This window comes from Aegilops tauschii, chromosome 1 (assembly GCF_002575655.3).
Source record: "Aegilops tauschii subsp. strangulata cultivar AL8/78 chromosome 1, Aet v6.0, whole genome shotgun sequence".
Classification (NCBI taxonomy): Eukaryota; Viridiplantae; Streptophyta; class Magnoliopsida; order Poales; family Poaceae; genus Aegilops; species Aegilops tauschii.
The window spans coordinates 61,062,912-61,135,000 of NC_053035.3; the positions used below are offsets into that span (position 1 = coordinate 61,062,912).

At 48.5% G+C, this 72,089-nt stretch overlaps 1 long non-coding RNA gene and 1 pseudogene across 1 annotated transcript; both read left to right on the plus strand.

Moving 5' to 3' along the window:
• Window positions 1–22,882: 22,882 nt before the first annotated feature.
• Window positions 22,883–27,352, plus strand: LOC109736610 (probable ribosome-binding factor A, chloroplastic; annotated as a pseudogene).
• A 19-nt stretch (window positions 27,353–27,371) lies between these two features.
• Window positions 27,372–29,549, plus strand: LOC141039288 (uncharacterized). Its single transcript, XR_012200212.1, has 2 exons — window positions 27,372–28,858; window positions 29,006–29,549. It is a non-coding gene; the product is annotated as an uncharacterized lncRNA (long non-coding RNA).
• The last annotated feature ends 42,540 nt before the right edge of the window (window positions 29,550–72,089 follow it).

Here is a 72,089-nt window from a genome sequence, read left to right on the forward strand (position 1 = left end):
ACTGTTCCTCGGTTACTCGAGAGGGAGCCCAATTGCACTCATAGACTTGCTTAGCCATGACAAGGAAAATCTGAAACATGATTATTACCGGTTTAAGATTTACAGTGGACAACTATACAGCGGTATGAGGATACTAGCCTATTGGTAAACCGGATTTGGTTATTCATAAACCGGAGTCTAGTAACGGAACGGTGTAATGCATTGGCGGTTCAACACGGGACTAATGGTATCTACCGGGTCATCATTTTTTCTGTGAAGTTAAACCAGCCAATCTGGTATTCAAAGTGTGTAAGAGAAGGAAGAAGCAAGTTTCACATCTTGCTATGGTAATTTTAGATCTACCGCGCGTAGGAAAAACAAAATATATTCTGACCTAAATTCCAGCGTACTGAAAGTTCACCAAGATGAGATGAGTTGGATATCAAACAGGTGTTGAAACTGCTAAAGCGCGAGATCTATCTGGTTTAAACTACTACCGCACGAGACCTATGTGGTTTTCGGATCTAATCCATGGATATAAATAAGGGAAAAGAAGGGCGGTGACGAACACTGATGAACGACAGAAGCCCTAGGTGCAGATCTATGGTAAGAGAAAGGGGAGACTTACAGAGGCTATTGAGCAGCGGCGGCGCGCGGAGGAGATCTGGTACGTTCAGGTCGATGCAGCGGCCAAGGTTGGTGCATCAGTCGAAGGTTGACGGCGGCGGCCGAGGTCGAAGGGTCGAGCGTTGCGAGGATGACGATGAAGTGAAGAGGCACGAGGGGGAAAATGGAAAGACCCCCTAGCCCTATTTCTAAGGGAGATAAACGAAAGACACGAAAATCGAGGAGCCGAGTTTTTGGATATGAGGCGATGTTGTCGCCTCGATTGTCAGAGGCTCGTTAATGACAGGTGACGTCACGGCGGTTTACCAAGATCCTATAAGATGATGTCATGGCAGTTTACAAGATTGTGTGAAGATGTTGAAGAAGAAATTTTCTTAAGTATTGAGGATTGACATGAACCAGTTCAAATCAATCTGGGGCCTAATGTTGGGGATATTACCACTGGGTGTAAACCGGCCAGGAGAGGCCGGGTTAACCTCATAAGTAGTTCATCTGTATCTGAAGCCCATGAAGACAGACGGTGACGCTTCATAAAGGCCCAGGGCCCAGAGCCGGTTTAAGGCCTGTAGACACAAACTGACATTGATATGTAAACTTGTGTTGTAAGATAGAAGTAGCAGAGACCGAGCCGGACACGATTATGAGCCGGCCTCGGAGTCTGTAAACTGACGGGCGTCAACCCATGTATATAAGGGGACGACCCGGCGGCGGTTCAAGGACAACAAACAACAACTCGAGACTCAGGCAAAGCATATTCGCTCCCTGGTCATCGAAACCCCGTCAATTCCATCACAACTAGACGTTGGCTTTTAGCTTCATCGTAAGGGGCCAAACTAGTATAAACTCTCTTGCATCCCTTGTCCGCTTTAACCCCTTTAAGCTAACCCGTAGCAATGGCTCCACGACTAAGTCCTTTCTCTAGGACATCTGCCGTGACAAAACCACGACACCGCCCATAAGAAGCTCAACGCTTGGGTTAACGAGGTCCAGCAAGAGCTCCAGGATGCGGTAAGGAAGTGTGAGACCTTGGAGCGCGATGCGTCGGCTCAAGAGACCGAACTCGCCAAGGCTCGTCAGAGCGCAGAGACGGCCCGGAATGAGGCCCAGGGCGCCCTCCAAGAGATCCAGGAGGCCAGGAAGATCGCGGCGGGTAAGGCATTTAGTATACAAAGCAAGAATGTGAAGAGGAAGTATCTTTTACTAACGCGGATTCGGAGTTCTCCACGGGCTTTTGCTGATCTGCCACGCAGTGTGTCCAACACCGCGTAGTTCTTCCGAGCCGAAGAAGGGAGCTCCACGGAGAAGCTGTTCTGGTCGCAATATCTTGCGCCAGAACATCCAGTGCCCTTCAGCGATCAGCTAAAATAGCTGGTCAAGCTGCACAGGGTGGCCGAACTGGCCAAGAAGGATTTAATAATCCAGCTGTGGCCAGTCGAAGCTATACCCAATAGTTACTTCGGCCTTATGAAGCGGCTGGTGGATGCCTGTCCTCGGCTGGATGTCGTCAAGCGGTCCGTCTGCATCGAGGGCGCGCGTCTGGCCTTCGCCTATGTCAAGGTGTGGTGGGCGAAGATGGACGCCGTCAAGTTAGCGACCGAGGGGCCGCCTGAGGGCAAGAAGCACCGCACACCCAAGCGATACTTTGGAGACGTCTTGGAGGGGCCCCGCATTGTTGCGGAGCATTGTGCAAAAGACGTGATCTTTGAATGAATACATTCATATTTTCTCTCGCCCTGTATTATGAAACAAATATAATTTATGTAATATAATGCTTTGTGTTAGATTTTTACCTATTGTACGGCCGTTTTATTAAGTCTGATAGTTGGCCAGTCGTCGGCTTCAGCCCCCACGTAGGTAACACGGGGGTGTTTGGGATGGAATCTAAACACTCTTGATCCAATTATTTGGTCCTTGAAGGAGGTGTTTAGCGCAACGAACAAGGCAATCGGACTATAATGCTTTATCACCCTCACTTAGCCATAGGAGTTCGACAATAAAATTTTAGGCACAACCCCTGGTATTCGGAAGTCCGAACTAGGGGATTCTGTAAACACCTGATCGGATAAAGACCGATTCACCGCGTAATGCGGAAAAAACCTCTAGCGATTTGAAACCTATGAACAGCTGACCGGCTTTCGTCGTATCATGACAGTCAGTTTTCGGCTTTCTCTACTGAGGTGCTCATCCGGATGAACCAGGGCACAATCGCAGTAGTTCTCCCTTTACTACCCTAGCCGATATAGCGGAACGTAAGGTAGTAAGCACAGGAGCCGAGCAACCCAACTATTAACCAAAGACATGATTCGGAGCCAATGCATATAGTGCTAAATTCGGGGTGCCGAACTATACTGTAAAAAGTGTTCGGACTTTGTTGCCGTAGTGCGGGGTGCTATAAAGCCCCTGGCAAATATGAAACTTACCAGAGTGTACGGGTGCTAACTGATAAGGTTGTCAATAGAAAAAGGAAAATAAACAAGGAGCAAAAGGTAATTAGCTGGGGCCCTAAAATTTGGGCCGCAAAATTGTTTCCATTGCAATTTTATTAATACGTCAAAGTGCATTGATACAAATAGTGCGATAAGCAACAGGCTATTTAACATGCCATGACCAAGGGAGAGCTGCGTGTGGGTCCTGAAAACAGGTAGATTGATCGTTAAAGAAAACACCAAGAAATTCCCCGGTGCGCTTGTGCTTCTTGCAAGCTTGGTGTGTTTATCCTTTAACAGGACCGGTGATCAAGCCATCAGGGAAAGCCTGTGGAAAAGGGACCTGAAGAGGGGAAAGATAAACAGTGAAAGTATATGTGTCCGGGAGCGGTCGAGCCGTGCTATGGATCACAAGGTAGGTATGCCTCCGTCTATGCCCATGGTATTTTGAGTGCGTAGTTATGTACGCACGGTACGAATGCCGTCACTTGATTGGGGCTGGGACGGAGGCCGAATTGCTAGTCGAGCTCTTGACGAGCCGAGCTGTCCTGCTGCAGAATGGTACGGACCCTCTTAACGGTGTCCGGGGGCATGGCAGCCGAATTAAGGGTCTCCTTGAGAAGGCCGCTCTGTACTTCTGCTGCTAAGGCAGCGGTGTGCTCTTCTGTACGGAGGGAGCATTCCGTGTTTCCATTAACTGTTATGACACCGCATGGGCCGGGCATCTTGAGCTTGAGGTAAGCATAATGAGGCACCGCATTGAATCGAGCAAATGCGGTTCGTCCGAGCAGTGCGTGATAGCCGCTGCAAAAAGGAACGATATCAAAGATTAACTCTTCGCTTCGGAAGTTGTCCGGAGATCCGAAGACAACCTCTAGCGTAATTGAGCCCGTGGAGCGGGCCTCTACACCTGGTATGACTCCTTTGAAGGTGGTCTTTGTGGGCTTGATCCGTGATGGGTTAATGCCCATTTTACGCATTGTATCCTGATAGAGCAGGTTCAGGCTGCTGCCGCCGTCCATAAGGACTCGCGTTAGGTGGAATCCGTCAATTATTGGGTCAAGGACCAATGCGGCTGAATCGCCATGACGAATACTCGTCGGATGGTCCCGTCAATCAAAAGTGATCGGGCACGACGACCATGGATTAAATTTTGGGGCGACTGGCTCTATCGCATAGACATCCCTGAGCGCGCGCTTGCGCTCCCTCTTGGGGATGTGTGTAGCATATATCATGTTCAACGATTTGACCTGGGGGGCACTTTTGTCCCCCTGTGTTCGGTTGCCGGGACTCCTCGTCATCGTCCTTGCTTTGTGATCCCTTTTCTGTGTTCTCGGCATTTAATTTGCCGGCCTGTTTAAAAACCCAACAATCTCTGTTGGTATGTTTGGATGGTTTATCAGGGGTGCCATGGATTTGGCACGGACGATTGAGTATGAGATCCAAGCTTGATGGTCCCTGATTGTTTATTTTATATGGCTTCTTCCGCTGACCGGACTTGGAACCACTGAATCCGGCATTGATTGTTGTGCCATCGGTGTTGTCACCATTACTTCGGCATTTGTGTCTGCTGCGTTGGAGCTTGCCGTTGCTATTTTTGGCCTCGGAGGTGCCCGTGTCACTTGCTGTATTTTTTCTACGGGCCAGCCAACTATCCTCTCCCGCACAGAACTAGGTCATGAGTGCCGTGAGGGCTGCCATGGATTTTGGCTTTTCCTGGCCAAGGTGACGGGCGAGCCATTCGACACGGATGCTATGTTTAAAGGCCGCTAGGGCTTCGGCATCCGGACAGTCGACGATCTGGTTCTTTTTAGTTAGGAACCTAGTCCAGAATTTCTTGGCTGACTCTCCAGGTTGTTGGACTATGTGACTTAAGGCATCGGCGTCTGGTGGCCGGACATAAGTACCTTGGAAGTTGTCAAGGAAAGCTTCTGCCAAGTCCTCCCAGCTGCCAATGGAATTTTCAGGCAGACTGTTTAGCCAGTGCCGAGCTGGCCCTTTGAGTTTTGGTGGGAGATATTTGATGGCGTGAAGATCATCCCCGCGGGCCATGTGGATGTGGAGAATAAAATCCTCGATCCATACCGCGGGATCGGTTGTTCCATCGTATGATTCGATGTTTATGGGTTTGAAACCTTCTGGGAATTCATGATCCATTACTTCGTCAGTGAAGCAAAGAGGGTGTGCGGCGCCTCTATATCGGGCCGCATCGCGACGTAGCTCCGATGGAGTCTGTCTGCGGTTTTCGGCCCGGGCGTGACTAGGTTTGTCATGTCCGAATAGATAGCCGTTCTCGTGTGTCAAGGCACGTCCTCGCGATCCGTAGATATATCTTGTATGTCCTGCTCTACTGTCCAGGTCTTGACGAAGGTCATATGTATAGCCCCGAGCTGTCTTATCCCTGCCTTTACGGCGAGGTGGGACAGTCTGGTTTTTGGCTCGAGTTGCCGTTTTATCCCGACCGCGCGGTGGCCGATCAACCGCATTGCGTGATGCTGGTGCGGGCTCTGGCGCCTCGTCATCGAACTGAGGTAGCAATTTGCGCTTTGGGTAACTTTTCTCTAGGCGTTTAAGGCCGTATTCCTCGGCTGCCAAGACATCGGTGCATCTGTAATTGAGCAGGTCTTAATCAGCTTGAAGCTGTTGCTGCTTCTTTTTCAGGCTCCTCGCAAGGGCTATTAGCTGAAGCTTAAAGTGCTCCTGCTCGAGAGGTTCCTCAGGCACTATGAAGTTTTTGTTGCCGAGGCTCACCTCCTCCTCGGAGAGCGGATGATAATTACCGTCCTCCGAGTCTTCTTCTATGGCCTGTTCATCAGGGCTGACTTGCCCATCTTCCCGATTGTCTTGTTCGGCAGTTTGTTCATCGGGTTCTTCTGTGTCTTCGGCACCATCCGGAGTGTTGTCGTCTCCTGTGCCGGTGTTGCTGTCTCTTGTGCGACGCGATTTAGAGCGGCGCCACTGATGCCGGTGCTTTGGTTGTGTCTTAGGAGGGTCCTCCTTCGCTGGGTTTTCCTTGTCATCGCCGCTATTATTTTTTCGCGCATCTACCATGTATACGTCATATGAGGAAGTGGCCGTCCATCGTCCAGTGAAAAACGGGTTTTGGGCCTCCTCGTCTCCGGCATCGTCATCCATACCGTCGATGTCTTCGGAGTCGTAATCGAGCGTGTCAGTTAGGTCTTCAACAGTGGCTATGAAATGGGCGGTGGGTGGGAAACGAAATTCTCCATCATTCGCCTCCAGCTCAAACCAGATATAATTCGGCTGAGAGTCCTCCGCTAGAGATAGATTCTTTAATGAGTTTAGCACATCGCCCAAAGGTGAGTGCTGGAAGATGTCCGCGGCGCTGAATTCGGCAATCGAAGATGCGGACGCACATGGCTCGGAACTTATAGCCGGAAACGAGTCCGAGGTTCCGATGACACAAGCCTCACCCGAGGATAGGTCTGTGTGCGGATCCAACGCCGCAGAGTTTGTGGCCTCCGTGGCGGGGTTGAACTTCCTGTCCTTGGATGGTGAGATCTGCTCCGGATCTAAGGCCAGAGCGGTTACAGGTGTGATTTCCTGAGTGTGGTCCGATGAGAGATTTAAGTCATGCTCATCGTGGTGACGGGGAGCGACTGCCGCGGTCCCGAATCCGTCGAAGATCAAGTCTCCACGGAAATCCACGACGTTGTTCAAGCTCCCGAATCTGACCTGATGGCCAAGGGCGTAGCTGTCGATTTGCTCCAGCTGGCCAAGCGAGTAGGCCTGCAGTGCGAAGCCGCCAAACACATTTGTCCGGGGAGGAAGGTTTCCCCTTGGACAGCATCGTTGTTGATGATTGAAGGGGCCATCAAACCTTTTGGGGACGGCACAGTGGAACTCTCAATGAAAGCACCAATGTCACTGTCAAAACCGGCGGATCTCGGGTAGGGGGTCCCGAACGGTGCGTCTAAGGATGATGGTTAGAGGAGACGGGGGACACAATGTTTACCCAGGTTCGGGCCCTCTCTATGGAGGTAATACCCTACTTCCTGCTTGATTGATCTTGATGAATATGAATATTACAAGAGTTGATCTACCACGAGATCGTAATGGCTAAACCCTAGAAGTCTAGCCTGTATGACTATAGTAATGAGTCTCTCCCTCCGGACTAAGTCCTCCGGTTTATATAGACACCGGGAGGATCTAGGGTTACACAAGGTCGGTTACAGAGAAAGGAATCTACATATTTGATCGCCAAGCTTGCCTTCCACGCCAAGGAGAGTCCCATCCGGACACGGGTAGAGTCTTCGGTCTTCTTGTCTTCGCAGCCCATCAGTCCGGCCCATGACTAATAGGCCGGAGGCCCGAGGACCCCTTAGTCCAGGACTCCCTCACCTCCCCAAGTTAAAACGGTGAACATGATATATGCTACACACATCCCCAAGAGGGAGCGCAAGCGCGCGCTCAGGGACGTCTATGCGATAGAGCCAGTCGCCCCAAAATTCAATCCATGGTCGTCATGCCCGATCACCTTTGATCGTCAGGATCATCCAACCAGTATCCATCATGGCAGTTCAGCCGCACTGGTCCTCGACCCAATCATTGATGGATTTCACCTGACGCGAGTCCTCATGGACGGTGGTAGCAGCCTCAATCTGCTCTATTAGGATATAGTGCGCAAAATGGGCATTAATCCATCACGGATCAAGCCCACAAAGACTAACTTTAAAGGAGTCATACCAGGTGTAGAGGCCCACTGTACGGGTTCAATCACACTGGAGGTTGTCTTCGGATCTCCGGACAACTTCCGAAGCGAGGAGTTAATCTTCGATATCGTCCCCTTTCGCAGTGGCTATCACGCACTGCTTGGACGAACTACATTCGCTCGATTCAACGCGGTGCCGCACTACACCTATCTCAGGCTCAAGATGCCTGGACCGCGCGGCGTCATAACAGCTAATGGAAACACAGAACGCTCCCTCCATACCGAGGAACACACCACTGCCCTAGAAGCAGAAGTACAGAGTGGCCTTTTCAAGAAGAACCTTAATTCAGCGGCCGAGCTCCCGGACACCGTCAAGAGAGTCCGGACTATTCTGTAGCAGGACAACTCAGCTTGTCAAGAGCTCGACTAGCAATTCGGCCTCCATCCTAGTCCCGACCAAGTGGCGGCAATCGTACCGCGCGTACATAACTACGCACTCAAAATACCATGGGCATGGATGGAGGCATGACTAGCTCGTGATCCACAATACGGCTCGACCATCCCTGGACACACATACTTTTCACTATTTCCCTTTTCTCCTTTACAGGTTTCTTTTCCACAGGCCCTCCCTGATGGCCTGATTACCAGTCCTTTCGAAGGATACATACTCCAAGATGGCAAGAAGCACAGACATATAGGGGAATTTCTAGGTGGTCTCTTTAACGATCACTCTACCTGTTTTCAGGACCCACACGCAGCTCTCCCTTGGTTATGGCATGTTAAATAGCCTTTTGCTTATTGCACTATTTGTATGAATGTGCTTTGACGTATTACCAAATTATAATGAAAATAGTTTGCGCCCCTAGCTTACTACCCTTTCTTCTTTCCTGTTTCCCTTTTTTGTTGATAACTTTATCAGACAACAGCCGTCCACTTTGGTACGTTTCAATTTGCCAGGGGCTTCATTGCGACCCATAATAAGGCAATAAAGTCTGAACACTTTTTACAGTATAGTTCGGCACCCCGAATTTAGCATTATATGCATTGGCTCCGAATCATGTCTTTGGTCAATAGTTGGGTTGCCCGGCTCCTGTGCTTGCTACCTTATGTTCCGTTATATCGGCTAGGGTAGGAAAGTGAGAACTACTGCGATTGTGCCCTGGTTTACCTGGATGAGCACCTCAGTAGAGAAAGCCGAAAACTGACTGTCACGATGCGGGGAGAGCCGGTCAGCTCTTCGGAGGTTTCAAATCTTTAGAGATTTTTCCGCATTACGCGAGGGATCGGTACTTACCCGATCAGGTGTTTACAGCATCCTAGTTCGGATACTAGGGGCTGCGCCTATATTTTTATTGTCAAACTCCTATGGCCAAGTGAGGGTGCTAAAGCCGAATAGTCCGATTGCCTGGTTCGTTGCGCTAAACACGTCCTTCTAGGACCAAACAATGGGATCAAGAGTGTTTAGATTACATCCCGAACACCCCCGTACTACCTACGTGGGGGAAGAAGCCGACGACTGGCCAACTCTCAGACTTCATATACACGGCCGCACAGGAGATAAAATATTAAACAAACATTTGTCTTACATAACTTAACTTGTTCCATAATACAGGGCAAGATAGTACAAATGTACTCAGTCAAAGATTACATATTTGGCGCATTGCGCCGCCACAATGCGGGATCCCTCCAGGACATTGTCAAAATATAGTTCGGGCGTGCGGTGCTCCTTGCCTTCAGGCGGTCCCTCGGTCACAAGCTTGACAGCGTCCATCTTCGCCCACCACACCATGACGCGGGAGAAGGCCATGTGCGCGCCCTCGATGCAGACCGACCGCTTGACGATGTCCAGGCGAGGGCAGGCATTCACCAGCCGCTTCACGAGCCCGAAGTAGCTGCTGGGTATAGCTTCGGCACGCCACAGCCGGATTATTAAATCCTTCATGGCCAGTTTGGCCACCCTATGCAGCTCGACCAGCTGTTTTAGCTGATCGCTAAAGGGCACTGGATGTTCTGGCGCAACATATTGTGACCAGAATAGCTTCTCCGTTGAGCTCCCTTCTTCGGCTTGGAAGAACTCCGCAGCGTCAGACACACTGCACGGCAGATCCGCAAACGCCCCTGGAGAACTCTGAATCCGGGTTAGTAAGAGATGCTTCTTCTTCACATACTTGCTTTGCATACTAAACGCCTTACTCGCTGGGATTTTCTTGGCCTCCTGGATCTCCTAGAGGGCGCCTTGGGCCTCAACCCGGGCCTCTTCCGCGCTTTGGCGAGCCTTTGTGAGTTCGGCCTCTCGAGCCGAAACGTCGCGCTCCAAGGATTCGCATTTCTTCACGGCATCCTGGAGCTCTTGCTGGACCTCATCAAGCCCTGCCTCGTGCTAAGCACGGGCGGCTTTTTCCTTGGCCGCTTTCTCCTCGGCCTCGGCCAGGGCCTTTTTAAGGACCTCGACCTCGGTCGCCGCTCCTACACATATCATGGCACTACAGTCAATACACATCATTTATTCTTTCCGAATATACAACAAGTCATTACATACCTTGCTTGTCTTCTTGCCGCTTCCTCGCTTGGCCGAGCTCGTCCTCGGCCCGCTCCAGTCTTTGCTTTAGTCCGGAGACTTCGGCAGCATGTGAGGTCACGGCCAGCAACGATGCCTGCTTTTTCATATAAGACATATTTGGTTAGTTTCCTGCAAAAATGAATTGATCCTCTGTCCGGCCTTTCTTTCCGAACACCGGACAGTGTCTCAGGGGCTACTGTCTATATTGGGACTTTCTCTTTTGCGTCGCTTACCTCAAAACCTGTCAGCAGGCTGTTGCAGGCTTCGGTTAGTCCGCTCTTGACAGACTGAACCCTCTCAATCACCGTACCCATAAGGATAAGGTGTTCCTCCACAATGGAAGCGGCTCGTAGCGCTTCCAGCAGATTATTCGGTGCCTCTGGTTGGACAGAGGTCACCGGCAGAAAGGCACACCCCCTTTTTTCGAAGGAGGTTGCCCGCTGGATTCCAGAGCCATACAGGTCTCCGGAATCGTATTCGGCTGGGGGCTGAACTGAGCATGGCCCCCATCGCCAGTCTCCATGGGGGCTTCCCCCCCCCCCCCCCCCCCCGTGTGTCCGGCGGCCGAAGAGTCATCCTCCGGCGCCGCCTTGACGACCTCCTGAACCTCTCCCTGGCCAGGGAAGGTCCTTCGGGACAGCACCTCGGCGTCACCCTTGGCCTGGGAAGAGTGAGCGGCCGGCGGTGACTCGCTTGCCATAGCCTTCAAATCCAGCGAACCTCCTGATGAGGATCGCTGGGAGCTGTCATGGGCCGGACTACAATAGCATAATTTCACATATTAATACCATGAAGCAGAGAGGCGGGATACATGGACATATGCGGGTTTTTAGTACTTACGATGCGGCCAGGGGCTTGTTTCGGGGGCGTCGCTCCGGGCTGCTATCAACGTCCCACACGGAGTTATCCGTAAGGGGGCCCTTCCCCGTCTTGGGCGCCTCCGCCTCCGGATTTTTGGAGGCCGCCCTCTTCTTCCTCCCCCCATCAGGGGGAGAGGTGCTTTCTTCCTCCTCCTCCTCGTCGTCTTCGGTGGCGGAGGAGTGAGTCTTGTCTTCGGATGACATGTCCGAAGCTCCCTTGCGGCGGGGGCCACTCCGAACCACCTTGGCTTTCTTCTTGGCCTTCTTCTCCGACGTCTGATAGGGCGCCGGGACCAGCATCTTCACCAGGAGTGGGATGACTGGTTCCTCGGGCAGCGGAGCCGAACATCGAATCCGCTCCGCTTTCTCTGTCCATACCTAAAAAAATAAAATACTAAGGTTTAGATATCTTCCTTGAACAAGCAAGTAGAGGATGTGCCTTGAGACATGAAAGACTTACCTCACTGGCAGGATGGGCAAGATCGTGCCCGCGGTCCGAGTCTATGGTCGGCAGTGTCTCATTGCCCTTAAGGAGCAACTTCCAGGTATCTTCATGAGTGGTTCCGAAGAGCCTTTCCAGGGTCTGGTGCTTCTCTGGGTCAAATTACCATAATGGGCAGGCTCATCTTTGGCATGGGAGGATCCGGCGAACCAGCATCACCTGGATCACGTCAACGAGCTTGATGTTTTTATCCACCATGCTTTGGACGCGCGTTTGCAGCGCTATCAGTTCGTTCGACGAAGACCAATTTGGGCCCTTCTCTATCCAGGAGGTGAGCCGCATTGGGGCTCCGGACTTGAATTCGGAAACTGCGGCCCAGGTGGCGTCGCGGGGCTCTGCGATATAGAACCACAGTTTCTGCCACTCCATGACGGTCTCCACAAAAGTACCTTTGGGCCATGTGACATTGGGCAGCTTGCTCACCATGGCGCCTCCGCACTCCGCGTGCTGGCCATCCTCCACCTTCGGCATCATGTTGAAGATCTTGAGCCACAGTCCGAAGTGGGGGTAGATGCGGAGGAAGGCCTCACACACGACAATGAATGCCGAGATGTTGAGGAAAGAGTTCAGGGCTAGATCATGGAAATCTAGCCCGTAATAGAACATAAGTCAGCGGAAGAAAGGGTGGAGAGGTAACCCTAACCCGCGGACGAAGTGGGGGATGAACACCACTCTCTCGTTGGGCTTCGGGGTGGGGACTATTTGCCCCTTGGCTGGAAGCCGGTGGGTGATTTCTTTTGCCAAATACCCGGCCTCCCGAAGCATGGTGATGTCCTTCTCCTTAACGGAAGAGGCCATCCACTTGCCTTGCCCTACAGATCCGTACATGCTTGAGTGCTTCCTTGAGGCGGAAAAGATGAGGACTTGGGTGCTGGAGCTCGAGAATGGAAGGGCAGAGAAAGAAAGAAGGCATGGGTGAAGAAAGGGAATCCTTATCTCCTTATAAAGGCAGTGAATATCAAGCGCCTCCCCACTCGCCTTAAAACTCGCCTGTTCCCAAGGGTTGTGTAAATGGCACGGTTAGATTACCCATGCCCGTATTGATGAGAATCCCGTAATAAGGGGACACAATCTCTGCTTTGACAAGACATGCCAATGAAAACCGCGTCTCAAAACGCGGAACAGCACACGAAAACAGTTCGAAATGATGACCAGACGGACGTGATGTCACCTTACAAAAAAGTTGTCAGCGGATTGGACTCGTGCAATATTATACTCTCTGCAGTTGTGTGTGGTACTTGTGTTGCAGATCCGGACACGTTTGTTACATCCGAAGACCATCTTGGAGTATTTGGAAAGGGGAACTCGCCTTGCAATACCGAAGAAAATCTGCACGCCGGACACCTCGTCATTGAAGCCTGGTTCAGGGGCTACTGAGGGAGTCCTGGACTAAGGGGTCCTCGGGCGTCCGACGTATTAGACATGGGCCGGACTAATGGGCTGTGAAGATACAAAGACCGAAGAATCTACCTGTGTCCGGATGGGAGTCTCCTTGGCGTGGAAGGCAAGCTTGGAGACCAAATATGAAGATTCCTTTCTCTGTAACCAACCTTATGTAACCCTAGATCCCTCCGGTGTCTATATAAGCCGGAGGGCTAGGTCTGTTGAGGCCAATTAATCATCATCGTAGTCATACAGGCTAGACTTCTAGGGTTTTAGCCATTACGATCTCGTGGTAGATCAACTCTTGTAATACTCATATTCATCATGATCAATCAAGCAGGAAGTAGGGTATTACCTCCATAGAGAGGGCCCGAACCTGGGTAAACATCATGTCCCCTGTCTCCTGTTACCATCGACCTTAGACGCACAGTTCGGGACCCCCTACCCAAGATCCGCCGGTTTTGACACCGACATCGCCAAGGAGCCAAAATTTTACTAAAATGTCGAAACGGGTTCGACCAAGAAACGACGTGGTTTCGAGCCCCTGCATAGGCATGTCTCTGTCAAAGAAACAACCAAATAGGACCACGTCAACGTGGCCTCAACCACATAATGGACTTCAAAAGTTTGGTCAATTAAACGCTTGGAGAGTATAAAGTACCGGAAGGGCGTTAGCCCCCGCTGTCGGTGTCAAAACCGGCAGATCTCGGGTAGGGGGTCCCGAACTATGCGTCTAAGGTCGATGGTAATAGGGGACATGATGTTTACCCATGTTTGGGCCCTCTCTAGGGAGGTAATACCCTACTTCGTGCTTGATTGATCTTAATGAATATGAGTATTACAAGAGTTGATCTACCACGAGATCGTAATGGCTAAAACCCTAGAAGTCTAGCCTGTATGATTATGATGATTATGATTGCCTCTACGGACTAAGCCCTCTGGTTTATATAGACACCGGAGGGGACTAGGGTTGTACAAAGTCGGTTACAGAGAAAGTAATCTTCATATCAGGGCACCAAACTTGCTTTCCATGCCAAGGAGAGTCCCATCCGGACATGGGAGAGAGTCTTCGGTCTAGTATCTTCATAGCCCATCAGTCTGGCCCACATACCATAGCCCGGACACCCGAGGACCCCTTAATCCAGGACTCCCTCAATAGCCCCTGAATCAGGCTTCAATGACGAGGTGTCCGGCGCGCAGATTGTCTTCAGCAATGCAAGGCGGGTTCCTTCTCCGAATACTCCAACACAGTCCTCGAACACAACGAACGGGTCCAGCTCTGCAAAACAAGTACCACACACCACAGCAGAGAGTGTAATATTTCACGAGTCCAATCCGCTGACAACTTTTTGTAGCGTGATATCACGTCCCTGCCCGGTTATTATTTCGAACCGTTTTTCGGCCTGCCGCTTCACATTTCAAGATGTGGTTTCTATTGGCACATCTTGTCGCAGCAGAGATCGTGTCCCCTCATTATGGGATTCTCATCAATACGGGCGTGGGTAATCCAACCGTGCCGTCTGCACAGCCCGTGGGAACAGGCGAGTTTTAAGGCGAGTGGGGAGGCGCTTGATATTCACTACCTTTATAAGGAGATAAGGATTCCTTTCTTTCACCCACGCCTTCTCTCTCTGCCCTCCCATTCTCGAGCTCCAGTGCCCGAGTCCTCATCCTTTCCGCCTCAAGAAAGCACTCGACCATGTCCGGATCTGGAGCGCAAGGCAAGTGGATGGTCTCCTCCGTCAAGGAGAAGGACATCACCAAGCTTTGGGAGGCCTGGTACCTGGCCAAAGAAATCGCCACCGGCTTCCAGCCAAGGGGCAGATCGTCCCTACCCCGAAGCCCAATGAGAGGGCGGTGTTCATCCCCCATTTCGTCCGCAGGCTAGGATTTCCTCTCCACCCTTTCGTCTGCGAACTTATGTTCTATTACGGGCTAGATTTCCATGATCTAGCCCCAAACCCCTTCCTCAACATCTCGGCATTTATTGTCGTGTGCGAGGCCTTCCTCCGCATTCCACCCCACTTCGGACTATGGCTTAAGATCTTCAACGTGAAGCCAAAGGTGGTGGATGGCCAACACGCAAAGTGCGGAGGTGTCATGGTGAGCAAGATGCCCAACGTCACATGGCCCAAAGGTACCTTTGTGGAGACCGTCAAAGGGTGGCAGCAACTATGGTTCTATGTCACAGAGCCCCGCGACGCCACCTGGGCCGCGGCTCCGGAATTCAAGTCCGGAGCCCCTGTGCGGCTCACCTCCTGGCTAGAGAAGGGCCTGAATTGGTCTTTGTCGGACGAGCTGACAGCGCTGCAAATGCGCATCCAGAGCATGGTGGACAAGAACATCAAGCTCGTCAATGTGATCCAGGTGATGCTAGTTCACCGCATCCTTTCATGCCAGAGCCGGACTTGCCATTTGTGGGAGTTCAATCCGGCCGAGCACCAGACCTTACAACAGTTCTTCGAAACTATGCACGAAGATATCTGGAAGGTGCTCTTTAAGGGCAAGGAGACGCGGCCGGAGACGACCGAGGACCGTGGGCACGCCCTGGCCCATCCCGCCAGTGTAGTAAGTCTTTCGCGTTTCAAGGTGTATCCTTTACTTGCTTTATTCAGGGAAGATACCTAAACCTCACTATTTATTTTTTCAGGGCTGGACAAAGAAGGCCGAGCGGATTCGGTGTCCGGCTCCGCTGCTCGAGGAACCGGCCATCCCGCTTCTGACGAAGATGCTGGTCCCGGCGCCTTACCAAGCGCCAGAGAAGAAGGCCAAGAAGAAGGCCAAGGGGGCCAGAAGTGGCTTCCACTGCAAGGGCACTTCGGACGTGACGTCCAAAGACACCGAGACTCACTCCTCCGCCGCCGAAGACAAGGACGAGGAGGAGGAAGAAAGCAACTCCCCCTTGTGGGGGGAGGGAAGAAGAGGGCGGCCTCCACAAATCTGGAGGCAGAGGCGTCCAAGAAAGGGAAGCTCTCCCGCACGGATAACTCTGCGTGAGACGTCGATAGCAGCCCAGAGCTGCGCCCCCGAGATAAGCCCCGGGCCGAATCGTGAGTACTCACAGACCCTGACACATTCATGTATTCAGCCTCTTTTGTTCATAGTTTTAGGTTGTTGAATCATGCACTTGCAGTTCGGCCCATTCCGACCTCGAGGGATCCTCATCTTCAGGGAATTCGGTAGACCCGAAGGTGATGGACAGCGGGTCCCTTCCGGCGGCCTCCTCTCCCAGGGCCATGGATGACACCGAGGTGTTGTCCCGAAGGATCCCAGGCCAGGGGAGACACAGGAGGCCGCCAGGGCGGCGCCAGAGGGTGAAGCCTCGGCCGCCAAACACATGGGGGAGCAAATCCCCATGGAAACTGGCGAGGGGGCCATATTCAATTCGGGCCCCAGCCGAATATGGTCCCGGAGGCCTATGCGGCTCCGGAACCCGGCAAGCAGCCTCCTTCGAAAGGAGGAGGTGCGCCTATTCCGCCGGTGACCTCTATCCAGCCAGGGGCGCCGGACACTCTAATGGAAGCGTTGCGAAGTGCTTCCATTCTTGAGGAACACCGTACCCTTATGGGTACGGTGGTTGAGAGGATTCAGTCCGCGAAGAGCGGACTGACCGAAGCCTGCACAAGCCTTCTAACAGGCTTTGAGGTAAGCAACGCAATTATGTAAAAAGAATGTCACCGTATAGACAGTAGCCCCTGAGACACTGTCCGGTTTCGAAAAGAAAAACCGGACAGAGGATCAAACAAGTTTCGCAGGAGATTAACCAGATGAGTCAATGTGAATAAGCAGGCATCGTTACTGGCTGCGACCTCTCATACTGTTGAGGTTTCCGGACTGAAGCAGAGTCTGGAGAGGGCCGAGGAAGAGCTCGGCCGCATGAGAAAGCAGCTAGAAGACAAACAAGGTATGCAATGACCTTCTGTGTATCAGAAAGAATAAATGATTTTTATTGACCATAGTGCCATGATATTTGTAGGAGCGGTGACCGAGTTCGAGGCCCTTAAAAAGGCGCTGGCCGAGGCCGAGGAGAGAGCTGCCAAGGAACAAGCCCCCCCCCCCCCCCGCGAAAAGCACGAGGCCTGGGTCGGTGAGGTCCATCAAGAGCTCCAGGATGCCGTGAAGACATGCGAGTCCTTGGAGCGCGGTATTTCGGCTCGAGAGACCGAACTCGCCAAGGCTCGATAAAGCGCACAAGATGCCCGGGTTGAAGCCCAAGGCGCTCTCTAGGAGATTCAAGAGGCCAAGAAGATTGCGGCGGGTAAGGCCTTCATTATGCAGAGCAAATATGTGAAGAAGAGGTAGCTCTTACTAACCCGGATTTGGAGTTCTCCAGGAGCGTTTGTAGATTTTCCGTGTAGTGTTTCTGACGCTGCGGAATTCTTCCGGGAACTCAACGGAGAAGCTATTTTGGTCACAATATCTTGCGCCAGAACATCCGGTGCCCTTTAGCGACCAGCTAAAACAGCTGGTCGAACTGCATAGGGTGGCCGAACTAGCCATGAAGGATTTAATAATCCGGCTGTCGCCTGCAGAAGCTATACCCAGCAGCAACTTTGGGCTCGTGAAGCAGCTAGTCAATGCATGCCCCCGTCATGACGTTATCAAGCGATCGGTCTGCATCGTGGGTGCGCGGATGGCCTTCGCCCGTGTCAAGGTGCAGTGGGCGAAGATGAACGCCGTCAAGCTCGTGACCGAGGGACCACCCGAGGACAAGGAGCACCGCACGCCCGAGCTATATTTTGACAATGTCCTGGAGGGATCCCGCATTGTGGTGGAGCAGTGTGCGAAAGATGTGATCTTTGAATGAATACATTCGTATTATCTCGCCCTATATTATGAAACAAAGTCGATTATGTAATATAATGCTTGTTAAAAATTTACCTCCTGTGCGGACGTTTCTATGAAATCTAAGAGTTGTCCAGTCGTTGGCTTCAGCCCCCACGTAGGTAGTACGGGGGTGTTCGGGATGGAATCTAAACACTCTTGATCCAATTGTTTGGTCCTTGAAGGAGGTGTTTAGCGCAACGAACCAGGAAATCGGAGTATGTGGCTTTATCACCCTCACTTAGCCATAGGAGTTTGACAATAAAAATTTAGGCGCAGCCCGTAGTATCCGAACTAGGGTGCTGTAAGCACCTGATCAGGTAAGAACCGATTCATAGCGTAATGCGGAAAAAATCGCTAAAGATTTGAAACCTCCGAAGAGCTGACCGGCTCACGCCGCATCATGACAGTTAGTTTTCTACTTTCTCTACTGAGGTGCTCCTCCGGATAAAGCAGGACACAATCGCAGTAGTTCTCCCTTTACTACCCTAGCTGATATAACAGGACATAAAGTAGTAAGCACAGGAGCCGGGTAACCCAACTATTGACAAAAGACATGATTCGGAGCCAACGCATATAATGCTAAATTCGGGGTGCCGAACTATACTGTGAAAAGTGTTCGGACTTTGTTGCCGTATTATGGGGCGCAATGAAGCCCCTGGTGAATTAAAGCGTACCAAAGTGTACAGGTGCGATTTGATAAGATTATCAAAAAAAGGGGTAGCAAGCTATTGCCGCAGATGTTGGGCCGCAAACTGTTTCCATTATAGTTTGATTAATACATCAAAGTGTATTTGTACAAGTAGTGCAATAAGCAACAGGGCTATTTAATATTCCACAACCAAGGGAGAGCTGCGTGCGGGTCCTGAAAACAGGTAGAGTGATCGTTAAAGAGACCACCTAGAAATTCCCTTATACGTCAGTGCTTCTTGCCGTCTTGGTGTATCTATCCTTTCAAAAGGACCAGTGATCAGGCCATCGGGAAAGGCCTGTGGAAAAGAAACTTGAAAAGGATAAAAAGGAAAAAGTTAAAGTATGTGTGTCCGGGGGAGGTCGAGCCATATTATGGATCACAATCTAGTTATGCCTTCGTCTATGCCCATGGTATTTTGAGTGCGTAGTTATGTACACGCAGTACGAACGCCGCCACTTGGTCGGGACTGGGACGGAGGCCAAATTGCTAGTCGAGCTCTTGACGAGTTGGGCTGTCCTGCTGCAGAGTCGTCCAGACTCGTTTGACAGTATCCGGGAGCTCGGCCGCTGAATTAAGGTTCTGCTTGAAAAGGTCGCTCTGTACTTCTGCTGCTATGACGCCGCGTGGTCCGGCATCTTGAGCTTGAGATAAGCATAGTGTGGCCCCGCGTTGAATCGAGCAAATGAGGTTCGTCCCACCAGTGCGTGATAGCCACTGCGGAACGGGACGATATCGAAGATCAAATCTTCCCTTCGGAAGTTGTCCGGGGATCCGAAGACAACCTCTAGTGTGATTGAGCCTGTACAACGGGCCTCTACACCTCGTATGACTCCTTTAAAGGCAGTCTTTGTGGGCTTAATCCTTCAGGGATTAATGCCCATTTTGCATACTGTATCCTGATAGAGCAGGTTCAGGCTGCTGCCACCATACATGAGGACTCGCGTGAGATGGAATCCATCAATGATTGGGTCGCGGACCAGTGCGGCTGAACCGCCATGACGGATACTGGTCGGATGGTCCCTGCGATCGAAAGTGATCGGGCAGGAGGACCATGGGTTGTACTTTGGGGCAACTGGCTCCTTCGCATAGACGTCCCTGAGCGCGCGTTTGCGCTCCCTCTTGGGGATATGGGTAGCGTATATCATGTTCACTGTTTTAACTTGGGGGGGGGGGACTTCTTCTGTCCCCCCTGTGTTCGGCGGACGGGACTCCTCGTCATCGTCCTCGCTTTGCGACCCCTACTCCTTGTTCTCGGCATTTAATTTGCCGGCACAACAAAAAAATACACTTCCATGATGATACGTGTTTGTCACATTAGGTCACGTTTTCTGTCATGCATGTACATCCATGACTATTTTATGACAGAATCAAGATAGTCCTACCTGTGCTGTCGTAGAAGTGTTCCATGACATTACCAAAATTATCATCACTGAAGTGTCCACTTCCATGATGATAAATCGCGCGTCACAGAAGTGCTTTCGTCAAGGGTGACCGACATGTGGCATCCACTGTAACGGAACGCTGTTAAGCTATCGGGTCCAGTTTTGGATCCGATAACCCGTTAACAGCCCCGACCAATGGGGATTTTCCACGTGTAAAATCATCATTGGCTGGAGGAAACACGTGTCGGCTCACCGTTGGGACAGATGTCATCCACTCATTGGACCCAAAGCGCCTATGATGCGTCGACACGTGGCACGGCCCAACAGAGGTCCATTCCTGTGAAAAGGCCAGCCCATTTGACTTGGTCAAAAGGTGGCGGGCTGGCCCACGGCAAGCCTGTTAACGGCATGTTCGCATATAGCCCATTTACAACCCGCTAACCCAGGGCCCGTTTACGGCCTATCCGAATTAGGCCCAGTAGCATCATCTGGGCCGTCCAATATAATTCCAGCCCACTCACTACAAGAAATATGTCAACTAGTGACCTTCTATTAGTGACCCTGGAAGAATTGGTCATAGATCTATGACCATTTCAGACCAATTGGTCAAAAGCTGTTCGGGGGGCTCCTAACCCCAAACTATAACGACCATTTTGGTCAGAAAGGTCATAATTTCCTTACACGAAATGGTCATAAAGCAGATAGCCCTAATCCGCTGCCTTATTTCTAGCTGATCACGACCAATATAGATGGTCATAACCTTATAAATTGTGGAGGGTTGCTATGACGAGGCGCCACCTCATCTGTTTTGCCTATGTGTCATGTCCATGTGGCAATTTTTTCCCTAGGTTGTGAAGAAACCTATATTTCTGTCATTCCCAAAATTCCCAAAAAAATCTCACAAATTCTTTGGGTCATATCTTCGTCAAATATGTAAAAAACGTTCCTTGCCTAGTTCAAAAATAATTCAACAATATTCATTTTCCTATTCTGTTCAGAACAATACTTTGTGAAGGAAGTACCACTTTGGCATGTCCAAATAGTATCCATTTTCTACGGTGCTTTCCTATGCCCAAATAACCATCCTCCACCAAATGCCAGCTCAATCCATTCATTATTTTGAGCCCAGCTTCAACATTCGTATTTATGTCCAGTGTGGTACTTTGCAAAGCAAGTACCACCTAGGCTCCTCCTTTTGAGCGGAAAATTTGTAAAGACGGTCTTCTTAGTAACTGATCATCCTCAGCCAAAACTCACGCCCATTAGCCATGTACATTTCCCGTACCGCTAACCAAACACTTGGCTCCTAATTCATGTTTGAGCATCGATCGGTCTCCTCGTGAGAATCTTATGTTGTAATTTTCTTCTTAGCACCTACCCGGGGAGTGCCCAACCCACTAGACATGCCTAGGCCGCCCAGAACACATGGCAAAGCCACGGTCACGCGGTGACCACGCGGCGGGCATGCGAGTTTACGCGCTCTAGAGTTGGGGCCCTCAGCAACCGCCCAAACCTCGACTTATCGCCACCAAACCATGTACTTATGATTAAATAGGTACTTATGTAACTAGAAATGATTTTTGGAAAAAATAAATAGCAAACTATGAGGCAGCTGCAGTTCAAATTTGACCCGCTTCCACTTGAATCGGCGAAAATTAGTCTTTTTCACGAGAGGTGGATCAAAACTTTTTACACCCAACCATTTTGTCAATTTTGCATTAAATATGTCCTAGTATTTTAGAAAAATGATTTGGTCCAATTTTCCAACAATTATTTGGTAGGTTCTTCACAAGAAAACCACCTTTTGGGCACTCGAAAAATGGAAACTGGTTTTTTCGTCCAAAGAAAATGAAAACTTCCTTAGGCAACATTGTTTGCCATTCCAATATGCACCCTTGTGCACAATATGAGTTCATTTGAACAAACTATGCCATGAATGTGGCCATAAGGTTAATCATTTGGCTTGAAAGCCATTGATCTCCACACGTGATAGCTCGTTTCTGAGAACACTTTTTTAAAATAATTGCCATATTACAAGTTTGTTATTTTTCCTATGAACTTGGCCTCATATAATGACACAATGCGAAGGTTTCCCAATTTTTTTATTTTTTTGAATTTTTTATGCCCGTTTCAAAATGCGGTCAAAACGGCGGGCATGACCGTTCCTAGCTAGTGGTTGAATCCTGGAATTTTTTTGGTGTTTCTCTGATTAAATAGATACTTATGTACCTAGAAATGATTTTTGGAAAAAATAAAGAGCAAACTATAAGGCAGCTACAGTTCAAATTTGACCCGCTTCCAATTGAATCGGCGAAAATTTGTCCTTTTCACGAGAGGTGGATCAAAACTTTTTAAACCCAACCATTTGGTCAATTGTGCATTAAATATGGCCTAGTATTTTAGAAAAATTATTTGGTCCAATTTTGCAACAATTATTTGGTAGGTTCTTCACAAGAAAACCACCTTTTGGGCACTCGAAAAAAGGAAAACGGGTATTTTGTGGAATGAAAATGGAAACTCCCCAGATCAACATTGTTTGTCATCACAAGATACACACATGTGCACAATATTATTTATTTTTAACGAACTATAAGTGGTTAATATGTTGAATGTTTGCCCTAAATAAAAGGATAAAAACTACAAGAGAAACATAAGATGAATTCTGATTGGTGGAATCCGTTGTGGCATGGATTGATGACGTGGAAAACATCCATCCATCCGTCCACCCATACATCCATCCATCCGTCCATCCAACCCACTGCAGCCTATCTCTCTCTCACACGCGCGTGAACCCTAGCCGATCCAGATCCCTCCCCGCCCCCACTCCTCTCCCCCGATCCAGATCCCTCCGGCGGAGCTCGTCGCCATTCCCCACGCCCTCCTCCTCTCGCCCCTCCCCTTCCCACTCCCCATAGCGACGGCCGACGGCCTCATCGCGGCGCAAAATCCCCCACCACCACGAAGCCAGCGAGGATGTTCCCGTGCCGGCCGCTGGTGTCCCCGCAGCTGCCGCGGGCCCTCGCAGCCGCGGCGCATGTCTCCGTGCGGCGGCTGCCGTGGCCGTCGACGTCGCTGCGCGTGGTGCGGTGCATGCCCAAGGAGCGGCGGGTGCGGATGGTGGCAAAGCAGATCCAGCGGGAGCTGGCGGACATGTTAACCCGCGACCCCGTCATGCCGCGCGCCGTCCTCCCCGAGGCCGCCCTCGGCGCCGACCGCTACCTCTCCTCCGTCACCACCGTCGCGGACGTCGAGCTCTCCAACGACCTCTAGGTCACGCTTGGGCCCTCCCTAGAAACGATGCGGCTGCGCCGCAATCTAGGATGCTGAGTTCCTTGTCTCTGCTCCGGTCTGTGTCTGCAGGTGTGCAAGGTGTATGTGTCCGTGTTCGGGGACGAGAGGGGGAAGAAGGTGGGCATGGCCGGGCTCAAGGACAAGACCAAGTACGTCAGGAGCCAGATTGGCAAGCGGATGAAGCTGCGCCTCACGCCCGAGATACGGTTCATCGAAGACGAGTCCATGCAGCGCGGAAGCAGGGTATGCTTGATTCTGTTTTTTTCAGACATTGGCGTGTTACGAAGTGCAATGTTTGTTCCTCTGTTGCCAAAAACATACTCATCTAGCTGCACCATCACCACGAGCTTTCACCCCTGTGCTCGTGTCATGTATAGCATAACCCACCTGTGTCACACCAGATTGATTTTGATGGTTTAACATAACAAGTACAACAAGGAGATAGTTTTGTTTTCACTGTGCTAGTCCTAAACCTGACTAAAAAGCACTGTACGTAGGCACTGAAAGGCAGCTGGAAGTCTTTTATGGGAGTATGTACTTCTCTTATCTATTATGGGAGTATAAACTTAATAGACAGAATAAAGAGAAGAGAGTGTACTTAAACAACACTTCTTTTATGGGAGTATATACTTGTATCATACAATAGCATCATGTAACACCCCGGATGTAACTTTCCATATTTGTAACTCCAACTCTTGCCATTTTCGGCTATGTGTTATGATATTCCCTCCGTGGTCGGGTTTTGTCTTTCGTTTTGCATTTTGTTCATGTCATGCATTTCATATCATGTCATCATGTGCATTGCATTTGCATACGTGTTCGTCTCATGCATCCGAGCATTTTCCCCGTTGTCCGTTTTGCAATCTGGCGCTCCCATCTCCTCCGGTGCACCCCTCTTGTTTCTTTTCGTGTGCGGGTGTCAAATGTTCTCGGAATGGACCGAGGCTTGTCAAGTGGCCTTGGTATACCACCGGTAGACCACCGGTCAAGTTTCGTTCCATTTGGAGGTCGTTTGGTACTCCAACGGTTAACCGGGCATCCGCAAAATCCATTTGTGTGTGCAGCAAAACCCCTCTCTAAACAGCCACAAAACCTCTCTAAGTCTCCGCCATGCTCTCGGTCGTTCGATCCTGATCGTGTGGGCGAAAACCGCACCTCATTTGGACTCTCCTAGCTCCCTCTAGCTATATATTTGCACCTCCCCCGAAATACATCCGCAGTCCAAACCCTACCCTTCTTCAACCTCGCGCCCAGACAAAATTCCCCGCCGCCAGACGTGTCCGCGCCGCCGTCCCCGACGAATCCCGCTGCGCCACGTGGCCCGCCGCTGCCCGTACCGCGCCGGCCCGCGGAGCCCAAGCAGGGCCCGCGCGAGCCCGCGTCTCCGCCGCCTCGCCGCGCCTCCGCCCGCACCGCCGTGCCTCTTCCCCACCTCGTCGCCGTCCGCCGAGCCCGGCCGCCGCCAGCGCCGGCCCTGCCTCCGCGCGCTGCCCCGGCCGGCGCCGCCCTCCTCCGCCGCCGGCGTCGTCGCCTCGCCTCCTCTTCCTTCGATGCCGTCGCCGCCTTCCTCTCCTCTCCCGTCGCCGGCCGGCGAGCACTGAGCCAGATCCGATCGAGAATACTGCGTGCGTTGACTTTCTCGAGACCCCGAAAATTCCTAAGTCTTTGATTTTTTTACAATAAGTACCCATGTTCATCATGGCAGAACTCTCTGCATATAGCTCCGTTTTGTGCGTGTAATATGTCAAATTGTTCGTCTCGTGATGCTCTACATTTTGTTTAATTGCACCATGTTCATTTGGAGCCATCTTGATGCCCAAATCTCTGGTGCAAGAGTGCTAGTTGCTGTTATCTGCTAGTTCTTATCAGAACTTGGAGATTTGCTATTTTTGTATCATTTTATCTGTGCATCTTATGGGCATGAGCTCTAAATGTGTTTTGTTGTATGCCATGCCATCTTTCGAGTGGTGTATGCCATTTATTTTTGTGATATCTGTGGTGACTAGCACAAGCATGCAAACTAGGCTCCATAATGTTTCTGATTTCACGGACTTAGTATTTTCTCCAAGTCTTTGTCTGCTGTTATTTTGTTCCCATGTAAACATGATGCTACAGAGAGATCCATGCATATTTTGGAGATGTTCAGTAAAGATGTTTTGTGGACATTGTTGTAATTGTTCCATTCCTGCCTTTGTTTGCAATTATGGAGTGCCATAGCATGACTCAATCTTGCTCTCCTTTTGCTATAAAATATTTCTGGCAGATTGTTTACGTGTTATTCAATTTTTCCAAGCTTGTTGTAGTTGATCCATACATGATATGCATTTGTTCTTGCTATGGATAGCTTCGTAAACATGCCATCTTGCTGTAGGTATGCTTGTTTTGTCATGCATTTCTTTGTGGTGAGTGCATGAAGCTCACCAAGATGCCTTCATATTATTGTTTTTGCCATGCTCTGTTTTCTGCTGTCTGAAACCTGTTAACGAAACTTGCTATGTTTACATGGTTTCCATCATATCTTCTTGTCCTTTTTGGCTTATGGCCAGTAAGAGACTTTTGTCATATGCATTTAGTAGAACACTGCCATCCCTTGTTTTGCTATGTTAAGTTCCTGTAGCATGTTCATTTCGTGCTCTGAACATTGCTACCTGATGCTGTTCTCTGCCATGTCCAGTAATTTCACTAAGTCTGTGAACCTGTTATCTTTTGCACTTTTGCCATGCTTGTTTGAGCCTGTTATGTTGTGATCTAGCCAAAGCTCAGTGTTCATCTCTTGTCAAGCATCTCCTGTAGATTACTGTCATATGCTTTGTTGCTATGTTGGGGTGCTGTAGCATTGTTACTTGTTGCATTTTAAGTGCTATCATGCTGTTAATCGCAGATTCGTGTCATTCTTGTTTTGCATGCCTTTTGCAAACCGTGCATCCGTTTCCGGTGATCCTTACATCGATTTCAACCGAAATCATCTCATCTTTCCAGTGGCATGCTTGGTTTGCCAAGTTACTGCCTTGTTCATCATTTGTCTTCCGGAGCACGCATATGCATCGCTTATCATATCTTGCATATCATTCATGTATTGCATCATGTTGCTTGTGCATTTCTCGTCATTGATTGTGGTTCCGTTGCTTGTGTTCTTGTCTTGGGCAGAGCTGGGAGACGAGTTCGTGAGCGAGGACCCTGTTGAGTACGCTTACGAGGATCAAGCTTTCGTCAACTCTGAGAACCTTGCAGGCAAGATGACCACCCCTCGATATCACTTCTATCTTTGCTTTGCTAGTTATTCGTTCTATTGCCATGCTCCGCTACCCGCCACTTGCTATATCATGCCTCCCATATTGCCATGTCAGCCTCTAACCATCCTTTTCCTAGCAAACCATTGTTTGGCTATGTTACCGCTTTTGCTCAGCCCCTCTTATAGCGTTGTTAGTTGCAGGTGCCGATGATACCAGTGCAGGTGATGCAACTGAGCTCAAGTGGGAGCTCGATGAAGATCTTGTTCGTTGTGTTGTTTCGTTTTATGTTGATCAGTAGTGGAGCCCAGTTGGGACGATCGGGGATCTAGCAGTTGGGTTGTCTTCTTTCTTTTGGTTCCGTAGTCGGACCTATGTGTGTACTCTGGATGATGTATGTTTTATTTACGTATGTATTGTGTGAAGTGGTGATTGTAAGCCAACTCTTTACCCCATTCTTGTTCATTACATGGGATTGTGTGAAGATGACCCTTCTTGCGACAAAACCACAATGCGATTATGCCTCTAAGTCGTGCCTCGACACGTGGGAGATATAGCCGCATCGTGGGCGTTACACATCAGCTCATGCATTTTCAATTCCTCGTCGAGGTGATACCGGATTGTTCTGTTCATATTTGTGGTGATTCTCGTACAAAGATGTATTTCTCTTGGATTTATGTCTACAGAAGCTGCATGTAGAATTGTGGTCTCTTACCTTTTTCATAGAAAGTAAAAGGGAAAAGGTTAATTTTATCTATTAACATGGCCATACTAGAAGGTTAATTTTATCTATTAACATGGCCATACTAGAAGGTTAATTTTTTTAAACAGATATCAACGGTAATTTGAGTTATTCGTCATCTCCAAAAGCTAAACTGCTGTAGTTCTGCTGACCAACCCGCGTGTTTCACTTCAGGTGTGAGGAGGAGCCTGTGGCTGAGACTGCATCAGGACAGATGCTGCAACCCATCACAGCGAGTTCCTCAGCCTCTGTTACGGCCGATGCAACAGTTACTCAGGACACCATTCATGCCTCGCTTCCACTTCTACATTTGCTTTCTCTGTTCTAGTTACTTATGTGATTTATTCATGTAGAATCTCTACATTATGCCAATAGTTGCCTGTACCATTGTTCTACTATCTGTGTGATGCTGAACAACATGCTCTTAATCTGTTGCTAAATTCTGTGTACTTAATATGCCAATAGCTGACATGTATTATGTGCCAATATGCCAATTGTTGCTGCTGTATTCTGTGTACTTGTGATGTACTCCGTAGCTGACGTGTGGAATCTCTACTTAATATGCCAATAGCTGACATGTAGAATCTCTACTTAATATGTTCTACCAGTATTATGTGCTTTCTATCCTGCAATGCTATCGGGGTACTGCAATTGTTGTTGTTGTATTCTGATTACTTGTTGTGACTGGTATTGAGAGATTTTGGTGGTTGCTTTGAGTATATTTAACTTGGAGTTCTCCGGTACTCCTAGATTTGCTACTCAAACAAATTTTGAGTACTTTCACTGGAAAGGAGTGAAATACTCCTGGTACTTGCATAGGTTTAAAAATTACTTGCGTAGGTTTAAAAATACTCCTAGTACTTGTGATGAAACCAGCAAGCAACTTGCTAACCTCTTTCAGTGTTCAATCATCTTTTCATTCTTAAATTTTAGTGTTCAATTTCTGATTATACAAACTGGAAGTGTCTGTTGTTCTTTTTCTTTTTTGAACTAAACTAGAAGTAGGAATTCATTTTATCGGGTTAGTGTTGTAAATTGTGGAAGCTTCCTTTTTGTTATTGGCTTATTGCTTGCTTGATTTGGGACATCTACAACTGAAATTATTATGATGCCATATTTTTTATATTACTCCATGCTCACCAAGTTATTGAGTTGAAGTTGTCGTTGTTTGCTATCAAGATTTGCTTAGCCTGAATACATGGTTATGTTTTGTGTACTGTTGTCCTGATGTTCAGCAGTTCAATTTCACTGTTGTACTGCTGTCAAGATCCTGCTGTACTACTGTTCAGTTTCAGTTAAATTTCAGTACTATTGGAGTAAATTTCACTATTCGATGATTGTACTCCAGTGTTCAATTTCGCTGTTCAATGATTGTACTCTAGTGTTCAATTTCCTGATTGAGTAAATTTCAGTGTTCAATTTCAGTGAAAACAGTACATGTACTAGCGACAGCAGCTCCTGTGGCAGCGGCGGTAGCACCTGGGCAGGCGTGGAACAGCCTGGGCTTGGAATGTCCTGAGCGCGGGCCAGGAGGAGCCCTGCGTGTGGGCGGCAGCAGAGCACGCTTGGGCGGAGGCAGCGCCTACTCTACTTGCTTGGCTACTACAGTGATGCATGCACCGGTGAAGCACGCACACATGCTTGCCTGGCCGCATGTATCTTCATTGCTGCGAACATCATCTAGATGTACGACAAATGTCCCACCTTTGTGTATCGTTTTGCTCCTCTTCTTCTTGCATCCGATAAAATTGGTGCTTAATATGCTATTGATTTACAATGTCTTTTCGTTATCACCAAGTCTAAACTATGGCTTTGATTTTTCCTGATACTTAGGACAAGCTACAAGCTCCCAGCGCGTCTAATCCAGGGTGCATTAGGGCCAACCTGTTACGGAAGATGGCCATGCTCACGAGCCCCTCTCGATCAAAATAGGTATTCCTTTCTGCCTCTTTGGATTCACTCATATTTTGCCTCCTGGATTGATAGATTTGTCCTATGGTACTATAATTGTAAACTCTGGTTCTAATTTACTTTCTGTAATTTCGAGGCTTTATTAAGCCCTTGATGTTGATTGAGCGTTTGCTCCTCTAATGTTCATGAAGTCCATTGTTATATACCTCTCATTGTAGGATGGCAAATTGTGGCAGCTGGAGCATGTCTCACAAGAGAGAGCAATGAAATCCATTGTATTGTTCCAACAAAAGAAAAGGACAATGTACTGTTATGATAGTAGCAGAAGTTTCGTCATTTTCTTATTGTATATTCCCTTCGTTCCTGCTATATTCCTGTGTAAGGAAATGTATTCCTGAGATGATTTTTTTGTGTTATGTAAACCTGGGAGATGTGTTATGGGATGTGATATGATGGTTGACTTGAATTTGACCTGGAGTTTTCCTAATTTGAATGAAATAATGTTGGATGTATGTGTGTGATTGGGCTAAAGTCTGCTTGGGCCAAATTGGGCAAATAATTGGGCCAAAAAAGGCGACATCCCAACAAGCATCGAACAATTTCAAAAATGAAACCAAAAGTCTTACAAAAAAAGAAATGGACTGCAAAAAGGCCGAGGGCCAAAAAAATGCATGAATCCCCAAAACTAAAAAGGCCGAATTATTGGGCTAGGCCCATGTAGCTAGCGAAAATTAATAGAAAAAATATATATTAAAAAGGCTGAATTAATGGGCTCGGCCCATCTAAAGCACCAAAATGGACTGGGCTGATTCTAAGTAACGACCTTTTCAATTGGTCGCAATTTTGCCATGCCAGATTGCCACGTCGGATCCGACGTGGCCTCGGCAGACAGCCAGTGACCAAAACAAAAGGTCATGGGTTCAACGACCTTCTATTTTGGTCGTAAACGTCTACGACCTTCTCTCAGAGAAGGTCGTTAATTTCAGTTTACGACTGTCAGCTTTTGACCTTCTGTATTTGGTCACAAAAAGGTCGCAAATGAAAAACAATGACCTTTCAGTGACCAATAGTCAAGGTCACAAGTTGACTTTATTTCTTGTAGTGATTTTAACTTCCGGCCCATGTATGGCCCATGACGTCTTTCAGCCCATATGAGGCCCTTAGTAACCCTCGCCCATTAACGGCCCGTGGTAAAACTGGCCCGTAATAAACAGTGTATCACTTTATACCCATTAACGGCACGTGGTGAAACTGGCCCGTAATGACCAGTGTATCACTTTATACCCATTAACGGCCCATTATTCCGTTGGGCCGTTTCTAGCCCATGTTATCTTTCGGCCTTCTCAGGGCCCATTTATTCTTGGGCTCATTTCCAGCATTCGTTTACTTACGACCCGTTACTGTCATTTTCTGCTTGTGGGACAAATTCAGCCCGTGGTTACAGTCGACCCGTTTGTGGCTCGTTTTCATAGTGTCATCAAATACGGTCGATTAACGACGACCCGTTATGGTCGGCCCATGGACGGACGATTTCAAGTCTAGCCCATTTACGGTCATAATGTGGTCTGTTATTGGCCCATGTTTGGCCAATCGATCATACGGCCCGTAGAAGGCCCATTGATGATGCGGCCCGTAGAAGGCCCATTGTGTCTACGGCCCGTATAAGGCCCATTGTTTCTACGCCCCGTAGAAGGCCCATTGTTTCTACGGCCCTTAGAAGGCCCATTGTTTCTACGCCCCGTAGGAGGCCCATGTTAACTACAGTAAATATGTAGCCCATGGTTATTATGGCCTAGTTTTAAAAAATAGGTTATTACGGCCACTAGCAAACCGCAGAAAAAGAACTGCACTGACTACAAGAAAACAAATAAACAAGACAATAAGGAAATAAATAAGCAAGCAACTTACGCTAGGCTATGACGGCTATTACACATATTACATCCACTGGGCATCAAAGTTCGCCACCAGTGCAAATATAGGGAACACCCTACACTATACAAAAATGGCTTGCTGTTTTCTTCAGCCGGTGGCTGCACGTTTTGAACAAATTTTGTATCGCACCAAAACAAGTTACAAATATAAAACAAAAGGAAGGTTGGCATAAAAGTTAACAGTCTAGCAGATAAATGCACCACCAGAAGTTCAGAAGCTCAGTTCATTTGACCTGACTGTTACGTTTTCATGCTGTATTGTCCGATGGAGCACCATAACCTTCACCTCAGTTCTCCTAGGCTCCTGAACAACATAGAAAATGTCTGATAGTCTGGTTTCAAAACCATGCATATCTTGACAACATCGAACAATGTCTCTCCTTGTTTCACAAAGGGTCTCTGTTAAGGAATGGACTTGTGTCTGGAGCGCAGATACAACATTGTTTTGAGCTTGCATATCTTGATCATGAGGTAGTTCGGATGATATTGCGTTAACAACCAACCCAGTATTATGCAGGAACGTGCTTTTGGCACTGTTAGTGGACAGGTACTGACCCACTGCAACAAGAGCTGACATTGCGGTTATAGTTGCCTCGCCACCTTCAGAAGCTGGCGGTTCCACCATTTTTTCCATAGCTCGCTGAAAAGTTGAGGTTTTACATTAGTAGTACCAGAACAGAAGATATTAAGGAGGCAGCAAAACCGAAAAAATAGCTTTGGTCTATATATAGAACTTATTCTGGTGAATCCATGTAAAATATTAGTTGTATTTTATTGCAAAGTACATAATAAAACCAGGTTCCAAACATATGACCATGTACCATCGCTAATATATTGTCTATTTCTTCACATTGTATTGAGGGCTAAGGATAAAGAGACGAAGTTTATAATACGGTAAGCATAGTATGACATCATTCATATCACAAAACAACTAAGAACAGACAAACATGCAATTGTAACGTTGTGTGGGCAAGTCCAGCACGGAACTAGATTACAGGTCAAGATCAAAGGAACATCACTCCTCTCTTTTAAACCTTGTAAGGTGCAATGATACGCTAAGACAATTGTGTATAAAATTGAAAAGAGTAATAGACATTGGCTGCAAACCATGCAGTTCAAGGCACAAGTCAGAGTAAGCAGTAGTTAAAAGGCATGAGGATTAAGGACTTACAACAGCGGTTCTGACTGGTGTAGTCATGCCCTCCTTGCTGGTGTCACAGTCCTTGAAGATTTCCACAACATTTGGTTCAGGTACTTTTTGGTCCTTGCGGGCTTTCCTCTGCATTTGGAACAAGTCAATATAGATCGGATAACATGGTACATCGAGAAGAGTGAAACAACAGCTAATTACAAGAGCCTCGCAGTGTGCAATATAGCTACGAGATCTTGTCGTCTGTTGGAATTTCACTTTCGTACGGTTGGCCTTGTTCTTTGAACAGTTCACCTACAAGAAGATAGATTTGCGTGGCACATGCGTAAATAGGACTTCAACATGTGATCTGATCACATATATATAATGTACCTGATACTTCGGATCAGACCAGTGTTTAACGAGGCCCCTCCAGTCTTCATCCGATATATTTTCCACTGGAGATGTTTGGGAATGTTCACTGTTAGCCTTGCCTTCAAAGTGAGTTTTCCTCAAGTTATACCGATATTGTCACAGAGCAGACTTGAAAGCATGGGTGCAAGCTTGTCTAGTTGCATCATCTTGGCTATCCAACTTGAACCTCATCTGTTGAAAATTATGGGAGTCTCATTATCGGCAACCTAGAAATTATGGGACAGAGCAAGACGATATTACTAGTTTCCATACATAACCATACTTACAGATAAATGGTCGAGGAAGGTGTTGAACTGGGTTTCGTCTTTGTCATTCCTATACTGAATCCATGTTGCGAGGATACGTACATGACACCTAACGGCAACCGCTGCCTCTGATACTAATTTGGCTGACTCTGTAGCATCATGTGACCTTTTTAAACATGCCTCAAAATGGATCTCCATTCTTCCTCCTCTAGATTTAGTTAACCTATCGAGCATTATCCCTGATGTTTGTTTCCTCTTGCGCCTAGGTGCTAGTCCAACAATGAACATAGGAAGTGTTAGTATACATCAAACTGTGAGACTACATATAAAGAAGCATGCAACTGTAACTTGACTCCAGCAACTACCTTCTTGCTGTTGAAGCTCACAAGGTTCATTTGATCTTGCCAACTCGTCTTGTGTCAACAGTGCTTGGGAAGTAGTGTCAGGTGGCAAGGGAGCTTGGGAACGTGCTGCTAGCTCGGTTGACGCATGAGTAACTCGTGCAGCTGGTAGTACTGTGGAAGGTGTTGCAAGAACTAGGGCTGTCTCTGCTTGTTTGGTGGTAGCTATTTGTTTCTGTTTGGCTTTTTCTGCAGCTCGTGTAGCATGGGATACCCTGTTTATAGAATGTTCCGCTGTACTTTGACCTTCTATTGCACCATCTGTACCAGCAGAATCTGCAGGATTCTTCCGGTTCCCATTCCCTGCCATTGTGTGTTTCTTCCTCTTTCTCTGTGCCATGTTAAGTCAAGCCGACAAGAAAAACGAATAACAATTTAGTTCTTCAGAACAAATTGATGCGTGATACAGACGAACTGAACTTTGATGTTAGACAACCACATGATAGGAGGATGTAATATGTACGAAAAACAGGACGGAAGAGATAACCAGAACTATGATGTGTAAACTAAGCAGAAGACATTTCACTAAATTAGAAGCAATGCAATGGAAGGTAGACACCATATGAAAGATGCTACAAATATCGCTCTGCCAAGTTAACAGTGTCTCATCATAAATGGCGTTTCAACAAATGTGAAGCAGTACAAGAAATAAATCATATGCAAGATGCAAACAACATCACACTACCAAATTAGAGGTCTCTCGTCATTAGTGCCATTGCATATTCACAGCTTATGATGTGTAAACTAAGGAGAAGGCATTTCAACAAATTAGAAGCAATGAAAGCTAGACACCATATGAAAGATGCAACGAATATCACTCTACCAAGTTAAAACTGTCTCGTCATAAGTGCCATTTCAACAAATTAGTAGTACAAGCTAGAAAAGAATGCGAGATGTAACCTATATCACACTCCGAAGTCAAACGTGTCTTATGATAAGTGATTGTTGCAGGTTACACAACAGTAGTAAATTTGATGTAAGAACATGGTGTGATAGACAGATATTGTATGTTCTAGAAACATGAACACATGTCTTATTCAAGTATAACAGTGCCAAGTTAGAGGGAGCACATACAAGCTAGACATCACACATAACATGCAACCACATATAACAGTGCCGAGTTAGAGGGAGCACCGGTGATGGTGCACTAGGGGAGACGTGCTCATCATAAACATAGCTACGTTGAGTGTCTATGCATGTGTTGTCTTGGAAATCATCTTGGGGGGATGGAGGAGTAGAAACTGTAGAGGCCCTCCGTTTGGAAGGAGCACCTTTATCCACTGCCTTGCTAACTTCCTTCCGCTTTATTGATTTTGAATTGTCAAGTAAAACCGACAAGAAAAAGCAATAAAATTCTCTCTTCAGAACTCATTCATGCATGATACTGACAATCACTACTTTGATGTAAGGCAAACACATGATACCAGGATGGAATATGTACGAAAAACAGGACGGCATGGCATGTTCACAACTGTTTTTGTAAACTAAGCAGAAACCATTCCAACAAATAAGAAGCAATGCAAGCTAGACACCACATGAAAGATGCAACCAATATGACTCTGCCAAGTTAAAAGCGTCCCGTCATAAATGGAATTTAAACAAATTAGAAGCAGTGCATGCTATAAATCATATGAAAGATGCAACTAATATCGCACTGCATATACTAAAGGTGTCTCATCATATTGATTGATACGGGATACAAAAAATAGTTTTATGTAAGGACATGCTTAATAGACAGATGTACTATGTACTAAATACAGGAAGGCATGTCACATTAACAGGTATAATGTATAAGCTAAGCAAAATAGCACATGCAGTTTAACCAGATTGGAACAATTGCAATCTAGACACCGTATGCAACATGCAACCACATATCATGCTGCCAAGTTAGAGCAAGCAATTGCGATGCTAGTGTAGGGGAAATGCGGTAATCAACTACAGAGCTACGTTCACTATCTTCATCTAGCCTTGCTATTTCTTGAGAATCATGTCGGGAGGCTGACACTGCATTCTTTAAATGAGGAGTAGTCCACTTGCCTGACTGCCTCATCATAAGTGATTGATGAGGGATACATAAGAGCATTAGTTTGATGTAAGAACATGGTTAATACACAGATGTACTAGTATGTACCAAAAACACAAAGGCATGTCATATTCAAAGGTATAATGTGTAAGCTAAGCAGATGCAATTTAACCAAATTGGAAGCAATACAAGTTAGACATCTGGCTGGAGTGGTGAGCATGATCATCTAGGACCTGACAGCCTGGTGGGAGGCGGGCTGCTTCGCCACCATCGCGGCTTTTTAGTTGGCTTCCAGGTGATGCCTGTCTTTGCTGGGCTTGTCACTGGCTCGGCCAGTGCCCTGACTAGCTATTTGTCTTCTGGTGCTCACGGGATGGTGGTTCATGTAAAAAATATCTTTCCTTATCTTAATAAAGACCGACTTCGGCCTTTCAAATACAAGCTAGACACCATATGGAACATGCAACCACATATGACACCGCGAAGTTAAAGCAAGAACCTGGGATGGTGGTTCATTGCGAGCGAGGTCATCAACACTAGAGCTACGTTTACCGTCTCCATCTGCTGACACTGCACCCTTTATAGCGCTGTAACGTGCCGTGCTTACCCGCGTAGAAAGCTGGAGCAACTTCTCTCTTTTGTTTTCTGCTTCTCTCGTGGCAGACTCTGAAATACCCTTGCATAAAAACACAATAGTGAGAGTATGGGTGAAGTGTGTGTAGAACTAGTGCACTATAAAAGTAGCAGATAGCAGGTGGCTGAAAAATAAATGACAGGAGACATATGATAGCTCTACAACATTGCATGGCAAACAAAATTAGATTCTACTCCATATGATTTTGTAATATATGAGCACAGGAAATGCAAGTACTCCTCCAGCACACCACCACATGTGGTCATATCAAGATAACAGTCGACTGAAAATAAATAGGTCAGTCGATTTTTTAATGAACCGTCCGATCTATAAGGAACGGGCATATGGCCTTCATCTACCTACCGCCAGTCACTGTTGACGATCTTTCTCGAACCGCCAGCGACCACCGGCCCAGACCCCTGCCTCCAACGCCCCGCCCTCCCCTCGACCTCACACCACCGTCGTGCTTGGCAGCGCCCCCAGGCCATCCCTTTAATCCCGGCCGACCTCCAGATCGGGCGCCAGTAGCTCTAGGCTCCACACGGCCCTAAGATAAACACCGAGGCGCTGCTTCCCCGGCGTAATAGGCGGTCTAGCGCCTGTTACGCCGGGGAATGCTTCCGTTAATTGGGAATCAACTGACCAAGAATTGAAATTCAGGGGGGCGAGGGACCTCTAGCTAAGGTGAAATAGTATATGAGGAGAAACCTTGTGCATCGCGAGTTACTAGGAACATCTAGTATCAAGAAGAAGCGGTCAACTAGTGTCTTCTGTGGGATGAATACCGTGCAAGCAGACACGTAAGATTTGCACGAATAAGGGAAGAGGAGTACCCTTATCAGTTGCCAGTGTGGTCTCCTCCATATGTCGCGGCGATCTTGTTTTTTCTCCCGGGGGAACCGATGTTTTGGAGAACCGTGGATCCTTGGACAAACCCATGGGTAAATTGTTGACTGTGTTGCCGTGGCCGTATATCGGCGGAGGGGAAGCAGATCCGTGGCGGTGAAGGACGGCGTAGCAGGAACAGCTCCGGTGCGGTGGAGGGTGGCGAAGTTGGAGCGGCAGCGGTGAGGCGCAGGACGGCGTGGTTGAACTGGCTCGGGTATGGACGGCTCGGCCTCGGCTTCAACTACTAGCCATGGAGGGCATTGCGGTTGAGGTTGCGGTGGACGACGACGTCGGGGTATCGGCTCCGGCGTGATGGAGGAGGGCGGCGGTTGATGGGTGGGATGGGGTGGCAGACGGAGGACGCCAGGGTTTCGCGGCTGGTGGAGAGGTTGTTTTTGCGCCTACGGAGTACGAATGGGGAATCAGATGGGTGGGCGGGGGGAGGGGAGAGAACCATGTTTCGGTCTGGGACGCGCTTGTTTTTGGCTTTTTTGAACAGAAGATGGGACGCGCTTGTTTGAAATTTGGGGAAAGTATAAACTTTGCGCCCCTTTTAAATTTCGGACCTACTGCGGGTCGGGGGTAGGATGGTAATCCCAGGTGTCCCAAATAGTGGGCGGGAGCGATTTCGGCCGCGCGCATGTGTGCTTAGGCGGCCATTGTGTATGAATGTTTTTTGGAGGCGGTTGCATTGCGTCTAGATGAAGCTACAAACCTACTTCGGTTTAGACCTTTGGACGTCGGGCTGGTACGTTTCACGGGTCGGAGTTATTAGAAAAGTAATTTCCTTGTACTACCAAACATTGGTCTCACGCGGTTTTGGGCGAGTAGAGGCTCTTTGGCGCTTCATTCGAAATTTTGAAACACAAGCATTCACGTTTAGAGTACTCTTGAACTTTGAGGATTGACCTAAATAGACAATGTTAAATTTGACCTTGTATGTTTGAAAACCTCATTAAATTATCCGCTTGTTTTTGAAATTCTGACACTTGAAAATCCTATAACTATGATTATTTTGGAATGGAGGAGCTAAATTTGAATCTATTTTGTACACGACTACATATGCTATTATGTACAAAATCAGAGCAAAGATTGGTGCCCCCATAATTTAGGTATGATTAACAAATGCCATGATATCAAATTCAAATAATTGAATGGACTTCATGTTGAATTCGATTTTTTCAACCACCTTAAGTTGAATTCAAATGTATGCTAGTTCATAGGTAGCTATTTATAATGTTCATTGTGTAACTTTCGTATGTATAATGTGCTTTACACACACAACATGAACTATACTCACGTTTATATTCGATAGCTAAAGCGATTCATTGTCTGGAGTTCAAAATACTAACTATGTGGATCAATTGTGTCGAATAATAACATAGACATGCTCAAATTCAATAGAATCTAGATGTCTGATGGATCAATGACCATTCCTTACGCGAATTGCAAATATCATAATCCCATCCTAATATTTGGATACAATTTATATCTTTACTCAATGTGTACAGCAGTCTTTTACGTGTAGTTTCACTCTCCATCGGTGGTCTCTCACACATGCTCACACACTCTCTCCCGAGGTGTCTTTCTCACACACATGCTCTCGATATAACCATCCCTCCCTCTCGTAACCATTTACGACTGTTTTCACTAACCTTTATCACAAGCACTCTTCCTCTCACAAGCATACACACGCACAATCCCCATCGACCCTTTCTATATACATAGACCTGCCTACGTGTCTGCTGTATGCACATTATCTTTAGGCTTGTCTCTCACGCATTGTCTCACACCTCTCTTCCTAATCGACGAGTATGATTCTAGCAGAGCATTCTATAGGATGCCCCTTAAAGTTAGGTTGGATGAATAGTAATATCAGAGATAAAGGGGTTACCTTAGTCCGAGAACCTAGGGTTACAAATCCTAGCCGGCTTTGTCAGTGGACACAGAGTCCTTCACATTATGCTATCTTTGTCTTGTACGACTAGTCATCCATGGATCTCCCTAAATGCGTCACGGGCCGACCAATGTGGCGCAGGACGGAACCGAACGAACGGCCTCACCTCGACCCACCGGACCTCACGCGGTGACACACCCTCTGCCCCCACGTCCGTTATCTTCTCACACCCACACATACCAACACAGACACCAGACACACAAAATATATTCTCCTGGTGCCTCTATCCACTCCCCCCTTGCATATACACACTCAAGGGAATCTCTTGCCGTGATGTCATATTCGTCACTCTCTCTAGCCCACTCTCATTTCTCGTGCTATCTCTCCCACGCCCCCCCCCCCCCCGCCGGCCCCTCTATCCATGCCTCTCTCGAATAAGTAATACACACACATACCTCTCTAGGCCCTGCCAAATGCATCAACTACACATTCACACATGTTACATCACGTAACCCATTGATCTAAAAAGCCCTCTCTTCACGTTTGTTTTGCATACAACATTCCTTTTGAATAAAGTGTGGCCAAAAAAATTATTTAGAATTTCTACATGTGTACAACATTACAAAGTTATATGGAGGATCATGAATCCTAATTTGCATTGCATGGTGCCCACAATGATATTTATTCTGCACTGTGAATTTGTATATTTTTATACTATACATAAAGTTAGTCATAATAAAGAGAAACGAAGAGCATCTCTCTCTCCATCGCATACCCCCTCTACGCCCCTTTCACATACGCACACAAACTATCTCCAGGTCCTCTAAAAGTAAGCCCCCAGCACATTCACGCATGTTTCATCTTTATCTCGCGATATATACAGTGACGATCATTGTATTTGAAGCGAAAGCACGATACATACATTGGACTTCAGAATGCACTCATTACGGTCACCATTTACGTTTTGTGGTTATTATACAGTCACGGGCTCACCGTACAACTCTGTATTTGCTCAAGATACGACTAGTTGACCAGTTAAACGCTCCACGTGGCACCTCTAATGTTGCATCACATTATCTCACTACCATCGGGCCCACCTGTCGCCTTGTATCTACTCTACATCTACACTCTTATAAAATACACTCTTATAAAAAACAGAGTTGGTGATGATGGTGTGACTGCCATCCTGCAATATAGGCCGTCCGATTTATATCTGACGGATAGGAAAGAAACTATGGCAATTTTGCAGAAAGGTACCCACACACCTCTCCACATTTGCAAATAAGGCCTTCCCTCGTTCATCCTTTTCTCTCACAAGATAAACTAGTCATACAAATGCATCTTGATGTTACGTGCAACGCACGAGCATCTTGCTAGTAAGAATGAAAACAAACGACAAAAAAATATTGGACGGTGGTTCGAAGTCATGACCGCGGGCACAGCGGACAAGGTGGCCTTGTATTGGTATGCTGAGCCGTCTATTTTAACACATAGGAGCTGGGTGGTGATTATACACACACGCACGCATGCACACGAACTGCATGCACGCAACACTCACACGAACACATGCACCCACGCACACACGCAACACTCACACGTACACACACAGCCATGCACGCACGCAGCACTCACACACACACACCAGTACACCACACGACCAACACACACTCTCACGCTCAAGTGCTCAACCTACACGTGCATGCGCACACATCAGGTCCTGACAGACACATACACAACCAGGTGATTCCCACGCACGGGTTGGAGTCTTGTCGCGCCTGCATATATTTGTGTTTATCTGACCTTTTCCCTATGCGAACTGACAGGTGGGACCCACAAGGAACGTGGTAAATTTAACTAGTCAACATGGTGCGATGCAGACTATTTGGCCGGTCAACAGAGTGCAATCCGATGCTGAACTGTGAGCAAGTGACCGTATAATCACCGCAAAACATATATAGTGACCGTAATCAACTTATTCTTAAGTTCGGTGACCGTATTATGCTTTTCTCTCTGTAGGCCCTCCAAAACTACATCTCTACACGTTCTTGCATGTCACATCTAACAACTATGCAATACAGCACTACTACTTCACTCTAACACAATAAATCATATGTGTTTTTAGTTTTACTAGATATCATATTGTTACTTAATTATTCAGTTTGCATACATTAAAATTGCCTTTGAAATGTGTGGCAAGTATCATATACCGCGCGGGAAAACCCCCCCTTTCCTGTTTAATCGGGTTTGTATCGATGGATAGTGCGAAACATCAAAACTATAGTACTATACAGTACAAGTGACAGTTCACTGGGTCGTCGTGTCGTGTACTCCTCCGTCGTAAGAGTGGAGTGCTCGCTTTCATAAATCTTCTAGTCCCTTTCGCGGACATGTGGGACATCAAGCTACTGGGTCCACGTGCCATACCGGAATACAGTGCAGAGCAGCCGGGGTGAAGTACCCAGTCATGGCGCCGGCGTAGTAATGAGCAATGAGGCGTCAAATCACAAAGCTGCACCTTTCCCGCAGTTAAGTTGGAGGGACGAAGTTATAATGCTAAAAAAGAAGTTGGAGGGACGAAGCAACCATCATTTCACTCGTTGGTGAATCCGCTTCTCCCTCATCTTCTTCAAGTTAACCACGTGTTCCTTATGTCGTTGTTCTGCCTCATGTGGGACGCAGATCATCTTGGTAAAGCACTGACACGTGGGACCGCATGTTAGCAAACCGCCAGGACAACGTCCTCTAAAAATAAGAAACCTCCCCCGCTATCCGCGCGGCAAAATCACCTCCTTTTTACTAATCTTGATTCTACAAATTTTTAGATCAATATAATTGAGATTTGTATAGATAGCACACAGGAGCAAAACCAAGTGGTACGGTTAAGGGCATCCACAATGTGTAGCCAAATGTGAAAATAGCTTTTGGCATCATGGGAACCATTGTGGACGGTGTTGCCAAAGCCAAAAGGATGGAACCGAAGCTCCCTGATTGATTGATTGAAGGAATGAAAAAATGCAACGTCTCTCGTCTTTCTCCCATGCTTGGACGCATGTACAGTATAGGGCACAAAGTCTACTCCCCTCTCCCTTCTATCACAAATCACAAAGCAGTGATGCGTCAAATCACAAAGCACGGACGAAGCAACCATCATTTCACTCTTCGCTCACTCCGCTTCTCCATCGTCTTCTTCGAGGAACCATCTCACCGCACCAAGCTGGACGGACGACACAATTGTGTACTAGTAGTACTAGTACATTTACGCGTCCTTTGGTTCAACGGACTTCCTGGATGCAAATAAGGCGGTTGTCCCGGCTTGCAGGAGGCACATGCGAATGACTTACCGTGGTCTCCCTCAATGGCGTTCTCAGTCGAACGCCCTTCGCCAAACCACAACATTCGAGATATCGTCGACGTCACCGCAATGGGGAAGGAAGTCAAATATAGTTACTACCTCCATTTTTTTGTACACAAGGCTAGTATATCAAAATTACAATTTGCAAAAGGACACTAACACTAATCGAGGCAAAATTGATGGGGTTTGCCTCGTACTAGCAACCAAGGACATTAATATCCCCTGCATGCATGCAGAAGTGAGAAGGTTGGTTTGCATGGCGCTGCATTAATCAAGCGATGAGGAGTGAGATGGTTAGCTCTTTGGGCTTTGGATAAAAAAATACGCATTAATTGACACGTGAAACGAGGATTTGTATCGATTAATCCCGCGAAGGAAAACTCCGCCTTTCTTTTTTAACACTAGTACTCCTAGTACGTAGTACGTACTTATCCTGCTTGGGTCTAGGCCTTCCATTGCCATACTTCACCACATATTTTTTCCAAGCTTGCCTAAAGTTTTAAAAATGAAAAGGAGGTACACTTGCGCACGGCTGTCGCGGTCGCACCGCACCCTCACACGGTCACTCCTGCACGCCGCGGTCGCACCGCACCCTCACACAGTCGCTCCTGCACGCTGCAAACCCAACCAAGGGAACGCACCCTCATTGACACGTGTTGTCGCATGTGAACAAACCAAACTCAGCCATGCTACCGCTGAGACATAATTTTCGTTCATAGAGTATGTTTATCCAACCGCATGTTGGGGAGTATTCGTACGGCCCATGCGGTGGTCTGTTGGGGAAGAAGAAGAGGTGAGGAAGAAGGGTTAGGAGACGTAGGATATTCATCCAACAGCCTGAAATGGTAGACTGACCCAAGTCAGGCGACTTGCATAAAAATATATGTTTTTACACAACAAAAGATCCATAAAAAACTATCACTGCTCGCGGAACGAGATGGCCTCGTCGACTTTGGCTGCCAGCGCGAACCAGCCGTAGCTGCCGACGTGTGTCTCCGCACCGTGGTTGTCCTCGGCCTCCAGCTACTCGTTCATGCGGAGCGTGCGGGCGCTCTGCACGGACGAGAGCACCGCCCGGTTCAAGTCCAGGACGTCCGGTTCCGACTGCAGGAGGGCCTCACTGGCAGCGGCATCCGCGCGCTCCGCGTCGAGTCGAGCCTCCGCTTCCCGGTTCAAGTCCAGGACGTCCGATTCCGCCTGCAGGAGGGCCTCGATGAGAGCGGCATCCGCGCGCTTCGCGTCGAGTTGAGCCTCTGCCGCCCGGTTCAAGTCCAGGACGTCCGGTTCCGCCTACAGGAGGGCTTGGATGGCAGCGGCATCCGCGCGCTCCGCCTCAAGTTGAGCCTCCGCCGCCCGGTTCACATCCACGACATCCGGTTCCACCTGCAGGAGAGCCTCGATGGCAGCGGCATGCGCGTGCTCCGCGTCGAGTTGAGCCTCTGCCTCCCGGTCGTCCTTTAGTATCGCCAGGTTGAACCGCTGGTCTGCCTGCACCATAGGGGACTCAGACTCCGGCATGAAGTCGACGTCCATCGTATCATACCCATCGGGGGCCTTCTGTGCCGCGACCTCCGCCATGAACATTGGATCGGCCTCCTCCTCCTTGTAGCTTGGCTCCAGAGAACTCGGGGAGTGGCCCGCTGTCGGTGTCAAAACCGGCGGATCTCGGGTAGGGGGTCCCAAACTATGCGTCTAAGGATGATGGTAAAGGAGACGGGGGACACAATGTTTACCCAGGTTCGGGCCCTCTCTATGGAGGTAATACCCTACTTCCTGCTTGATTGATCGTGATGAATATGAGTATTACAAGAGTTGATCTACCACGAGATCGTAATAGCTAAACCCTAGAAGTCTAGCCTGTATGACTATGATTGTATATCTGTCTACGGACCTAGCCCTCCGGTTTATATAGACACCGGAGGGATCTAGGGTTACATAAGGTCGGTTACAGGGAAAGGAATCTTCATATCGCGGACGCCAAGCTTTCCTTCCACGCTAAGGAGAGTCCCATCCGGACACGGGTAGAGTCTTCGGTCTTTGTATCTTCACAGCCCACCAGTCTGACCCGTGGCTAACAGGTCGGACGCCTGAGGACCCCTTAGTCCAGGACTCCCTTAGTAGCCCCCGAACCAGGCATCAATGACGAGGTGTTCGGCGCGCAGATTGACTTCGGCATTGCAAGGCGGGTTCCTCCTCCGATGACCTCAAAGTGATATATTCGGCCTTACATTTAATGTCGTACCCCTCGGCTTCTGTGTATCAACAATTTCAGACGCCATGTGTCAAGAGAATGCGAGAGGTCATGATATTTTTGCATTTAACACCCCGACCATGCGAGGGAGCGTCTATTTAAAGAGATTGGATCTCAGATCCATTCGGCACCCCTCGAAAAAATCCTCAGAGATTGCTCGGAAAGACCACCCTCATCATGGCTAGCGTTCGCAGCTCCTCCTCTCGTCCCTGTGGCCTAGAAAATGGCGAGTGGGAGGGGTGATCCATGTCCCATGGTCAGCTGGAGAAGCTACAAACACAGGGATTTCTTCCCCCTGCGGATTTGGTCCCTGTTCGAGCAGGATTGACCTTCTTCAATGGCGGGGCCCAGGCTGAAAATTTCCCAAATCCATCCAGGGGGGAAACGAGTGTGCTTCGTCCCTTATCAGCTAAGAGTTGTCGGATTTCCAATTCACCCATTCCTCCGAGGGCTTCTGGAGTACTATGGCCTCCAACTGCACAACTTTACCCCGGCCTCCATCCTGCATATCGCGGGTTACGTGGCCCTTTGCGAGCTATTCCTGGGTTGTGAGGCCCATTTGGAATTGTGGAGAAAGTTATTCTGTCTCGTTCCGCGCAACCACGAGGGATCAATATTTGAAGTGGGCGGAGCCGAAATATGGCGCATTGCCGAGACCGGATACCTATCCGGCACACCAAAGAAGGCATCCGAAGAGTGGCCTTCCGAATGGTTCTACATTGAGGACGTCGCACTTCCAGACCCTGTTCGGAGGGGACTTCCCGAGTTCACAAGTGTTCCTTTGAAGAAATGCGACAGCTCGCGCCCTCGGAGCCTCGAGGTAGAAGACAGTGCGGATGTTCATCAACTCATGAGCAAGATAAGGACACTCGCTCAGTCCGGATTATCAATAGTTGAAGTGATGGCGACCTCCATAGTACGGGGAGTTCAGCCACTCCAATATAGGGGGCTTCCCATGTGGCACTACAATGGGTAGGATGACGCCTCTTGCTGTGGTAGGAAGGGTCCGGACACCCCCGTCGCTCCGGCCAAAATATTAGCCGGACTGTTCAAAGGGGAGGAAGAGGAATTTCTACGTATCAAGCGCAGAGATGGGTTTTCTATGTACAATCCTCCTAGCTGGGTAAGTCCCAACTCCTCTGCTTTACGCAATCCACTCCCTGAGCTACTTTCAATGAACATTAATCCATCCATTTATGACAGCACTGGCGAAAGATTTCCGAAGGGCTTCACAGCCCCGCCCCGCAGCTCGAGGGCCACAATCGGGACCTTGACCCCGGAATCGAAGAGGATCCAGACATATTCGTGGTGCTTGAGGACGGGGTGTTTTACCAGGCGAGCTACGACCGCACAGAAGTGGCCATCCTTGCCGATTACCCCGGTCTCCTCCCTGCGTCACACGTAAGTAACCCGGAGACATCTCATCCGAAAGAGTTCTCTCATTCTGCCTCACCCACCGCACCGTCCTGTGCTCAAAAGGGGAGGCGTTCGGCGCGCTGTGCCGCCCCAGGGGCGTCTCCAAAGAGAACGGCTCCCGTGCCAGACAAGCCTTCGAAGAGGAAGGCAATTGAAGATACGACCGAGCCTTCATCGAAGAGGTAGGGATTTGCAAATACGTTCTTCAGCAGTCTCATCCAATTGTGACTTCTATGTTTGTCCTCTATCAGGGGAAGAGTGTGTCGGACTGTGTCCGAGGGTCCGGCCGGTCATACTCCTCCCAGCCAGGATCCAAACCCTGCCGTTAAGACGGGGGCCGAAACAGGGGTGACACCGAATTGTCCTCCAGCCGAGGATTCGGATGATGTATCCGTTACCAACTCGGAAGTGGAGAGCGCCGTGAATCATAGGTGTCGAAGGGCCGTTCTACGAGACCCCAGCTTCGCAGAAGAGGCATTTAATGCCTTTAGCTCGGCTGATGCGTACATCCGAGCTGCTCGAGACGGGCTTAACAGAGCCACGGCTCGACATTTAAAAGATGTGCAAGTAAGTTTACTTTGTCTGAATATGATAACCATATGCCAGTAGCCCCCGAGACTTGAAGCAGTTGGTACAAGTGATTTAAGGATCATTGTATAACCAGGTTCTTACGAAGAAGAACGACCTGCTAGCCCAAGAGCTAGAAAAGTGTCAGACACAGCTAACAACAGTTACCGCCGAACTGGATAATTCCAGGAAGGCGTCCTCTGGTAATATTTCCCTCCATCGAGAAACAATAATTATATATCAGCTTGTGTTAATATTATTGCTTATCTCCTAACATGATCGTTAGATCAACTGGAGGAAAAATTGAAAGCCGCTCAAGCGGGCGAGAAAGAGGCGAAAAGACTACAAGCCGCGGGTGAGCGTGTTCTGACCCAAGTCAGAGATGACAAAAACAAGCTGCAGGATGCCCAGACCCAGCTGGGCGAAGAACTGAAGGATGTACGGGCGCAGCTGGCTGATTCTATGAAGGAAAATAAAAGGCTACAAGGAGACATATTCAGTATGTGGTCGAACTTACCTTTGAATAATTCAGAGATAAAAGGGATTGACAGAGTTATGTCTGCAGGTATGCTGACCGGTCTTCCCGAAGAGGAGATGTCCGGATTCTCGGGTGATCTGCTACAAGAGCTGTCGCACATGCATGAGCAGGCTCGGTAGGCAAAGCGAAGCATTGCCAAGGCCTTGTGGCCATCTGCCTCCCCTCCGGGAAAGATGGAGGAGCTCCTGGAGCTATTTAAGGGAGCGCGGCGGCGCTTTCGATTGTGGAAGATATCGGCCGGCAGGGAAGGTGCACGAGAAGCCTGGGCCATGGTGAAAACACAGTATACCAAGCTTGATCCGAATCATATGGCTCGGGTTGGACCTCTAGGGTCAGATTGGAAAGAAGTTCCCGTTAATTTGGTATATGACCAAGTAAAAGTAGCCGCCAAGTATTCCCAGCAGGATTGTAAGTTGGACAGCCTGCTGGACGGTATAGAGGAGGAAATTTTTGAGTCCAAGTGACTATGTACTTTCCTTTGTAGCTGAATTGTAAAACGATTGTCATGGCAGACATTTTCACCTTGACCTCTGGGCCCGAAGGTGCAGAGTGTTTCTGAATACCTAAGCGGTAAAATAGACCGGGGTATGCGTGGAAACCAGGTGTAAGGGTCATAGTTGCTTGAACAGACAAGTTGTATGCGGCTAGTTATCTTATATTACATTATGATTGTAAGAAACATCTTCCAGAGAGAATAGTTCCATTAGGGGTTCCTTTCCCTGGGTGTGCATGCGTAAAAATGCATGTCCGAACTGTAATTATGCCAATCGCAGTACAAGTAACATCTGGGGGTTCATAATGGTGTGAATGCAAAATCGTATTTAATCAACCGACCGAATATTCCCTTAAGAATGCTAGCTTTCGGCTTCACCCAGTCTGAGGTACACATCCGGATGATCCGGCAGTAACAATCGCAGAGGTGCTCCCTTTATTCCCTAGCCGAACTAACGGGAACGTATGGCATAAGCACAGGAGCCAGGCAACCCAGCTTGGCCAAAACATAAGTCATATCGATGCATATAATGGTGAAGAAAAGGTACATATGAGGAAAACACGCATATGTGATGAGCTTGATGCTCGAAAAATAACATTAACAAGCTTCCGTCGGAGAAGCCCCCAGGTATAATGGACACACATATTTAAGTATGTGTATGTGATGGGTGCGTGGTTGAGCCGCACGAAAAGCTTTAAGGCCGAAACAAGGGAAAAAGCGAAAAGAGAGGAAAAAGCAAGGGAACAATAGGGAGAAGGAGACGAACAAAGAGTTCGGCGCTAGGCATAGAATCTTCGGAGTCTGGCCGCATTCCAAGGGTTCGGCTCTAGGCGGTTATCTGACGCATCATGCAGGCGGTACGCTCCTCTAGTGAGAACTTCGTCGATGATGAAGGGACCCTCCCATTTGGGCTCGAGTTTGTCCTTTTTCTTCTCCGGCAAGCGTAGAACGAGTTCGCCAACATTATAAGTCTTGGCCCGTACTTCTCTCCTTTGGTATCTGCGAGCCTGTTGTTGATAAAATGCAGAACGGATTTTTGCCGCGCCGCGCTCTTCCTCCAGGGCGTCCAGGCTGTCCTGCCAATCGAGCTCTGCCTCTCTCTCTCTCTCTCTTCATACATGCATACTCGAGGTGAGTCATGAATGATGTCGCAGGGTAACACAGCCTCTGCGCTGTACACCATGAAGAAAGGTGTGTATCCGGTAGTGCGATTGGGCGTGGTCCGCAGCCCCAAGTGTACGGAGTCGAGCTCCTCGAGCCAGTGCTTGTCTGATTCCTTCAGAGACCGCACCAGTCTAGGTTTGATGCCGCTCATAATAAGACCATTGGCCCGTTCGACTTGACCATTTGTTTGCGGGTGATAGACAGAGGCGTAATCGAGCTTTATGCCCAGATTGGCACACCAATTGTTCACCTCATTGGCTTTAAAATTGGAGCCATTATCAGTGATGATTCTTTGTGGAACACCATAATGGTGTACAACGCCGGATATAAAGTCTATCACTGGTCCGGCTTCGACCGTCTTAACTGGTTTGGCCTCTATCCACTTAGTGAATTTATCCACCATGACCAGCTGATATTTTTTCTTATGGCTTCCTCCATTAAGGGGTCCATTCCTATCAAGCCCCCAGACCGCAAAAGGCCAAGTGATGGGGATTGTTTGCAGAGCAGTGGGTGGCATATGGCTCTAGTTGGCGAAAAGCTGGCATCCGACGCAACTCTGAACAAGGTCCTGTGCGTCTGCTCGGGCCGTCGGCCAGTAAAAACCTGTACAGAAGGGCTTGCTAACAAGGGCCCGAGCTGCGGCGTGGTGACCGCCGAGACCGGCGTGAATTTCAGCCAAGAGCTGCTGCCCCTCCTCCTCGGAGATACATCTTTGAAGGACTCCAGTAGTGCTTTTCTTATAGAGCTCTCCATCGTGGACCTTGTAGGCCTTCGAACGCCGGACAATGTAGTAGGCCTCATTCTGATCCTCGGGGAGTTCCCTCCTATTATGGTAGGCCAAGAAGGGTTCGGTCCATGGGGCAATGACTACCATAATGAGATGGGCCGACGATGTTATTTCGGTGGATGATCCCCCGATGATATTGGAGTGCTCGGAATCTGGGGTTGTGTTCGGATCCGGACTGGTGTTGCTGCTCTCCCCTTGCCACATGACGGATGGCTTGGAAAGCCTTTCCACAAAAATGTTAGGTGGGACGGGGTCGCGCTTGGCGCCGATGTGAGCGAGGACGTCCGCCGCTTGATTACTTTCTCGAGCCACATGATGAAACTCAAGCCCCTCGAACCGAGCCAACATTTTAAGGACGGCATTGCGATAAGCCACCATCTTCGGATCTTTAGCGTCAAAATCTCCATTTATTTGAGATATTCCGAGGTTTGAGTCCCCGCGCACCTCCAGGCGTTGTATGCCCATGGAGACGGCCATCCGAAGACCATGCAATAAGGCCTTGTATTTGGCTGCGTTGTTGGAGTTTGTGTATAATATTTGGAGCCCGTGGGGGACATTAAAACGACGCCCGCTCCTAATCCTGCCAGCATTTTGGAGCCATCAAAATACATGACCCAGTTGGAGTATGTGTCGTACTCTTTAGGGAGTTCGGCCTCTGTCCATTTGGCGAGTGAAGTCCGCCAGTACTTGGGATTTAATGGCTCGACGCGGTTTATATGTTATGCCGAATGGAAGGAGCTCAATGGCCCAATTGGCAATCCGGCCCATAGCATCGTGGTTGTTTATTATATCATTGAGTGGTACTTCGGAAGCCACCGTGATCGACACTCTTGGAATAGTGTCGCAGCTTCCGGGATGCCATGAAGACCGCGTATGCTATCTTTTGATAATGGGGGTACCTGGATTTGCATGGTGTGAGAACAGTGGATACGTAGTATACTAGCTTCTGAAGCGGGAACTTATGTCCATCCTGCTCTCGCTCAACGACGAGCACGACGCTCACCACCTGGTGTGTTGCCGATATGTATAATAGCATGGGTTCACCGATGTTTGGCGCGTTCAGGATTGGGTTGCTCGCTAGAAGGGCTTTTATTTCTTCCAGTCTAGCCATTGCCGCATCCGTCCACTCGAAGTGATCGGTGCCTCGGAGTAGGCGATATAGTGGCAATGCCTTTTCTACCAATCTGGAGATAAAGCGGCTTAAAGCTGCCACGCATCCGGCGAGTTTTGGGACCTGCTTAAGGTTCGTTGGTATATCCAACTGTGACAAAGCTCGGATCTTGGCTGGATTTGTTTCCATTCCTCTATTGGAAACAATGAAGCCCAGCAGTTTTCCAGCCGGGACGCCGAAAACACACTTTTCCGGATTGAGCTTGATGTCATATGCACGGAGGTTGTCGAATGTGAGACGTAAATCGTCTATCACTTTTCCTGCTTTTGATGACGACGTCATCCACATATGGTTCAACTGTCTTGTCGATCTACTTCTCCAGGCCTGTTTGAATCATGCGTTGGTAGGTGGCGCTAGCGTTTTTTAGCCCAAAAGGCATAGTGTTGAAGCAGAAAGGCCCATATGGGGTAATGAATGCCGTTGCGGCTTGATCGGACTCCTTCATCTTGATCTGATGGTATCCGGAGTATGCGTCGATAAAACACAGTGAGTCATGTCCTGCGGTTGTGTAATTGATCTGATCGATGCGAGGGAGGGGGAAGGGATCCTTAGGGCAAGCTTTGTTGAGGTCTTTGAAATCGACACATAGGCGCCAGGATTTAACCTTCTTTGGTACCATCACCAGGTTTGCTAGCCAGTCCGGGTGTTTTATTTCTCTGATGAATCCGGCTTCGTAACTTGGCTAGCTCCTCTCCCATAGCTTGTCGTTTAGGTTCGGAAAATGCCGTAGTGTTTGTTTGACCAGTTTATATCCCTTTAAGATATTGAGGCTATGTTCGGCTAGCCTGCGTGGGATCCCTCGCATGTCCGAAGGGTGCCAAGCGAATATGTCCCAGTTTTCTCGCAGGAACTCTCGTAGCGTGGCATCGACTGTTGGGTCGAGTTGTGCCCCGATAGATGCTGTCTTGTTGGGGTCTGTTGGATGGACTTGGAATTTGACTATTTCTTCTGCCAGCTTGAAGGATGTGGATTTGGGTCGTTTGTCTAGGATCACGTCGTCCCTGTCCACCGTGGAGCGCAGTGCAGTTAATTCTTCAGCCGCGAGGGCTGCAGATAATGCCTCAATGGCAAGGGATGCGGTTTTATTTTCGGCACGGAGTGCTATGTCCGGATCACTGGCGAGAGTGATTGTGCTGTTGGTCCCGGGCATCTTAAGCTTCATGTACCAGTAACGAGTTATAGCTTGGAAGCGTGTAAATGCATCTCTCCCTAAGAGGGCGTGATATCCGCTGTCGAAAGGGGCCACTTGGAAGGTTATCTCTTCAGACCGATAATTCTCTAGCGTGCCGAATACTACGTCAAGTGTGATTTTTCCCGCACACCGTGCCTCCCGACTGGGAATGATTCCTCGGAAGGTCGTGCTGCTTTGCTCGATGCGGCTCCTGTCTATTTCCATTTTGTGGAGTGTATCCTCATAGATGAGGTTTAGTACGCCACCGCCATCCATGAGAACTTTGGTGAGCCGAAAGCCGTCCACGATTGGATTGAGGACCAAGGCGGCTGGTGCCCAGACTCTCAATGAAAGCACCAATGTTGGTGTCGAGACCGGCGGATCTCGGGTAGGGGGTCCCGAACTGTGCGTCTAAGGATGATGGTAACACAAGACGGGGAACACAGTGTTTACCCAGGTTCGGGCCCTCTCTATCGAGGTAATACCCTACTTCCTGCTTGATTGATCTTGATGAATATGAGTATTACAAGAGTTGATCTACCATGAGATCGTAATAGCTAAACCCTAGAAGTCTAGCCTGTATGACTATGATTGTATATCTGTCTACGGACCTAGCCCTCCGGTTTATATAGACACCGGAGGGATCTAGGGTTACATAAGGTCGGTTACAGGGAAAGGAATCTTCATATCGCAAGACGCCAAGCTTGCCTTCCACGCCAAGGAGAGTCCCATCCGGACACGGGTAGGGTCTTCGGTCTTCGTATCTTCACAACCCATCAGTCCGACCCGTGGCTAACAAGTCGGACGCACGAGGACCCCTTAGTCCAGGACTTCCTCACCCGACACAAAGCGAGCTTGGGAACGGAGGTCTGTGGCACCGACCGCCACCGCGATTTCTGGGCGGCGCTCCGGCGTCAGCATCTTGTAGTATGTGATCTTGCGCCGCACCATGGCTTTCCGGCGAACTAGGGGACGCTTGATGTGGGCTAGGGGATCGAAAGGTGGGGGAAGGGGCTGGAGATTAGGTGTGGTTTTACGGCAGTGGCTGGTGTAGGCCGAGCAGCGAAGGTTCTGATGTGAATAGTGGTTCCGGTGATGACCAGTCAATCGGTTTTGACTGTACACCGCTGTTATCGCGTTCGCGTTCCATGTCGCTCACCGAATGGAACACGCTTCATCTTGCGTTTTCGCTCACTTGTGGGACCGCAGTTGAGAGCAAACCGACGTCCCTCCCCCTCCCCCGCCCGCGTCATTTATACTACCACTCCCTCCGTTTTATGCGGAGTAAATAAAAACAGAGGGAGTATACTACGAATGAGGATCCCCTGACGTGGCCGAACCCATTGAGTAACTGACATGCGGGGCCTAGCAAGCATGGGGTCCGCCAATAAGTGACCGAAAGGGAGGGTAAGGCAGGGATACCTACGTCAGAGGATCCACTTCCACTACTACTCCTTCCATTTACTATACAGGGCCTAATGCGTTTTTCGAGGCTAACTTTAACCAAATGATAGAGTAATAATATATGACATGCAACTTACACAAAGCGTACGGTCAAATTCGTATGTGAAAGGAGCTTCCAATGATATAATTTTCACATTATACATCTCATGTACTATTAATCTTGTCAATAGTCAAATGCGGTTTTGAAAAACGCATTAGAGCATGGTTAATAATGTAGCCAGTCGATGGCTATAAGGAACTGCCATGTCATCTATAGCCATCATCTATTATATGCACTCATACAGTAGTGTGGGCTATAAGATTGGCTATTTCCTGCAAAAAAAAATATTAAGGTTGGCTATTGTATTAGTACTTTTTTCCATCTCCTCTCTATCTCTTTCTTCATATTTATTGTATTTAACTAGGAATGCGTATATAGCGAGGCTCTCGCATGAGAGCTCACTCCCCTTACTTTTTCACATCTCTCTCCTCCACATAGGCCCTATATAAATGGAAGGAGGGAGTACTACTATGAGCACTGCATACTTTAGTACAGATGTTGTCAGTACTCCACTAGTACTATTGGACAGGGAGCTTAAAAAAGTTACTATTGGACTCGCTATACGTGGCGAAATCCTAGTAGAAGAGCATGCGCGAGAACAAGCACATTCATCTGGTTGAAAACAAATTGGAAGCCATCGCGAGAACAAATCTAGGAGTACGCACGTATGAATCTAACAATATTGATTGGGCATTGTTGAATGTTGATACTTTTTTGATCAAAGTAGAGATACTTTGACTACACATAAAACTTATATGTAAACTAGAAAGGATAGGAGGGAGTATATTGTACGTTCAAAAACGAAACGAACATTGAATACCCTTTATATATGACTTGCGGATGCTATGATCACCGGTTCAAAATTTTGAATCCGCCTTAGGTATCACACATGCCCCCACTCGTTCTATCTCGATTTCATCTCAGGGTCCGGAGATCGATTGAAAGAGGACTAGGGTGGGTACAATACGTTCGTTTCGCTTATGAACGTACAATATAATCCCTCTGATACCCATAGACCCCCCCCCCCCGTGGGACATTTCTATCATAGAAACAGACCAAACCTTTATCTCCTTGCACGACACGCAATTGATCTCTGAACATCAACCGATCTCGTCAACATGTGTCGGGGCATGAACCGAATGGGATGTCAAAACTATGACGCGAAGCGACACGTAGTGGAGGCAAAGTGAAACTTTAAATGAACCATTTGTTTGTATGCATGTCGGAAAAATTACAAAACATTGGAAATACAAGCATGGTCTAGGCCCACATGCGAATGATACTCGGCGGAGTGTTCAAATGAGGCATGCGGGACGATGGACTCAACCGGAGGGCGACATGATCGATGGAGAAGAGGGTTGGAGAGGAATGAGAAATAAGCAAACACCACATGATTATACTTGAACGGCTCAAATAAACAATAAGTTGTCTCGCTTGGCCTACATAGTGAAAGGCGTAATGCACAACGCGGAGCACTGACGCTCGAATATGGCTGGGAAAATAGGGAAACCGACATGTGCGGCACACCTGTCGGGACGACATAGTGCAGACTAGTCCAATGGAGGAGCTGGCCCACGACCTCCTCGCCACCGGCAACCGTTCATGTGGGTCGTGGGGGCCAACAACGTGGCGCAGCTCCAGCACCACCTCCGGACACGGCGACCGCGGTGAGCGACACGCTCATCATCTCTAGACACGGTCGGTTTCAGTGTGCCGAGGGTGCGTTAGTGCTGTGGCACGACCAACAGTATGTTTGGTTTGCGCCCAAGGTTGCCCCATCAAAGCATTGGGTAGCAAAAATTTTGGTTGAGGTTTTGGTTGCCCATGATTTGGCCGACATTGGCAAGAAAAACGAACTAGAGTTGGCTAGAGTTCATTGGCATGCCAAAAAAATGGCAACCATCCAAACAAAGACCAATCTTTGGGTCATGACCAAAATTTTGGTAAGGTGCACTTTGGCCACAATCCAAACACACCCGAACACCCGGCTCGTCGAGCATGCACGGGGCGCCGGGACGCGTCTGCGGAGTGGTGTAGTGCGGCCAACTGCATTCTCAGGACCTGAGACCATGCCGGGTCGTCTTGCTTTTTCAATGACATGCAGGGATCGCATGTCAGCAAAGGGGATCTCCAACGTTGCCTCGACCACAACTGACTACCCTAGCACACCAAAAACCCTCGTCCCTCGCGTCGTCGCGCAGTGCATTCCCAGCCGGCGCCAGCTGCCCGCATTCATGTCGTCCGTCCGTATGTCGTCGTTAAGAGGCTCGGTGCCTGAGGAACCAACTCCAGTGACTTAATGACGCACCAGGACGCTTGGCCTCACTGGAATGCGCTACTTTAAGCGACAACGCCCAGCTAACCTCCACACCATAGCGCATCGTCCTCCTACCTCGCACCACATCCACCATGACCGCAAGCGCGAACGCTCTGCGGGAGAGCTTGTCTTCGGGGATGAAGCTCGAGGTCGCCGCCATCGCTCAAGTCACCTCTCGCGACGCAATAGCGGCGTAGCCCAACGCGGACGCGACCGCACAAGGGGTGGCCACGCTGGCGGCCGATGACGGGAGCACCGTCAGCCACGCGTCCTACTTGCCGCCGTCCATCGTCCGGCACCGCCGAGGTCGGGGACTCCTCGAGGATGAGTAGGGCATGGGAGGTGGCAGGGCATGGTGTGCCAACTGGCCGGTCCGTATCCCGTGTTCTACTCTTCCTCGCCGTAGACCGCACCTTCACTTCACGGGTCTTGAACCCCGCCCCCGTACATAGAGATCGCAGATGGAGGACGTCGGTCGCTGCCGTAGAATAGGTTTAGGGTCAGGTTTCTTTTATTTTTATGTCCTATAAAAGTTCGAAATGTAATGAAAATCTGCCATGTTTGCATTAATCTCGGCCGGTGTATATGAACTTTCACAATAATATAGTATATTGTAGGAGTACTAGCAAGATGCCCGTGCGTTGCACGGAAGATCAAGATCTTGTGGGAGAAAAGGATGAACGAGGGAAGGCCTTATCTGCAATTGTGGAGAGGAGTGCGGGTAAATTGTCATAGTTTCCTTCCTATCCGTTGGATATAGATCGGACGGCCTATATTGCAGGAAGACAGGCACACCATCATCACCAACTTTGCTTTTTATTGAACTGAGACAAAGCTAACATGAGAAGTAAAATAAACACATAGGGTCTATACATACACAATTTATCTTAGGCACTCCAATAGTACGTCCACTACACATTCACGCATTTCACATCTTTCTACATCTACGGGAACCTACGAAAGGGTTAACGTAAATTGCCTCTCTCTCTCCTGCCCTGATTTTCATGGTGGTGGGCCCCTCCCTGCCCCCAATCTACAATCAACAGCTCACACGCTTCACATTACGTTAATTATGTAACTAGGATTACGTAGATGTAGCATTACTCATCCTAAAAAACCCAACTAAGCCAACCTCCCAGCATATCGCGCGGGAAAAGACCCGGCCGCGCCGTTTTAGTCGGGATTACCGGATTACTAGTAGTAGTATCGATGGATCGCGCGAAGCAACAAGTTTTTTTAGGGGCGAAGCACCTATTTTACAAGGAAAAAAGGTGGTACACTCACAGCACCCCTGTCGCGGTCGCATTGCACCCCAGACACGTTCGGTCCTGCACACGGCTCATGCAAACGGAACGTGCTTCGGCTTGCCTCTTCACTGACACGTGGGACTGCACTTGGAGAAACCGACCATGCGCCAAACTCCCCCCGCCCACCGCGCGAAAATCCTCCCCCCACCCAAAAATTCCCCCCAAATCCTAGATTCAACCGCCCTTCGGTCAACTCGCCAATAATATTCCCCAAACCACCGTCCACCCCGTCCCCTCCACTCCATTCACTCCGCCAAAGCCGCCCTCCCCGCCGTGCCGATACGTCGGCGCCGCGGTTCGTCGAGGGGACGCACGGCGATCCTCTCGCTCCCACAGTACGCTCTCATAGACTGCTGTCCTCTAGCCGCGCCGCCACCGCTGGCGACGTTCTTGTGGAGGCGCACGGCGGTCAGCGCCACCACCACAGGCGATGTTCGTGTGGAGACGCACGGCGGTCAGATTCTCCCACGGTACGCGCATTCTAGACTGAGGCCCCGTGCATGTCGGTGTAGCGCTGAATGTTAGCTGATAGATGTTGTTAATCTCACTGTTTGCCGAAGTAGTTTACAGTCAATATGCTCTGCTTAAGAAGCTTCCGTGCCATGTTCTGCACTCAATCTGCTTAGCTGAGATGGCATGCCAAGGCCGATTAGTTGCTAAAATATCCTGCCATTTATTTATTGTGACGTAGATTGCCATGGTCTAGTAGCCAATCTGTTATGTGAAATAGCTCTACACCGTTTTATACTCGATCTTTGTTGCTGCGATAGCCTTCGATAGTTTGATGGATGTGTGCTCGGCCTCATTGACTGCTGAAACAGCCTGCCATAATTTAGCACTCAAATCTATTTGCTGAATTAGCTTTACATATATTTCGTTACTTAGATCTGCTCGTCCAAATACCTTGCCATAGCTTTAGACATCGACCTAGGTATTTTTTTCTGGACTTCATTAAAAGCATATATGTTTTTCCTGTAATATCTAGTAGAAGAACTAATTTGTATGTCTAACAGATGGATAGGACTTGGATAACTTCTGCTCGAAGATTCTCCGCTGCATATGTCGAGGGGGTTGAAAACTTATTGAACTTTATCAGAGCTGAGTACGGTGGTTCGAAATCAGATGTGCTCTGCCCGTGTAGCAGTTGTATGAATTCAGTTACAAGACCCCAGTCAACTGTGCAAAATCATCTACACTTGTATGGGATGTCGGTCACATATACTAGGTGGGTTCATCATGGTGAAGCTGTGAACGTCAATGTTATTGACTACATGGAAGCAGCAGATCACCATCTTGATCTGCCTGATGCTCAGGTGGAAGAGGAGGAGGAGGAGATGGTGGCGGAGCCAGTGAGTTTGACCAACATTCAAACAATGCTATGAAATGCTCGTGCATTCCGTGAACTTTCACCTGCAGAAGAAAAATGGTGGGCCCGCATGTTGGAACAATGCAACGTGGCTGTCACCCCAGGAAATAAGCTGTCAGTATTCTCAGCTATGGTCACCTTTCTTCAGGTGAAGACATCTGAGCGGATGACCAACAAATCATTCGATGCGATATTGGCTGCTTTCCGCAAAGCATTCCCAGATGCGTCTGAGCTGCCCGACACCTACAGTAAAATGAAGAATTTCCTTCGTGCAGTTGGAATTGGATATGATATGATCCATGTTTGTAAGAATAATTGTGTTCTGTTCCAGAAGGATTATGCCAACTTAAGTGAATGCCCGAAATGCAAATCATCAAGATGGAAAGATGGCGATGCTCTGAACAGGATTCCTCATAATGTTCTGAGACATTTTCCAATTACACCAAGATTGCAGAGGTTGTTTCATGATGCTAAAACAAGAGAGGATGTATTCTGGCATTCTAGGAACCAGGAGTACAGAGATCAGAATGTAATGAGTGAGGGAGTCCTGGACTAAGGGGTCCTCGGGCGTCCGACCTGTTAGCCACGGGCCGGACTGATGGGCTGTGAAGATACGAAGACCGAAGACTCTACCCGTGTCCGGATGGGACTCTCCTTGGCGTGGAAGGCAAGCTTGGCGTCCGTGATATGAACATTCCTTTCCCTTTAACCGACCTTATGTAACCCTAGATCCCTCCGGTGTCTATATAAACCGAAGGGCTAAGTTCGTAGACAGATATACAATCATAGTCATATAGGCTAGACTTCTAGGGTTTAGCTATTACGATCTCGTGGTAGATCAACTCTTGAAATACTCATATTCATCAAGATCAATCATGCAGGAAGTAGGGTATTACCTCCATAGAGAGGGCCCGAACCTGGGTAAACATTGTGTCCCCCGTCTCCTGTTTCCATCATCCTTAGACGCACAGTTCGGGACCCCCTACCCGAGATCTGCCGGTTTTGACACCGACATTGGTGCTTTTCATTGAGAGTTCCACTATGCCGTTGTCGAAAGGGTCGATGGCTCGCCTTGTTGTCAAGGAAAATATCACCTCCGGAGGAGCCCTGGCCCCAGGCCAAACCCTCCGGCTGGGCGGCTTCATCATGGCCGCCAGTCCGGCCCTTAGGCCGACGATGACCTCTCGAGTCATCGAAAATCGCGTCCGCGCTGATCCCGAGTACTCCACTCGGATGGATCCGACAGAGTTATCGTCTTTAAACGAACTCCTAGATCGCATTGCCGCCTTGGGGGTCGCTACAGACTACGATCGGATTGGGCTTAAACACGATCAGAGAGAAATTAAAACTCCGCCGATCATGCACCAGATAGTGGTAGTCGAGGAACATGACAACTCTTCCTCTATATTGAGGATGAATTATGTTCGGATCACCGATCTCGAAGAGCCGGACCCTCTCCGGCAGAAAGACATGCCTAGTCCTCCGAAAATAGAGTCGGACGACAAACCTAAAAAATCAGTCGATATCCCGGAGCCCAAACTGTCAAGTCACATCAAACTCCGGATCCAAAATTGGGTCAGGGTTCGGACTTAAATCCACCCACCCACCCAGATTTGAGCGCTCTCATGAGCATACAATAGCAGTCTCAGGAAATGGTCCACCACTTCTGGGCCAGATTCCTCCTTGTTAAAAACAAGATTAAAGACTGCCGCGACAAAGACGCGATCTCAGCGTTCCGCAACAATTGCATGGACGAAGGAATCTTCAACGCCATCAACTGCCATCGAATATTACAATTCGCTGACTTGGCAACTATCGTACAGAAGTACAGCGTAATGGAAAGCGCCTGGAAAACCGAGGCAGCCCACTAGGAACCATCGGTCCCCACCCAAGCTCTCATTCAGGCGAAAAGGGCGCACCCCCGTGGCACGCCCGGCCCAATAGTAAAGAAATATAAGCCCATTACAGGGCGCGGAACCGTTCTAGAAGGATGGCTCGATGGGCCATGCAAAATATACACAACACCGGATAACTTACCAACCCATAGCATTAGAGCATGTTGGATACTCCGGCAAGTGGCCAAGAGCGGCGAGGATATCCTCACCAAGAATACCCCAGAACAACACCCCCCAGAGGACGGCAACCTTGAAGTATTGACGGTCTTCGAGACATTTGCTTCAAACAATAGGCGCAAAAGAGCACTCCGCGAACTCGCCGAAGCCTGCCAAATCTCAGCAATAAACCCTTGGAACGACACGGCTATAACTTTAAATGACAGTGACGAACCAAAATATAGGACAGTCCGGGCACCAGCCGCCTTGGTCCTCAATCCAATCGTGGACGGCTTTCGGCTCACCAAAGTTCTCATGGATGGCGGTAGCATACTAAACCTCATCTATGAGGATACACTCCACAAAATGGAAATAGACAGGAGCCGCATCGAGCAAAGCAGCACGACCTTCCGAGGAATCATTCCCATTCAGGAGGCGCGGTGTGCAGGAAAAATCACACTTGACGTAGTATTCAGCAAGCTGGAGAATTATCGGTCCGAAGAGATAACCTTCCAAGTGGCCCCTTTCAACAGCGAATATCACGCCCTCTTAGGGCGAGATGCATTTACACGCTTCCAAGCTATAACTCATTACGGGTACATGAAGCTTAATATGCCCGGGCCCAACGGCACAATCACTCTCACCAGTGATACGGACATAGCACTCCGCGCTGAAAATAGAACTGCATCCCTCGCCATTGAGGCATTATCTGCAGCCCTCGCGGCTGAAGAATTAACCGCACTGCGCTCCACGATGGACAGGGACAATGTCACCCTAGACAAATGACCCAAATCCACCTCCTTCAAGCCGGCAGAAGAAATAGTCAAATTCCAAGTCCATCCAACAGACCCCAACAAGACATCATCTATCGGGGCACAACTCGACCCAAGAGTCGATGCCGTGCTACGAGAGTTCCTGCGAGAAAACTGGGACATATTCGCTTGGCACCCTTCGGACATGCTAGGAATCCCACGCAGGCTAGCTGCACACAGCCTCAATATCTTAAAGGGATATAAACCGATCAAACAAACACTACGGCGTTTTTCCGAACCTAAACGACAAGCTATGGGAGAGAAGCTAGCCAAGTTACTTGAAGCCGGATTCATCAGAAAAATAAAACAACGACACAACGGCCGGACTGGAAGAAATAAAAAGCTCTTCTAGCGAGCAACCCAATCCTGGCCACGCCAAACGTCGGCGATCCCATGCTATTATACATATCGGCAACACACCAGGTGGTGAGCGCCGTGCTCGTCGTTGAGCAAGAGGAGGACGGACATAAGTTCCCGCTTCAGAAGCCGGTATACTACGTATCCACTATTCTCACGCCATGCAAATCCAGGTACCCCCATTATCAAAAGATAGCATACGCGATCTTCATGGCATCCCCGAAGCTGCGACACTATTTCCAAGAGTGTTCGATCACGGTGGCTTCAGAAATACCACTCAATGATATAATAAACAACCGCGATGCTATGGGCCGGATTGCCAAATGGACAATTGAGCTCCTTCCATTTGACATAGCATATAAACCGCGTCGAGCCATTAAATCCCAAGTACTGGCGGACTTCGTCGCTGAATGGACAAAGGCCGAACTCCCTAAAGAGTACGTCACATACTCCAACTGGGTCATGTATTTCGATGGCTCCAAAATGCTGGCAGGATTAAGAGCGGGCGTCGTTTTAACGTCCCCCACGGGAGACGTAGTCCAGTACACAGTCCAAATATTATACACAGACTCCAACAACGCAGCTAAATACGAGGCCTTATTGCATGGTCTTCGGATGACCGTCTCCATGGGCATAGAACGCCTGGAGGTGCGCGGGGACTCAGACCTCGCAATATCTCAACTAAATGGAGATTTTGACGCCAAAGATCCGAAGATGGCGGCTTATCGCAATGTCGTCCTTAAAATGTCGGCTCGGTTCGAGGGGCTCGAGTTTCATAATGTGGCTCAAGAAAGTAATCAAGCGGCGGACGTCCTCGCTCGCATCGGCGCCAAGCGCGACCCCGTCCCACCTAACATTTTTCTGGAAAGGCTTTTCAAGCTATCCGTCGTGTGGCAAGGGGAGAGCGGCAACACTAGTCCGGATCCGAACACAACCCCAGATTCCGAGCACTCCGATATCATCGGGGGATCATCCACCGAAATAACACCGTTGGCCCATCTCATTATGGCAGTCATTCCCCCATGCACCGAACACTTCTTGGCCTACCTTAATAGGAGGGAACTCCCCGGGGATCAGAATGAGGCCCGCCACATTGTCCGGCGTTCGAAGGCCTACAAGGTCCACGACGGAGAGCTCTATAAGAAAAGCGCTACTGGAGTCCTTCAAAGATGTATCTCCAAGGAGGAGGGGTGGCAGCTCTTGGCTGAAATTCACGCCGGTCTCGGCGGTCACCACGCCGCAGCTCGGACCCTTGTTAGCAAGGCCTTCTGTATAGGTTTTTACTGGCCGACGGCCCGAGCAGACGCACAGGACCTTGTTCAGCGTTGCGTCGGATGCCAGCTTTTCGCCAACCAGAACCATATGCCACCCACTGCTCTACAAACAATCCCCTTCACTTGGCCTTTTGCGGTCTGGGGGCTTGATATGGTCAGAGCCCTTAAAGGAGGAAGCCATAAGGAAAAATATCTGCTGGTCATGGTGGATAAATTCACTAAGTGGATAGAGGCCAAACCAGTTAAAACGGCCGAAGCCGGACTAGTGATAGACTTTATATCCGGCAATGTACACCGTTATGGTGTTCCACACAGCATCATCACCGATAATGGCTCCAATTTGACAGCCGATGAGGTGAAAAATTGGTGCGCCAATCTGGGCATTAAGCTCGATTACGCCTCCGTCTATCACCCATAAACAAACGGTCAAGTCGAACGGGCCAATGGTTTTATTATGAGCGGCATCAAACCTAGACTGGTGCGGTCTCTGAAGGAATCAGACAAGCACTGGGTCAAGGAGCTCGACTCCGTACTCTAGGGGCTGCGGACCACGCCCAATCGCACTATCGGATACACACCTTTCTTCATGGTTTACGGCGCAGAGGCTGTGTTACCCTGCGACATCATTCATGACTCACCTCGAGTACGCATGTATGAAGAGAGAGGCCAAGCTCGATTGGCAGGATAGCCTAGACGCCCTGGAGGAAGAGCGCGACGTCGCGAAAGCCTGTTCTGCATTTTATCAACAAGAGGCTCGCAGATACCAATGCAGAGAAGTACGGGCCAAGACTTATAATGTTGGCGAACTCGTTCTACGCTTGCCGGAGAAGAAAAAGGAGAAACTCAAGCCCAAATGCGAGGGTCCCATCATCATCGACGAAGTTCTCACCGGAGGAGCATACCGCCTGCATGATGCGTCAGATAACCGCCTAGAGCCGAACCCTTGGAACGCGGCCAGACTCAGAAGATTCTATGCCTAGCGCCGAACTCTTTGTTCATCTCCTTCTCCCTATTGTTCCATCACTTTTTCCTCTATTTTCGCTTTTTCCGTTTTTCAGCCTTAAAGCTTTTCATGCGGCTCAACCACGCACCCAGGACGCACACATGACATCCACTATACCAGGGGGCTTCTTCGACAGAAGCTTGTTAATGTTATTTTTTGAGCATCAAGCTCATCACATATGCGCGTTTTCCCCGTATGTACCTTTTCTTCACCATTATATGCATCGATATGACTTAAGTTTTGGCTAAGCTGGGTTGCCTGGCTCCTGTGCTTATGCCCTACGTTCCTATTAGTTTGGCTAGGGAATAAAGGGAGCACCTCTCTGATTGTTACTGCCGGGTCATCCGGATGTGTACCTCAGACTGGGTGAAGCCGAAAGCTAGTGTTCTTAAGGGAATATTCACTCGGTGGATTAAAGATAATTTTGCATTCACCCCATTGTGAACCCCTAGATGTTACTTATACTGCGATTGTCACAATTACAGTTTGGACATGCATTTTTACGCATGCACACCCAGGGAAAGGAACCCCTAATGGAACTATTCTCTCGGGAAGATGTTTCTTACAATCATAATGTAATATAACATAACTAGCCAGATACAACTTGTCTTTTCAAGCAACAATGACCCCTACGCCTGGTTTCCGCGCATACCCCGGTCTATTTTACCGCTCAGGTATTCGGAAACACTCTGCACCTTCGGGCCCAGAGGTCGAAGCGAAAAGGTCTGCCATGACAATCGTTTTACAATTCAGCTAGAAAGGGAAGTACATAGTCACTTGGACTCAAAAAATTCCTTCTCTATACCGTCCAGCAGGCTGTCTAACTTACAATCCTGCTGGGAATACTTGGCGGCTACTTTTACTTGTTTATATACCAAATTAACGGGAACTTCTTTCCCATCTGACCCTAGAGGTCCAACTCGAGCCATATGATTTGGATCAAGCTTTGTATACCGTGTTTTCACCATGGCCCAGGCTTCTCGTGCACCTTCCCGACAGGCCGATATCTTCCACAATCAAAAGCGCCGCCGTGCTCCTTGAATAGTTCTGGGAGCTCCTCCATCTTTCCTGGAGGGGAGGCAGATGGCCACAAGGCCTTGGCAATGCTTCGCATCGCCTGCCGAACCTGCTCATGCATGTGCGACAGCTCTTGTAGTAGTCGCCCGAGAATCCGGACATCTCCTCTTCGGGACGACCGGTCAGCATACCTGCAGACATAACTCTGTCAGTCCCTTTTATCTCCAAATTATTCGAAGGTAAGTTCGACCACATACTGAATATGCCGCCTAGCAGCCTTTTATTTTCCTTCACGGAATCAGCCAGCTGGTCCCGTACATCCTTCAGTTCTTCGCCCAGCTGGGTCTGGGCATCCTGCAGCTTGTTTTTCTCATCTTTGACTCGGGTCAGAACACGCTCACCTGTGGCCTGTAGTCTTTTCGCCTCTTTCACGCCCGATTGAGCGGCTTTCAATTTTTCCTCCAGTTGATCTGACGATCCTGTTAGGAGATAAGCAATAGTATAAACACAAGCTGGTATATAATTATTGTTTCTCGATGGAGGGAAATATTACAAGAGGACGCCTTCCTGGAATTCTCCAGTTCGGCGGTAACAGCTGTTAGCTATGTCGGACACTTTTCTAGCTCTTGGGCTAGCAGGTCATTCTTCTTCGTAAGAACCTGGTTATACAACTATCCTTAAATCATTTGTACCAACTGCTTCAAGTCTCGGGGGCTACTGGCATATGGTTATCATATTCGGACAAAGTAAACTTACTTGCACATCTTTTAAATGTCGAGCCGTGGCTCTGTTAAGCCCGTCTCGAGCAGCTCGGATGTATGCATCAGCCGAGCTGAAGGTATTAAACGCCTCTTCTGAGAAGCTGGGGTCTCGTAGAACGCCCCTTCAGCGCTGCTGATTCATGGCATTCCCCACTTCCGAGTTGGTAACAGATACATCATCCGAATCCTCGGCTGGAGGACAATCCGGTGTCACCCCCGTTTTGGCCCCCGTCTTTACGGCAGGGTTTGGATCCTGGCTGGGGGGAGTATGACCGGCCGGACCCCCGGACACAGTCCGGCACACTCTTCTCTTGATATAGGACAAACATAGAAGTCAAAATTGGATGAGACTACTGAAGAACGTATTCGCAAATCCATACCTCTTCGATGAAGGCTCGGCCGTTTCTTCGTTTGCCTTCCTCTTCGAAGGCTTGTCCGGCACAGGAGCTGTTCTCTTTAGAGACGCCCCTGGGGCGGCACGGTGCACCGAATACCTCCCCTTTTGAGCACAGGATGGTGCGGTGGGTGATGCAGAATGAGAGAACTCTTTCAGATGAGATGTCTCTGGGTTACTTACGTGTGAGGCAGGAAGGAGACTGGGGTAATCGGCAAGGATGGCCACTTCTGTGCCGTCGTAGCTCACCTGGTAAAACATCCCGTCCTCAAGCACCATGAATATGTCCGGATCCTCTTTGAATCCGGGGTCAAGGTCCCGATTGTGGCCCTCGGGCGGCGGGGCGAGGCTGTGAAGCCCTTCGGAAATCTTTCACCAGTGCTGTCATAAATGGACGGATTAATGTTCATTGAAAGTAGCTCAGGGAGTGGATTGCGTAAAGCAGAGGAGTTTGGACTTACCCAGCTAGGAGGATTGTACATAGAAAACCCATCTCTGCGCTTGATACGCAGAAATTCCTCTTCCCCCGCTTTGAACAGTTCGGCCAATATTTTGGCCAGAGGGACGGGGGTGTCCGGACCCTTCCTGCCGCAGTGGGAGGCGTCATCCTCCCCATTGTAGTGCCACATGGGAAGCCCCCTGTATTGGAGTGGCTAAACTCCCCGTACTATGGAGGTCTCCATCACTTCAACTATTGATAATCCGGATTGAGCGAGTGTCCTTATCTTGCTCATGAGTTGACGAACATCCGCACTGTCTTCTTCCTCGAGGCTCCAAGGGCGCCAGCTGTGGCGTTTCTTCAAAGGAATGCTTGTGAACTCGGGAAGTCCCCTCCGAACAGGGTCTGGAAGTGCGACGTCATCAATATAGAACCATTCGGAAGGCCACTCTTCGGATGCCTTCTTTGGTGTGTCGGATAGGTATCTGGTCTCGGCAATGCGCCATATTTCGGCTCCGCCCACTTCAAATATTGATCCCTCATGGTTGCGCGGAACGAGACAGAATAGCTTTCTCCACAATTCAAAATGGGTCTCATAACTCAGGAATAGCTCGCAAAGGGCGACGTAACCCGTGATATGTAGGAGGCCATAGTACTCCAGAAGCCCTCGGACGAACGGGTGAATTGGATATCCGACACCTCTTAGCAGATAAGGGACGAAGCACACTCGTTCCCCTGGATGGATTTGGGAAATTTTCAGCCTGGGCCCCGCCATTGAAGAAGGTCAATCCAGCTCGAACAGGGACCAAATCCGTAGTGGCAAGAAATCCCTGTGTTTGCAGCTTCTCCAGCTGACCATGGGACACGAAGCACCCCTCCCACTCGCCTTTTTCTGGGCCACAGGGACGAGAGGAGGAGCTGGGAGCGCTAGCCATGATGAGGGTGGTCTTTCCTAGCAATCTCTGAGGATATTTTCGCGGGGTGCCGAATGGATCTGAGATCAAATCTCTTTAAATAGATGCTCTTCCTCGCATGGCCAGGGTGTTAAGTGCAAAAATGCCATGACCTCTCGCATTCTCTTGACACGTGGTGGCTGAAGTTGTTGATACACAGAAGCCAAGGGGTGAGACATTAAATGGAAGGCCGAATATATCACTTTGAGGTCATCGGAGGCGGAACCCGGCTTGCAATGTCGAAGTCAATCTGCGCGCTGAACACCTCGTCATTGAAGCCTGATTCGGGGGCTACTGAGCGAGTCCTGGACTAAGGGGTCCTTGGGCGTCCGACCTGTTAGCCACGGGCCGGACTGATGGGCTATGAAGATACGAAGACCGAATACTCTACCTGTGTCCGGATGGGACTCTCCTTGGCGTGGAAGGCAAGCTTGGCGTCCGCGATATGAAGATTCCTTTCCCTATAACCGACCTTATGTAACCCTAGATCCCTCCAGTGTCTATATAAACCAGACGGCTAGGTCTGTAGACAGATATACAATCATAGTCATACAGGCTAGACTTCTAGGGTTTAGCTATTACGATCTTGTGGTAGATCAACTCTTGTAATACTCATATTCATCAAGATCAATCAAGCAGGAAGTAGGGTATTACCTCCATAGAGAGGGCCTGAACCTGGGTAAACATTGTGTCCCCCGTCTCCTGTTATCATCATCCTTAGACGCACAGTTCGGGACACCCTACCCGAGATCCGCCGGTTTTGACACCGACAATGAGCCATCCATCACATGATAGTGAGTGGAAAAGCTTCAATCAGAAACACAAAAAGCTTGCTCTGACTCGAGAAACATTAGACTTGGCTTAGCTTCAGATGGATTTAACCCATTTGTCCACCAGAGCGCCACATATAGCATGTGGCCTGTGCTTGTTATCCCTTACAACATGCCTCCAAATGTCTACACCAAAGAATCAAACTACATGATGGCCTTGCTCATCCCAGGTCCAAAGTCCTGGAAAGGATTTTGATTTGTTCATGGAGCCTCTTGTGGAGGAACTTCAACAGCTATGGGGGGTGTTCTCACTCGATACCTATATAGCAGGCCACCAGTTGATTTCTTTCTGCGTGCTGTTATAATTTTGTGCATCCATGATTATCCGGCTTTGGGCACTATGTCAGGGTGAACGACACATGGTTACAATGCATGTGTTCGCTGTGACAGGAATCCACTGTCATACGCAATACTTAGCAAGATCTATTACATTGGACACCGCCGTTTCCTTGCCAAGGACAAGCTGCATCCTAGAAAATACCGAAGACATGTGTTCAATGCAAAGCATGAAAACCGTGATGCACCAAAGAGGCTCACCGCCGATGAGTTGCAAGTGGAATTAGAGAAGGTCAGACATATTACACCAGGAAACCATCCTGGTAATGGTAGCGGGAAAAGGAAGCGTGGCAGGGCAGAAGAGAGATTATTGTTTACCCGCAGGTCCACTTTGTGGGACTTGAAGTATTGGAAAGATTTGGATCTGCGGCATAATCTTGATGTGATGCATATCGAGAAAAATATATGTGACACCATTATCGGCACACTTCTTAATATTGAAGGCAAGACGAAAGATACCTTAAAATCTAGGATTGATTTGACACACCTGGGTATCAGACAGGATTTGCAGGTGCAAGATGAAGGTAAACCACGGGATATGGCACCAGCTGTGTACGTCCTGGACAAGGTAAAAAGAAAATAATTCTGCGAGGTCCTGTCACGTGTGAGATTCCCACATGGATTTGCTTCCAACCCTGAAAGGAGAGTCAGTGCAGATGGAAACAAGTTACAAGAGTTGAAAACTCATGACTGCCACGTCCTACTTCAAAGGGTTTTACCCGTTATCCTTAGAGGATTGGGCCACCCTGACTTATAAAGAGCAGTTGCAGAGTTGGGACAATTCTTCAGGGAACTCTGCAGTTGAAATATCAGGATATATGCTTTGGAGCGTCTTAGAGACAAGATACCAACTATCCTATGTGACCTTGAGAAGATACATCCTCCAGCCTTCTTTGATGTGATGGTGCATTTGGCTGTTCATCTACCTGATGAGGCACTACTTAGAGGTCTAGTACAGTATGGCTGGATGTACCCTATTGAAAGACGGCTAGGCACTTTCAAGGGCTATGTTAGGAACAGAGCTAGACCCGAGGGTTCCATTGCAGAGGCCTACATTGCTACAAAAGCGTTGACATTCTGCTCAAAATACATTGAAACAGTTGATCAGCTTAGCAAAGAGGTGGGTGAACACAATCCCGGGCTCAATGTTTTCGATTATTCTATTCGAGTTACAGGGAAGAGTCGACAAGAGGACAAACCTAAAGATTTGAACAAAATGGTTTGGAATGTGTTGAATAACTGTCCTGAGATACTACCTTAAATCAAGTAAGTGCTAAGTACTGCAGGTTATACATTGTAATCTACTAAACTTGTAGCACATTCTTATATATTTAGATGTTTGATGCGATCACTATGTTGTGCAGCATCTACAGAAAGGAGTTACTGCCGCAAAATCCAAGAAACATTGACAAACTGGTTATGGCAGGATTTGCGAAATGGTTCAAGAGCCATGTAAGCTTTTGAATAGCATTGTCAGTTTTTTTAATATATTGAGTACATAAGATGATCAGCTTGTCTATTTTCTAACCATAGGTTAGGAAGATGCGGGAGGATGGGCAGGCAGTTGATGATTCCCTTTACTCACTAGCAATGGGTCCTGATACTCGGGTAAGACATTATGAATCTTGCGTTGTTGGAGATGTGTGCTACAACACCCTTGCACGAGACGAAGGCATGAAGACACAAAACAGTGCCATCATGAGCACGAATATGTATGACAAAGAGACAACTGAAATGTATGCTAACATAATAGACATTGTTCAGTTGCAGTATATCTCTAGTTTCGAGGACCATCGGTGTGTGGTTTTGTTGTGCTGTCGTTGGTATAACCTGTTTTCCAGGATCGCAAAACCCAGAGCTGATGATTATTTCAAATCCATCAATGTCAAGGCGGCGTACCAGACCAACGAACCTTTTATTTTGGCAAATCAAGCAACACAGATATTTTTCTTGGAAGACACATTTGCACGTAGCGATGACTGGAGAGTATTGCAAAGGTTTGAGCAGAGGAATTCGTTTAATGAAGTTGCACAACAAGATGATGCTTACACTGCTCCTGATGTACAAGATAACACAGATGTTCCTAATATCTTTGAGAATCATCACGTGAATGACGCTGGCTAAAAGATTGCCTGTTGTGATGTGGACATACAAGAGTTGATCAAGAAGAAGCCAACGTTCGAGGACGTTGAGGACGAAGAAGAAGATGACACCATGGGGAATTACGATTCAGACTGATACACATGGTGAAGATGTTGACGCTGCTGCTGCGGATGATGATTACATTGCTTTTGTCATATTTGCCTGTCAGAAGACTTTTTTATCTACTATGTGAAATTGTGTTTGCTATGACAACTGAAACCTGATGAACATGTTGTTTAGTATTTTCGTGTGAGAACATCACTTGTTTTGTATGCTGATTTGTGTTCGGTGATTGTATGGCGACTTAAACATGATGACGTTGTTGTTTAGTTGTACTCATATTTGGCTGTGAAACTTGAATTTGATGACATAGTTTGTTGTTGGATCGCAATTTGCTCGACGTCTTCGAATGAGAACAAAGCTGACCCGATAGGGCCTCTGCTAATTTATTTATTTATTATCAAAAGGGCCTCTGCTATTTATTTATTTATGAGCAAAAGGGGATAGCCCTGATTTCCGTTAATATAAATCATTAGATGTTCACAACACTACGCCCAGCCTGCTACACAGGTTTCATTCATTACTAGTTTCAGCAAAGTGCTCATGGCATAGCCACTGAATGCATCACGAGTGCTACATACACTACAAATAAAGAGATAATCATCCTACAGAGCACATCGATTTTGCCCATTATCTTCACCAGCTCTTTCATCTCCTCATTGCTGTCAATGCCTTTCAGCAGCTGTTGCTTGGCCAGGATCAGAGGAACTGCATCTTTAACCTTCTGCTCTGCATCTTCCTCTTCTATCGTTCCTTCAGTTACTTGTCCAACACCCCAACCTGCTGGTATTGGGATTCCTCGGCTACCAAATAATCAGCGTAGTTTCACTCCCCCACATCAGCAACTTCCCAGAAATACAAATCACACGAATCTTCCCTTTTCTGCACGAAGCAAATTGGAAGATCATCAACCAAACTATTAAAAAAATCAACAACGGAAAGCAGCAGAACAACACTTAAAAATATTATTACCCCATGATTCGGGCATTTGTAGAAGACTCGGCCAAGATTGTGGTTGAGACGCGATGGATGACTCTGCGTGATTTGCAGCAGTGGCACCACACCAATAGCAGCGGGTTGCGATGAGCAACCGCCTGTGGTGCGCGTGCCGGCGGGGGTGTGATGAGACCCACAGGCGATGGTACGGGTGGCGACTTGGCGCATATCTGGTTGTTGTCTGCTGAAGAGCAGGTGGACGAGCAGCCAACGGACATGGTTGTTGCGGCCAGAGCTTCTGATGCTAGGCAGAGTAAGTAGAGAAGAAGAGAAGCGAACGTTGGATATGTCAGTTTGATTACTTGCAGAGTAGCATAGCACCATATATAGTCATAGTCTAGGTTTGGATTCGAACCAGCTATAGGAGCAAGTCTCTCTTTTTTCTAAAACTCAGCAACGTTTCTTTACTGGTACACTAGCTTGTTCTGTACGCCTTCTCAAGTCTTTGATTCCTACACCTGACATCTGGGACCCACTGGAAGGGCCTTTGTATTTTGCGAAAAAAAAGTGCCCCCCGCTGACAGTTCGGACCCACCAGCTATCTTCGCACGCAAGGAAGTGATTCCTTATTACGCACAAAAAATGAATACTCCC